General features: G+C 54.3%; 12 protein-coding genes across 12 annotated transcripts; 5 read left to right on the forward strand and 7 right to left on the reverse strand.

The window, feature by feature from the left end:
* Positions 1 to 1,123: 1,123 nt before the first annotated feature.
* IUM83_18720 (uncharacterized protein) lies at positions 1,124 to 1,483 on the forward strand (the record flags this gene model as incomplete). Its single annotated transcript, XM_067943730.1, has 1 exon — positions 1,124 to 1,483. The coding sequence occupies one exon, from the start codon at positions 1,124 to 1,126 to the stop codon at positions 1,481 to 1,483; it is 360 nt and encodes a 119-aa protein (XP_067780101.1).
* Positions 1,484 to 13,232: 11,749 nt separating this feature from the next.
* On the forward strand, positions 13,233 to 18,704 carry IUM83_18721 (KIF-1 binding protein; the record flags this gene model as incomplete). Its single annotated transcript, XM_067943731.1, has 2 exons — positions 13,233 to 13,295; positions 18,186 to 18,704. The coding sequence occupies 2 exons, from the start codon at positions 13,233 to 13,235 to the stop codon at positions 18,702 to 18,704; spliced, it is 582 nt and encodes a 193-aa protein (XP_067780083.1).
* IUM83_18722 (uncharacterized protein) lies at positions 14,890 to 17,373 on the reverse strand (the record flags this gene model as incomplete). The annotated part of the gene is made up of 5 exons (XM_067943732.1): positions 14,890 to 14,895; positions 14,981 to 16,645; positions 16,707 to 17,084; positions 17,160 to 17,184; positions 17,291 to 17,373. The coding sequence occupies 5 exons, from the start codon at positions 17,371 to 17,373 to the stop codon at positions 14,890 to 14,892; spliced, it is 2,157 nt and encodes a 718-aa protein (XP_067780048.1).
* Positions 18,705 to 18,771: 67 nt separating the features above from the next.
* Positions 18,772 to 19,644, forward strand: IUM83_18723 (KIF-1 binding protein; the record flags this gene model as incomplete). Its single annotated transcript, XM_067943733.1, has 1 exon — positions 18,772 to 19,644. One exon carries the CDS (start codon positions 18,772 to 18,774, stop codon positions 19,642 to 19,644), a length of 873 nt encoding a protein of 290 aa, XP_067780049.1.
* Positions 19,645 to 23,468: 3,824 nt separating this feature from the next.
* On the reverse strand, positions 23,469 to 24,355 carry IUM83_18724 (gibberellin 2-beta-dioxygenase; the record flags this gene model as incomplete). Its single annotated transcript, XM_067943734.1, has 2 exons — positions 23,469 to 23,873; positions 23,948 to 24,355. 2 exons carry the CDS (start codon positions 24,353 to 24,355, stop codon positions 23,469 to 23,471), a joined length of 813 nt encoding a protein of 270 aa, XP_067780046.1.
* Positions 24,356 to 27,337: 2,982 nt separating this feature from the next.
* On the forward strand, positions 27,338 to 30,298 carry IUM83_18725 (uncharacterized protein; the record flags this gene model as incomplete). The annotated part of the gene is made up of 3 exons (XM_067943735.1): positions 27,338 to 27,860; positions 28,908 to 29,025; positions 29,101 to 30,298. 3 exons carry the CDS (start codon positions 27,338 to 27,340, stop codon positions 30,296 to 30,298), a joined length of 1,839 nt encoding a protein of 612 aa, XP_067780047.1.
* A 384-nt stretch (positions 30,299 to 30,682) lies between these two features.
* IUM83_18726 (CENPB protein Homeodomainlike) lies at positions 30,683 to 31,222 on the reverse strand (the record flags this gene model as incomplete). Its single annotated transcript, XM_067943736.1, has 1 exon — positions 30,683 to 31,222. The coding sequence occupies one exon, from the start codon at positions 31,220 to 31,222 to the stop codon at positions 30,683 to 30,685; it is 540 nt and encodes a 179-aa protein (XP_067780075.1).
* A 2,370-nt stretch (positions 31,223 to 33,592) lies between these two features.
* Positions 33,593 to 34,572, forward strand: IUM83_18727 (gibberellin 2-beta-dioxygenase; the record flags this gene model as incomplete). Its single annotated transcript, XM_067943737.1, has 2 exons — positions 33,593 to 34,000; positions 34,075 to 34,572. The coding sequence occupies 2 exons, from the start codon at positions 33,593 to 33,595 to the stop codon at positions 34,570 to 34,572; spliced, it is 906 nt and encodes a 301-aa protein (XP_067780045.1).
* A 1,629-nt stretch (positions 34,573 to 36,201) lies between these two features.
* On the reverse strand, positions 36,202 to 36,513 carry IUM83_18728 (CAMK protein kinase; the record flags this gene model as incomplete). Its single annotated transcript, XM_067943738.1, has 1 exon — positions 36,202 to 36,513. The coding sequence occupies one exon, from the start codon at positions 36,511 to 36,513 to the stop codon at positions 36,202 to 36,204; it is 312 nt and encodes a 103-aa protein (XP_067780025.1).
* Positions 36,514 to 36,699: 186 nt separating this feature from the next.
* IUM83_18729 (CAMK/CDPK protein kinase) lies at positions 36,700 to 37,098 on the reverse strand (the record flags this gene model as incomplete). The annotated part of the gene is made up of 1 exon (XM_067943739.1): positions 36,700 to 37,098. The coding sequence occupies one exon, from the start codon at positions 37,096 to 37,098 to the stop codon at positions 36,700 to 36,702; it is 399 nt and encodes a 132-aa protein (XP_067780044.1).
* A 3,668-nt stretch (positions 37,099 to 40,766) lies between these two features.
* Positions 40,767 to 41,666, reverse strand: IUM83_18730 (CAMK protein kinase; the record flags this gene model as incomplete). Its single annotated transcript, XM_067943740.1, has 1 exon — positions 40,767 to 41,666. The coding sequence occupies one exon, from the start codon at positions 41,664 to 41,666 to the stop codon at positions 40,767 to 40,769; it is 900 nt and encodes a 299-aa protein (XP_067780086.1).
* Positions 41,667 to 42,582: 916 nt separating this feature from the next.
* IUM83_18731 (WRKY transcription factor 19) lies at positions 42,583 to 43,135 on the reverse strand (the record flags this gene model as incomplete). Its single annotated transcript, XM_067943741.1, has 3 exons — positions 42,583 to 42,863; positions 42,927 to 42,996; positions 43,073 to 43,135. The coding sequence occupies 3 exons, from the start codon at positions 43,133 to 43,135 to the stop codon at positions 42,583 to 42,585; spliced, it is 414 nt and encodes a 137-aa protein (XP_067780085.1).
* Positions 43,136 to 61,532: the final 18,397 nt, after the last annotated feature.

Here is a 61,532-nt window from a genome sequence, read left to right on the forward strand (position 1 = left end):
GGTCTCAGTGAGCGCGAAGCTGCACGGTCGCAAAAAATTCCGCGGTGGACACTCAATGGATGGCGGAAGAAGAAGGAGGACATTATTGCGTTCCGAGGCAGCGAGAAGACGCTTTCACGAGCGCCTAGACGCCCCGAGATCGCCCCGTTCACGGTGGAGCTCATCACCTTCATGAAGGACACTCGTCTTGAGGGTCAGCCTCTCACCGCATCTATCATGGCCTCGTACGTTAACTGAAAAGGCTAGCGCTACAACTGCAAAGGAGAAACTGCTAGCAACGACCAAGCGAGTAATTTCGGCATGGCAATTAATCGAGACCAACACAGTCACGAAAGCGTTCAACAAGGCGCTCAACACCAACTATAAAAATACAGCTACCTCCTAGTAATTCGTTGCTGATGCAAATCTTGAGGGGAAAAGGATTTCGCTACCTGATAGATATTTCCCTAAACCAAGGTGGCAGTTGCATTCTGTCCGGCGGGATACTCTCCCTTCCGACACCTCTCAAAACCAATAACCTTAATAATTCGCTATAATCTTAAACAGGGACGTTTAGCGCACGTCGACGCAGTTCGCTTCTGAGCGCCGCCGGCCGAGATATGGGGCGCTGGATGACGATCGAGAACAAGCGCTTGCTCATCGACAAGAGCGCTGCTGAGCCTGGCATGACACAGTCGGAGCTACAGTGCCTACAGAAATTAGTCTGGGCTCAAAATTAGTCTGTTTCAAAATTAGTCGCGACCAGACTAATTCATGTGCTACAGAATCAAGATGTTCATATTACACCTTTTCCAGCCCAAGTTCGTCAAGAGCAAATTACTTTCGGCAAGAGCAAAAGCAGCTTCGTAAAGAACAAATCAGGCCTCGGCAAAGACCTCTGAAAAACTTATAATCAAATCTGTACTGAAAGATATAGGTCATTTGCGCATCGACCTTCAAGGTCGAAGCCCGCCAAGTGTGAGTTCGCGCGCGAAGCGGCTGCATTGAATGGCTTCCGTGCATTTGGATTCGCGCCAAACAACCAAGCCAAGAACCAGCGAACTCTGGGATCGCTCCGCGGCTGGGCCCAGCGACCTCACTTTTCAATCTTCCGCCTAGCAACCAGCCCAAGACCAAGACCACGATGCCGGTGAGGAACGCGCGGTACGCCTTCGAGACCAAGCGCCGAGTTGTGGAGACTGCGCGAAACGGTGGCGTGTGGGAGGCGGTGGCCGAGAGACTCGGCGTGAAAATCAACACGGCGCGGGACTGGGTGCGCCGACATGTTGCACGTGGTGAGCCATTGACTCAACGATTAAGAGGAGGCAAGCGGGCTACGAAAATGACGGGCGAGATGGTCAACGTTCTGCTGCGTAAGCTGCGCGATGACCCGGACCTAACGCTGCGCTGGCTGGCAGACATGATCGAGCTCGAAACCGGGGTTTCCGTGGTGCCGCTGACTGTCAAGAATCATGTGGACGGTTCCTGCTTCACGTTGAAATAATTGCACAAGGAGCCTCAGTACGTGAACACGATGGCCAACAAGCACAAACGCCGGGACTATTTCGTCAAGATTCAGCAGTACCAGGCGGAGGAGAAGACTATCCTCTTCATGGATGAAACAAACTTCAATATATAGGCAACTCGCACTCGCGGCCGCGGCTTACGGGGGCGTCGTGCTGTCAAGAAAGTGTTTGCTGGTGGCGGCCAGAACATGCACGTTATTGCGTACATCAGCGACCACGGCTTGGTCTACTACGAAACTCGATTTGGCTCCAACCGTTTCAGTAACACCAACGACTTCATTCGCAAGTTGCTTCGCCATGTTCGTGACGCAAGCGGGATACGTCTCGACAACGTGGTGCTTGTGCTAGACAATGCTCCGCGTCATTGCAGAGCGGAAGTCGTCTTCGAAGAGACGGAGTTTCTAGACGCTACGCTGCTTCGCCTAGGCCCGTATTCACCTATGCTCAATCCAATTGAAAACGTGTTCTCCACGTTCAAGTCTGCTGTGAAAGCGTTCATGCGAGAGCGGCGCCTGGGGATTTTGAGGGTCCCCGAGGGTATTACGATGAAAGACCACCGTCAACACTTCCTAAAGATAGCAGCGGATCAGTTCTTACCTGAGGTGACAACGCCTGACCGCTGCCGAAAATTCTACCGCCACCCGTTGGGCTTCTAAACCCTGGTGAGTGACCTGCAGGACATGCCAGTTGGCCAATAGCGCCCGAAACTAACACCGCCACGGTATATTTGTTTTCAGATTGCATAAGGTTGTGGCGGTTATTGCATATTAATGAACAGCCGCCGAAGTTGGATTTGTTCTTTACGAAGATGCTTTTGCTCTTGCCGAAAGTAATTTGCTCTTGACGAACTTGGGCTGGAAAAGGTGTAGTTGGGCACAAATATACATAATTAGTCTGTCTGAACTGGGGTCGTATTGGTGAAGTGGTTTGGTTCCTGCCCACCCATTTCCATGAATTAAGCACGCAAAGCTACGATGCGATGTGGCTTATCGCTTGGTGTTGACGGAACATGAACAATAACGCAACTTCTCCCTCAGTTCCAGGAGATTATACAGAAGTACACAATGGCGTTCGCTGGCAAAGCACGGCAGGGGCCCAACAGATGTATAAGAGCCAGTCAACGAAGACGAGAGTGAAGCTAGATGCCGCTCAGAGCGAGCAGGGCCTGTCATCCTCGAGGAGGCCATCGTTGGTGTTTCCCTAGAAACACTGCAAACGGCAGTCTTAACTACATCAATACACGTTTTTTACAGTATTGTGCGTCAATAAGGGACGGATATACAATTAATAGCCTGTGAAACTTAATAGTTTCGGTTCGCGGTCTAAGTGTAAATAACATGAACTGGGGATGAGCAAAAAATCAGGGATACACAGTCTACCAGTGGTAGATACGCTTCATCTCACGATGAAACTGGTCTAAACGTCCACAATGTGCGAGTGGAGAAGTTGCCGCCAAACACCACGGTCAACGTGCAACCGATGGAACAAGGCATTATCCTTTGTATCAAGAGGCAAGTACTATCGCAGAAAATGCTCCTTGCTTTGGATCGCTTAGGAGGAGGAGATAATCCATACAAAGTCGACCTCCTCACATCCCTAAGGTGGTGCGAGATGGCCTGGAGTCAGGTTAGTCCCGCTACGATACAGCACTGTTGGAATCATTCAGGACTTGTCAGCAAAGCTAACGTGAAGGATAGACCTCACTAATTCAATAAAAAATTATTTACTTTCGGAAGGTATATAAATCAGGCGTCCCTTATTGAGGCACAATACTGTACCACAAGCAGACTATTTAAGTATTCAAAATTAGCCTATACTCAAAATTAGTCTATATTCAAAATTAGTCCGTCCATTTTGAAGACAGACTATTTATTGTGAGTGAAAACAAATCGATGGTCAAATTTAGTCTGGGCCAGACTAATTCCTGTAAGAACTGTAGCGGTGTGGACCAAGCGAATATTCCGCTTGCGCAAGGCCCCCACCTGCAACACAGTGTCCGACATATTGAAGAACGCAAGCACTATCATGAAACCAGAGTACGGTGAGGGCAAACTGCGTAAGCCACTAAAGGTAACGAACGGCACCTGCTTTGGAAAAGAATTTAGAGGAGTGGGTGGGTAGTGTAGCAGCGAGGGGGCTGTGTCTTAACCGCAAAGCTATCACTAGGAAGGCCGGGCATATTCGAGAACATGTAGGCGGACCTGCGCTCGATGTCGGCCTCTCAGTCGGCTGGCTGCGTCCTTCAAGGCACGCTTTCGGTCGTTACAGAGTGACCACGGGATCGAAAGGTTTGAGGCTGATGCGAATGTTAACGGAGAGTCTGCATACAAAATAGATCAGCTTCATGCGATGCAATGGAGCTCGCTGCTGTGGTCTTCAACGGAAGTCAACACTGTGGCGCACTGCTAGCAAACGACTGGTCTTGCGACCCCCCCCCCCGTGGAAACGAGACGAGGAAAGCGGGGACGAAGCCAGCGAGAGTGATGGCGTTGAAGAGAGCGATGTAGACGGTGACATTGTCGATCTTATCCTCAAAGTGGCGTCGATTAGTCTATAGTGGCTAAAACCTGCAATATATTTTCCCGTGCATGAAAAATACACAATAGTTGGTGTCGGAAGTGAGAGTACTGCCTGTACTAACCTATAAATACACTCAGTCTTAGATCTACCGTACTTCTGATCAATCAGTCCCCTTAGCACACTTCCTCTGTGCAAGATGTAACGGGGTTACACACACAAGTGACAACAGTCACTTGTGCATGACAACGGTCACAAGTGACAACTGTCACTTGTGCATGGCAATTGCCCCTTATGGTTTAACAGATAAATATCTGTTAAAGGTTTTAGATACTTCCTCACATTGGTGTAAGACACACCAATGGATACATTGAAGTGGGCCACCACAATGAGTGGTCCACACATACCCAAAAGATCCTATTGGTAGAAAGCAGCATCTTTCTACCAATTAGAGACATGCTTATTAGCGGGGCTCTGACAGCCAGCCGCTGCCAACCCTTTCATAGATGATAAACAGTTTTCAGCAGATTTTAGAGGAAGATCAATTTACAAACAATACAGTTCTCATTTTACCTAATCTAAGTCACTTGGAATCCTTTCTTACTTAACTTATATTTGTGTGTTCAAATATAATTAACCTAAGGAATTACTAAGTACTTACGCTTCCTCATACACGTAGCGCGACGTGTAAGCAAAAGTAGTGAGTCAAGTTAGACCAACTACACCTGGTAGCACTTTGTAGTCCGTCCAACGACCGACTGCTTGACGTTCGTACGCGGCGTACGAACGCGGAGCCGAGAACCACATGAGCACGGAGGTGCCCATGGAGAGCTCCAACACGCCTGCAACGCATGTTGCACGCGCTGACTGCCCCCACCTGTCTGACCCAGAGTGGGAGGCCCTCCAACGACTGTCAACAGTCATTGGAGAAGCGGCGATAGCCACGATGCTGCGTACGCTATCGCCGACGGAGCAACATGGTGTTGCTCTGGGCTTCATCATGAAGGAGCAGCGTGATGCTGCTTCTCAGTGACGGCGTCGTCAGGGACGACACCGCGTGCTCAACCATTAACGTTGAGCGTAAGCAATTACGTGGGAAGAGAGGGCGAGCCTCTCCTCCGATGGCTTGTCGAGCTCGACACAGCCATAGCGGCTCGACGCATCGTCGACCCGCTGTCGAAGGTCGCGTTCGCCATGTCCTGCCTTGGCGGACGCGCAAGGAGTTGGGCGTATGGACGCCGACTCTCCGATCCTACGTGCTTCAGCACGTACGAAGTGTTCAAAGAGGAGCTCAAACAAGCGTTTGAGCCCCCGCAAAACGAGTTCCGGTCGAGGGCGGAGTTCCTCGACCTGCAGCAGGGTAAGCATGACGTCCATGCTTACGCACAGCGTGCACGGTACTTGGTCTCGAACATCGTGACCAACCCGATAGACGAGGCGACTAAAGTCGTCACGTTCATGAAGGGACTGAGAGATGGGTCTGTGAAGACCTATCTCTTCCGAGAGTACCCGAGTACTCTCGAAGCTGGGATTACTCTCGCAATGCAAGAAGAGTTTAGCCTGCGGCAGGCTAAACGCCATGCGAGCGTGCCGAGGTCGCAACCGCGCCCGGTAGTGAGCACGGGAGGTCCGGAACCCATGGACCTCTCGAGCGCAACAACTGCTGGTCACCAGCAGCACGGAAGTAACGTGCGATGCTTCCGTTGCGGAAGGATCGGTCACTTTGCACGGGAGTGCACAGCTCCCATGCCCCCTGGAGGTGGCCGTCGTGGCGATGCTAGGCATCGCCGCGGACCAACAAAAAACGTGAACATCCAGTAGGCGCGGGGCGCCCTACTGGTAATGCAGTCGCGCGTGCCGACATCGGACACGCGACACTGAGGACTGCAGCCCCCAGTGAGACCAGCTCTCACTACAAGAAACAAGAGTACAGACCGAACCTAGTCATCTTGAAGGTTTACTCGAAGGGAGCGAGTGACTCTCTTCGAGCATTGGTAGATTCAGGTGCGTCGAACAACTTTGTTCGACTACGGAGCCTGCCGAGACTTGGCTTCGAGGAGGTAAATGTACCTCGAAGTCTTCTGGAAGTACGACTGGCAACAGGTGGCATCGTGAAGACCGAGAACCGCGTCGTAAACGTGCGCTTCTCGTACAAACAACGAGTGTTTGTCGAACACTTTATCGTCCTGTACCTGGACGATAAGTTCGACGTAGTAATGGGCATGCCGTGGCTTGCACGGCATGATCCGGTGATAGACTGGAAGAAGCGCACGCTCGTGCGCTTCGGACGCGACTGCGGAACAGAGAGCGATGGCCCTGTTACCGCAGCGCGCGCACCAGCAGGTGCGCGCGGCTCACCAGTCGAGACAGCGCTTTATGCTGCTGTCCCGGAGTGCCCAAGAGGTGCGCGAGGGCGCGCACAAGTGAGACCAACGTCGGCAACATTGCCGACGTCGGAAGAAAAAGATGTGTTGGTTCTGGGGAACAACACCCACGTTCAAGCGTGTAAGGGACAGTCCCTGACCCGAAGCGGTCAGGTCGACAACGACGCGTCGGCTCCGGGAGCCGACGCACCCTCGGTCATGAGGGGCTCCGCCAATGATTGGCGTCGAGGTGGCGAAGGCGTGTCAACTCCGGGAGTTGACGCTGCAAACAGTGCGGACGGTTGCAAACGTACCGCACTGACGCAATTTGCATGCTGTCGTGCAGCCGGGCTGCACGACGAAGCGCCATGCGATCAAGCCGGGCTTGATATCGCACGCCCGCAGACAGGGTCTGCCGGCGAAGGGACACATTACCGTGCAGCCGGGCTGCACGAAGGAAAATGCGGTCAAGCCGGGCTTGATACCGCGCGCCCGCGGACAGGGTTCGCCGGCGAACAACTGTCCACGGCCGGGCCCGGACCAGAATATACTGTGCGGAGCCTGGCTCCGGACAACTAGAAGACGGCTCATGCGAAGAACGCTGCGCAAGTCTCGGTCCGGGACCGAGATGCCACGAGAACTGTCTGCCGGGCAGACAGAGGCGGCGACGCCGGACGTCGAGACGCTAAACGTCTTGACGCGCACCGATTCTGGATTCCAGTATCGTGAGATGGAACTCGCTAATCCTCCGACGACGGCGTCGGAGTTGACTTCTCTTCCAGTCATGAGCTGGAAGCGCTTCACGCGCGACTGGCACGATGGATGCATCGAGCAGGTCTGCGTTCTTTCGGACAGCGAAAGAACGGAGAGCGAGAGCGAAGAGCTGAGGCAGCTCTTCATGGGAAGCACCACTGAGAGTGAAGACACTCTCAGTGCGAAGACAAAGCGAGAGCGCTTTGAGGAACAAGGTTGGGACTCGTTGAAGTCGAGTCCCTATTACGAATTGTTGAGGGAGTACAAAGACGTACTCCCAGAAGACATTCCTGCGGAGCTTCTACAGGATAAGGGCATTCAGCAAGAGAGCCGGGCTCGAAGTACTGTGTCACGCGGCAGTGGCCACTGCCGCGAGAGCAAGTCAAGGCGATCGACGACTTCTTTGAAAGTCGTCGCAAAGCAGGACAAGTGCGGGAATCAAAGTCCCCGCACAGTGCTCCGACGTTCTGTGTCAAAAAGCCACAGGGCGGATGGCGTATCGTTCATGCTTACAACAAGCTGAACGATGCGACGGTACCGGCGCAGACGCCGATACCGCGAAAAGATGTTATCATCGATTCGATGGCCGGGAGCACCGTTTACAGTGCTCTCGACTTACGAGATGGATTTTATCAAATCCTCATGCGTGAGAGCGATATCCCTCTCACGGCAGTGAGCACGCCAAGCGACATGCTCTGGGAATGGCTAGTAATGCCACAGGGGCTTAAGAACGCCCCTGCGACTTTCAACAGGTGCGTGACGCACTTGTTGCGCTCGGTGCGCGACTTCGCACCGAGCTACTTCGATGATGTGTTCATCCACAGCCGGGCTGTGGACGGGAAGACCGACGTAGAGATGCACAGGGTGCATCTCCGGAAGCTACTTGAGCTTATGCGAAAGCATAAGCTCTACACGAACCTGAAGAAGTGTATCTTCGGGGCGAGCGAGATACCCGTCCTCGGGTGTCTCGTAGGGAAGAATGGCGTTCGCCCTGACCCGGAAAAGGTCAGGGTGATCAATGAATGGCCAACGCCTTCAAGTGTCAAGGAACTGAGGCAGTTCCTTGGCCAGCCACGTACTTGTGCAAGTACGTGGAGGATTATGCGGGCAAGATCCGCCCGCTATCACAGCTTCTTAAGAAAGAAAGCTGTGTGGAATTGGGCAACCGATTGCCAAAAGGCATTCGATGCAGTCAAGCGGGGTTTGACTGAGGCGCCGATCTTGGCAGTAGCTGACCAAGATCGCCCATTTCACGTAGTGTGTGACGCATCCGATTTCGCGATCGGATGCGCGTTGATGCAGCACGATCACGAGGGCCGTGATCGTGTCGTTCATTACCAATCGCGTCAGCTGAAGCCAGCTGAGCGCAACTATCCGGTGCATGACAAGGAACTCCTTGCCATGAAGTATGCACTCGCAAAGTTCCGAGTGTATTTGCTTGGGAGTAGACCATTTGTGGTCTACACCGACCATGCATCACTGCGCACCGCAGTGAAGTCGCCACACATATCACAAAGAATGGCGAGATGGCTCTCATTCTTTGCGGAGTATAACTTCCGGGTCAAATACAAACCCGGAAGATTGAATGTAGTGGCTGACGCGTTATCACGTCGGCCGGACTACGCAGAAGCTGTTGACGTCAATTCCATTGACGTCATGCGATCGAGAAAACCCACATCGTCTCCGTTGGACGATGTGAAGGCCGCGTACGCACACGACGCGGACACGAAACCCTTGCTAGCCTATGGCACAGCGCCTTCTGACAGGTCCCGTCAGAAGCTGCCCAAGCACCTCCGAGCGCGTGCACACCGCTTTCGTGTGCACGACGGACTACTGCTGTACAATGCAGTCGCCGACAACGCGGACCGCGTTGTCGTGACAAATGACCATGAACTGCGACTCAGGATCATGTACGAGTATCATGATGTCCCGACTGCGGGACATCTCGGACGTGAGAAGACTTACGTCCTTCTCACGCGCGACATCTACTGGCACCACCAGTATAAGTGGGTGCGCAAGTACATCCGTGCTTGCGAGGTATGCCAACGCATAAAGCCTGCGCCATTCGCGCAGGCTCCACTGCAATCACTACCGACTCCGTCGGAGTGTTGGAAGTCCATGTCTTTGGACTTCATCTTTGGTCTTCCCCCGGACAGCGGAGGGAACACCGGTATTGTGGTCTTTGTAGACCGCTTCAGCAAGATGGTACATCTTGCTGCGGTGCCGGCAGAGGTAACCGCGAAGCAGACGGCCCGTCTGTTCGTCGACATGGTGTTCAAACACCATGGCATGCCGACCGACATCGTGTCGGACAGAGACCCGCGTTTCACAGCGCATCTGTGGCAAGAAGTGTTTACACTTCTTGGGAGCCAGCTCTCCATGTCGACTGCGGATCATCCGCAGACGGACGGTCAAACCGAGCGCGTGAATCGCGCGCTCGTCGATATGTTGAAGAGCTACGCTCACTCGTTCCAATACTGGAGCTAGTGTTTATCGATGGCAGCGTTTGCCATCAATAACTCAGTGCATGCCTCGACCGGGCATACACCGTTCTACGTGAATGCCATGCGGCACCCACGCCTACCGAGTTTACTCGGAGTGATGGCTCCCACTTTAAGTGGGGGAGGATCTACGACTGCAATACAGCAGCCACAGAAAACCGCTGACACTTGCACAGTGTCAGCTGCAACAATGGACAAACCACATGAGTCTGCGCCGGGCGCAGACTCCCCCAACAACAAGGCTAACGACCACGGGTCTGCGCAGGGCGCAGACACCGCAAAGAACCACGCAGAGGCCGGGCCTCTAGCGGAGAGCGAGCTGAATGACTTCAGCTAGGATGCAATCAGTTTCATCACTAAAAGACAAGCCGTAATTCGGTTTGTCCAAGACACAATAGCAGCTTCTGTTGATCAACAGAAGCTGAACGCAGACAATGTGGGCAGAGCCAACACAAATGAATTCAAAGTTAGTTCATTGGTTTTGTTAGCTATGCAAAACCTGCCTATACATGCGGTTTCGGATTTCGGAGCAAGCAGGCTTGCTCCGCGCTTCACCGGGCCGTTCACTGTGTTGGCACGGCACGGCAACGCTTACACGCTAGACATACCGTCTAGCATGCGCCTCCATCCGACCTTTTAAGTCGGACGGCCGAAGCCATACCTGCAGCACGAGCCATCTAGCTCGGCTGACCCGAAGCCTCGGCAGGAGCCGAGGCAGAAGCGGAGGACTTGGCCTCGGCGACGAGCAGCCTCTCCTCCAGCGCGCGGACGCGCTGGAGCAACCCCTTCATCTGGGTCCCCAGCTCGACCTGGATATTCGAGGCGGTCTGCGAGACCGCCGCGACTTGGGCCTTCTGGTTCGCCAGCTCCTGTTTCAGGGCGGCGAACTCAGCGCCCTGCAGACGCTCCACGGCGGTCACCCGGTCGTGGAGAGGCGCATACTGATCAGCCCGGGGCTGATCATACCCGGGGCGTGTTCCCACCCCCGCCACCGCCGATCCGTGACGCCCACGGCTCAACCCGCTGGATTGTTGAGCGGATTGTTGACCATAGTATCCCGAAAACGAACCCTCAAGGGGCTCGTTTTCGTATTCGTTGGAGAGGATTTCCTCCCCATCGAGATACATGGGAGCCGCAGAACGTCTTGCTGGAGGACGTTCCGGAAATGGTGAGGGCGTACGAGGAGCAGTACGCGCTGGCACAGCGGAAGTAACATGAGCGCTGCGATCATCGCCAGCGCCCGAACCCTCACGTGCTAAGAACTTAGCACGGAGCTATTTGAGACTCTCGGGCACACGGAACGACGTGTACCCGTTCAAGTCGCGGTCGCTCAAGCGGACCGCGCTTGGGAAGCACTTCGTGCACTGAAAGCCCTCGGGCACAGCGCACGGCACATTTGCCTCCTCAGCAGCAACATGAAGTTGCTCCAGCTTTCCACGCTTCGAGTACGTCTCGAAGCGATCACGCGCTTGCTTAATCCGATCACGGTAAGCACTCGGCCTCTTGTTGAAGTTTTCAACAAAGGCGTTCCAACTTTGACAAAGTGCCTGCCATTCGGGCACTTTGCTGCGAGAAGATGTATTCTTGCTTTGAAACCATCGGAGCTCATGAAAGAGTCCGATGTAGTAATCGCGCCTTTGATGCGTCTCCGCATCAAAGTGCAGCTCGGCAGCCACAGCGTCATCTTTGATGGCGCTGCATACGTACAGCGGTACCTCATTCGGAGGTACCTAGTTCCCACACCGGTCCGCAATCTCGGATGCGGACGGCATCCACGGATCGCGCGCTGCAGGCGCAGCGCGCGGAGAGCCTTGAGCTTTGATATCACGCGCTGCAGCAGCAGCGCGCGGAGTACTGAGAGCCCCAGCGGAAGCGAGTGGGGTATCGCTCTCAGTACGCGAACGCTTCGAACTCGAAGCGTCCGATTCCTCCCCTTCACGCGGACGAACGTTCTTGGCGTGAGGGTCGAGCGATTCGCTCGACACTGAGTCTTTACGCTTTGAGGGCGAGTCCTCCTCGCCCTCCATATCTTCATCGTCGTCGTCGAAGTCGACGACGTCGCCGTACTTCGCCTTCTGGCGCTCGAAGTAGTCGTCGATGGAGAGATGACTCCCCACCGACTTTGTGGACTTCTTCTGAGGCGTGCTCATCGTTGAATGAGCGCGGATTTCTTCTCCAAACGCGGAGAATTGACGAATGGTCAATTCCAAAAGATTGACGTGCGGGGACCCCGCGCGTCTAACCTTAAGGGGGGGGATGGTGTAACGGGGTTACACGCACAAGTGGCTGCAAGCCACTTGTGAATTTAACAGATAGGTTATCTGTTAAAAGCTTTGGATACTTCCTCACATTGGTGTAAGACACACCAATGGATACATTGAAGTGGACCACCACAGTGAGTGGTCCACGCATACCCAAAAGATCGTATTGGTAGAAAGCAGCATCTTTCTACCAATCAGAGACATGCATATTAGCGGGGCTCTGACAGCCAGCCGCTGCCAACCCTTTCATAGATGATAAACAGTTTTTAGCAGATTTTAGAGGAAGATCAATTTACAAACAATACAGTTCTCATTTTACCTAATCTAAGTCACTTGGAATCCTTTCTTACTTAACTTATATTTGTGTATTCAAATATAATTAACCTAAGTAATTACTAAGTACTTACGCTTCCTCATACACGTTGCGCAACGTGTAAGCTAAAGTAGTGAGTCAAGTTAGACCCACTACACAAGGTGCTGGTGTGGCCCCGTCACAGCTTTGGACCACACAGGTCACTAAGAGGAAGAAAACAGTTTGCAAATTTTGCTTAACTGTAGTATTCGACCTGTGTTTCTAACTAAGCTACAGGCAGCACTTACTACTCCCATACAGCGGCGGACGGTCCCAAACCTGTCCGACAAAGCGACTCGCGACAATTTGCAGGATGTGCACCCGCAGGGTTTCACGAAAATGCGACTACCATTTAGAGTCGGCGGAGAATATGGATGAGCTGTGCGGGATGAATACGAACGGGAGTTTCGCGGCAAAATTGGCTCTGCTCTCAACGTCCTAAAATTCTTGCCTTCTCGAATGTAAATTGCACCCACGCTCATCCTAAAGTGTTTGCCCCGATGGCGAACGGATTGACAGCATGACATGAACACATCCTGTGAGGAGTGCATTTATTATCGAGCGAAGGCCAGTCTCAAGCTAGTGTTAAACCTAGGTATTCGGCGTGCATCTCCATCAACGGAGTCCATCTTAACCCGCTCCACACGGTGGCTCGGTCGGAAGGCGATGCGGTAGACAGTCTGTGTGTCCAGCTTCGATCACTCGGATGAACAGATCTCAAGCTAGGTCTCAATGCAGAGCCGTACACCATCACGTGCACGAGCAAGGTTGCTGTTCTCGAGTCACTACCGGCACACACTGCGTCTAACTCCTGCTCCACTGTGAGCGTCAGACTCACCCGGCGCACCACCGTTAGTTCTCCACCAGTGATCGGATGATACCCTTCCGCGAACGCAAAGAAATCCAGACTCAGCGAGTGTACGTCGTCCGACAACACCCCCGCGTAGTCTCCGATGGACCATCCCGCAGCCGTCGCGATCATGGATGACAACCTGCTGGGCAACACGTGGAAGACGCGCAACCGGCCGTCCAGGAGCAGTGAGGTTGGCGCCTCGTGTGCGATCGAAAATACTGACTGAAGCGACATCCGCATCGCTGTCACGTCGATATCGACACAACCGGCCTCGCGGATGAATTGTACGACATCGATAACACGAAAGTCCTGGAGAACGTCTCGCAATTGACTGGGCCCTACATCGATAGCTTGAATCGACTGAGGATCCAGCACCCATCTGCGGCTGAATCCGCTGTGGAGTACGGGGCATCTGACTGTAGTGTAATGGTACTAGCGCTCACAATGGAAAATTGAAGAGTGACATTGAGTTTTAACTGTCGCTAGCATGTTGCTGCACTACCCTGTTGTAGCTACGTCCGCTAAACTATTGACAAAAACTTCTTCTCAACTGTCATTGGTCAAGTTATCAATTGACGTGTACTCCAAATGTACCAATTGATAATTTACGTATGAAGAAATTGACGAATCATGCATAGTTACATGAATCCGTCACATGTAGCCTCTTCAGGTTCAATCGAGAATTCTTGAATCTGTGCCATATACGTCTGGAACAAAGTGTTCATATCGTTTGCCAGCGTCTCGGGCAAATGTTAAAGATCGAGTTGAGTTGAGATCTCCGGTCGAACGCCACGAAACCGATCATGATCGTACACGAGAGGCAATATGGCATGTACAAGAGCAGGTAAGCTTGCATCCGGGTTCTCTGGTGCTGAGTCGTTGCTGACAGACGCAAACTCACGCAGCATGTCGTCGAGGATGTCGTGCAGACTGGAAACGAGATGTACAAACTGCCCGTGAGGCTTCTCTCACGGGCAGTTTGCGACTCGGATCATTTCCTGGTCGGATGGTTAACCGCAGAAGACGCTCAACACAACAAGAGGACGCAGCACGCAGGAATAGACGGACTACCACTTGGAGAGTACTGCCAACGCTAGGCGTTGGAGACATGGGACGTTCGAAGATACTGCTCAAGAAGGAGACTGCTACACGCTCTAGCTCGTTTCTGGGGTCAGTGCAAGCGCTGCAGCACGCACCAAGTAATACGATCCAACGATATCGGCGTCGAGGTGGACATCCGCCAGCGATACGCACCTGAGGAACTTCCACAGTACGAGTAGATGATGGAACTTTTCACGGAATTCCAGTTCTCTAGCGCAGGCCTCCTGCTGCCGCAAGCTAGCTATGTCAGCTACACGTAAGATGTCATTACTATCCCCGTCACGGCTATGGGATATAAATCGCGTGTGGCATGTACAGCGTTCTTCTTCCAAACTCTGCAAGCAAGACTTTGTCGTGTCACTGGTTAATCCAAAGGGGGTCACGCACTTTAGCGCTATTCTTCTATTCTCACAGTGCTTGACGATCGAGCAGCTTCCTGAGAGGATACGAACACAATGCTTAATGCCAAAAAGCACCCGAAGGTCCACGTGTGAGCGGGAACCCGACGTACTCTGCCTGCATCTCCATCAAAGGTAGCCATCTCTTCTCGCTCCACATAGCGGCTCGATCGGAACTTGACGTAGTTGACAGTCTGTGCGTCGATGCCCGATCGATAGATCCCAAACCAGGATTCGAAGGTCTCAACGCGGAACCGTAGACCCTCCCATGGACTACTAAGACCGTTATTTCTGAGTCACCACCGGAGCGTATGGGATTTCCCGCAGCGATGCACTTCCCCAGCATCAGGGCTAGTGTCAGGTTCACTCGACGCACCACTGCTATTTCGACCCCAGAGTGAGGGTGATATCCCTCCGCAAACGCAAAGAGGTCCATGTTCAGTGACTGACCGTCGTCTGACAAGGATCCTGCGTAGTCGCCGATGGACCATCCACCGGTCGTCGCGATCATGGACGACAACCCGCTGGGCAATACGCGGAATACGCGCAGCCGACCGTCCAGGAGCAGTGCCATTGACGTCTTGGTCGCATGATTTGCGAATGAAAATGCGGACTGAATGAACAATCTCGGCGTCGTGGTATCCAACTCGACGTCAACACACCCGGCCTCGTAGACAAATTGTGCAGCGTCAATCACGCGGAAGTCCTGGAGTATGTCTCTCGCCCGACCCGACACGGCATCAAGAATTATCACCGACTGAGGATTTAGCGTCCATCGACGGCTGAATCCGCTGTGAAGGACGGCGCTCCTGTCGACTAGCGCCTCTGTATCACGACCCAGATCAATCCCATGAAGTTGAGTTGCAGACGCAATCATGAATTCCCGAACCTGAGCCGTATACGTCTGGAAGAAGTCGTCCAAAGCATTTGTCAGCAGCTCGGGCGATTGTTGACTATCCAGCAGAGCTGAGATTTCCGGTCGAATGCTTTCAAACCGATCTTGACCATACACGAGAGTTAGAATGGCATCAATGAGAGCAGGTACGCCGGCCTCTTGATTCCCATATGATGAATCGTTGGCGTATTCACGCAGCATATCGTCGAGAGCATCGTATAGCCTGTTCACGAGAAAGGTGAACTGTTCGCGGAGCCTCTCTTTACTGTCCATATCGCTTCCCATTCGGATTGCTGTACACAGAATCCACTTGACAGTGGTTGAGGACAGCCCACGCAGGAAGAGACAGACAGCCACCCGGATGATTTCACGCTCTGGTGCTGGGGACGGTGTTGCTGGCGACGTGCTGCCAGCGATAGGCGATGGAGACCGGTCATGATGGCCGCGAGGACGATCGGAGATACCGTTCAGGAAAGAGATCGCTACGCGCTCTTGCTCTGATTCAGATCTGGGTGCCGAAACACGCAACAGATATGAACCGACTGTGGCAGCGCTGATCCCCATGTCATGCAGTGATATACACTTGAGAAACTTCCACAAGATCAGAAGATGTTGCCCCTTCTCACGAGATCCATGCCACTGGCCTGGATCATCACCACCAGCAGAAATATGACCAATATCAAGGTCGTCATCGATGTTGTAGCTTTCTGCAGCTTGCTCATCGCTTTGTTGGGCTGGGAACCGATTCTGCTGGTGTGGAGCTGCGCATTGCTGCGTAGTTTCATTGAATTGGCTTTGATGTTGGTAGTGCTGCTGTGCTGAAATACCGGATACTCGTGAGGCCTCGTTGACTACGGGGGTATCCAATGCTGGCAGTTCGCAGCCAGAGTCGTTGCTGGTTGTGCCCGATCGTCGAAACGAGATCAATCGGAATGCAGGCGAGGCATGCCGCGCCAACACAACTGCAGTCGGTGGATCGCTGTCATGCACCTGGTTTTGGTGCGCAGAATGCCTTGAAACGTTCTGTTGAAAAACGTAGGCGACGAGGTGGTGGGTCATTTCACGCTGCGTGCGCGTGGTGCTGCTGTCGTAGTTGTAAAACCACTTGGGGAACTTGCGCTTGTTGATGGCGTACAACACAGTATTCTATCAAACAGTTAGTGGCTTTCACGCTGACAATAGCGATGCAGTCGACTCTCGTAGTTACCTTTGGAAAACGACCCTGCATCGATGCACTCTCCCTCTCAGCACGCACCCAGACAGCCCCCTTATTGGACGACGGACCTGCGCTTAATGCGAGCAGACTCGCGGGAAGTTGGACGCTTTCTCCCACGTCAAGCTTCCGCTCGTTATCGTGTCTGGCGCTGTCGTCGTCCCCTGCAGCGCCAGCATCTCGAAACAACCCTGCCAGACTGGCTGGCCACAGCGGAGCCACCAGCGAGGGCTCGAACCGAGTCGTCACCAACACTTCATCCAGATCAACGCCACGCACTTCCGCCGAGAAGGTCACGAGGAGGTGCACGGAGCACCCGCAGTAGCTCTGCTTGACGTGCTCCGAACAGCAGTGTGGGAAGCACCGGAGCAGCTAATTCAACAAGAGCGTTGCATTAGTCCTGGTCCTACACTGACCAACCGAAGACACTGGCGTTCGATGTTGCACCTTGACTCCTTTCTCTCGGTTGCTCCTGTGGAGGACACAAGTGTATCCGTCCCGCGATTAGCGACAAGTGGCCATGTAGACCTGTTCACGAGTGAACTCGTCAACGCCGCGTCACGCGTGGCGCCCCCTACCTGGCGTACTCGCGGCGGAAGAGCGGGTGCTCGTCTTCGCTGCAGCTCAAGCGCAGGAAGCGGCACACGACCACGTGCTCCATTACTGTCCAGCAGCAAGCAGCGCTTCGATTCTTATCAAGCTGTCTGTCTGCGTTGACTGAGATAGACCGAATGAGGGCGACGGAGCCAACGCACCAAGACGGGTTTCGTTCGTAAGGCGCTGCAAAGATAGCAGGGATTCGGGCCAGTTCAAGGCTCGGAGCCCTGAAGAGTCCCGTCGTGCTGGACCCTCGCGAACGCCGCCGTCGACTTAAACTACGGCGAGGATTGTATTTCAAGCGCCGAGCGGCAGAAAAAAAACGGCATTCAGATTGGGCGCCGCTCTCAAGTGTCACTGATGGACTCGACCACTAACGACAGCAACGTCAACCCAGGAACCTCCATGTTGCCCGTGTCTTCACCAGAATCGACTCATGTGGTCGGTCTCTCAAAGCACCATTTTATATTATCCTCCAGACCCTCATTAGTGATACCAGGCACAAGATTTTTTGTAAATAGAGGATAGAAAAAATCCGAGAAAAAAAATCCGCGAGTACCTTCAAACCGGTACACCCTGTTAATAGTCATTATGATCTCTAGACTATTATAGTAAAAACTGTCGATAGATTTTTTCAAAACTTCCGAATCACCTAACTTCAGTATTGGCGACTGCTGTAGTACTTTTTCGCAGTTATAAAACACAACCTTGAGCACATCTCCTCTTCCTGCTGCACTACTTGGCTAACATTTAAAAAAAGCATGCCTGGTGGTATATGTGGCGGCGCCTGCGCCACAAACACTACAGTATTGTTCTCCTGTACAAAAAAAGGCTAAAATACACTAAACTGTCGCTGTTGGTGCCTATTTCCTGCAGGAAATGGCCGTCGCAGCCGCCAAATTAGGCGCCACTTATCTGGCGGTGGAGGAGCCTCATCGTACGTGGTGTTTTGAGCCCTTTCCGAGCTCGTTTTTGAGGGCGCTGTGTTATCTATCGGCGACACAGACGCTGTGCGACAAGTCCGAGGAGAAGAAGGACGGCGCGTTGGCGGCGGCTTTAACGCACACGCACTTTTACTTGGCGCAGGTGTATGGCAGCTTGGGGATGGCGGGTGACTCGGCGAGGTTCTGCCTGTCGACTTTGGAGCTTCAATTGCTGCAGTGCGTGCATGATATGGAGCAGGGAGACACGACGCGGTTTGCAGGAGCGCACGAGTGGGCGCGCAATGCATTGAAACTCGTGGAGTTCTACCTGGATACGGACAACCCGAAGGACGCAGGAACTTGTCTCAAAGCCAGCGAGTACATGTTGCTTCACCACGGAACAGAGAATAATGACGATGATGAGGACCAGAAGATTCTGGTGGCTGAGATCTACTCGACCTGCATGGCATAAGCTTCAGCTTGCAGGGATGAGGAGGGATGGCTACAGTGTTTAGGGTATTGACCCTGTCCTACCATGCATGGAGACCACGCTGGCCAAATTGGCACCTAGTGCGGACGAACAAACCAAACTGCCAGGTTTTGGCATGGAGTTTGTACCCGCATCAAGTGTGGAGACTTTTGGCCAAGCTCGTGACATGTTTAAGATGGGTCTCAGGGCCTGTACCCGCGCCCGCGAGCTGTTCGTGCTGGATGGCTTTGTGACGCAGCATGTGCGCCTCCTCCAGCGCGAAAGCGCTCTGTATAAGCGACTACTGCCCTTCGAAGATGCTCGGGGACGGCAAGTTGCTATGCACAGACGACGTTTGGCGCTGCTGACACCAATGTTGGGCGACACATTGAACGAGCGCGCCTTCAGCGATCTGCCACAGGAACTCTACTTCGAGTGTGCAGAGGTGAATGCCGACGTGTTCGAGCTTAAACGCAGTAAGGAAGCGGGGGAGAAGGCCATGGCGTATGCAACCAAGGCGATCCAGTGTTACCAACAGTTCCTGCTACTCTACTACCCGTCGTCTGAGCCTGACGGATCTACCAAAGAAGACCCCGTGCGGGTTAGCGTCTTGTGTGGTGGCAAGTCGGTTCCACTTCCAAGTGAAGCCATGTCACCAAACGAGTTCCGAACCATGCTGCTCGGCTACTTCGGACTTGCTCACGCCTGCGGCAAAGTCGCATTTCCGTCAGACACCTCGAAGACTGTGGGGTATTGGCGCCAGAGCCTTGCTTACCACGAGGCCGTGATAGAACTCGTTCGGAAGTATGAACAGAAGTACCCGGGGGAGCAGGGTACAGAGCTGCGGCGCAGCTTTCAGACGGAGCTCACCATCTGCGGCGAGATGGCCGAGCTGCTACTGGAGAAGATCAACCAGCTCGTGTACAACGGCAAGGCTCTGTAAGATGAACGGCACACCTGAATTTATACCATGTCTATCTGCTGTCAGCTATGCGTATATATCTTGATGCTGCGTTTTTCCTAGTCTGCCTAGGTTAATGCTACTGCCTCGTACAACTCGCTGCGGTCGTAGATATTGGTCGTCTCGATGACTTTACAGGTTGATGATTCACTGACATCATCTTGGAGAAACTTCGAGTTGAACCAGCTCCTCCTCCTCCCTTCGTTGCCGTAAATGAGTTGAGGGTGAGGAACAGACCCTATCAACGGTACTCAGTCAAATGGCGGAGGAAAACCCAGCGAACTCTACTCCGCTGAGAAGAAGGCTATACCCCGACAAAAAGTCGTTTGCTCGTCTTCTAGTGCCAAGAAGCAGGATTTGTCCACCCGAAGCTCCTGCAGACGAGAAAGACGACAAATGCTTCCTGGTAGACCTCTCAGATCACGGTTTCGCGTCAACACGAGGCGGACGAGAGCCTCGCACTCACCGACATTGTCTGGTATTTCTTCCAGTGCGTTTTGCTGGAGGTCGAGGAACGCGAGCGTTTTACCTTTGAAGAGGGAAAGAGGCAACGTCGTCAACTTGTTCCCAGAAATATCAAGCTGCTGGAGCTTTGGTATTTTGCCTATTCCAGCAGGAAGCACATGAAGTCGATTGCGAGCAAGCTTTAAGTGCAGAAGGTCGGCAAGACAGTCCCAGCCCTGCTTTGGGAGCACAACTAGTGCATTATCGCTCAAATCAAGATACTGCACTGTGGTCAAGGTTGCGAGAGGATTGCTCGGCATTTGCGAAACATCTTCGACGTCTTCATCATCTTCAGTATCGACAACTTCGTCTTTGTCTGGTGAATCCTCGTCAAGAACGATACCTTTCTCGTCTGGTTGCCACTGGCGCAGCTTGTTGTCTGCGTACGTCAATGTGACCAACGCCTTCAGAGCGCCAATCTGTGAGCGAGGGAAGCACTCGATCTTGTTACCAGTGAGCGACAGGTTCTTGAGAGTTATAAGCTCTGCAAAAGACGTTGGAAGCTTAAACAGCGCGTTATTCTGCAGCGTTAGAACCTCGAGACACCCAAGCATCCCGATAAACTCGGGCAGTTCCTGGAGCATGTTGCGTCCGAGGTTACAGACGCGTAGAGCGCTCAGATTTCCGAACGCATCAGGTAATTTGCGAAGCTTGTTGCAACTTAAATCGAGCCGAGTGAGCTTCGAAAGACAAGGAAATGACTTTGGCAGTCTGCGGAGCTGATTTCTTCGCATGTCTAGCATTTCGAGGTTACTGAGTGCGCCAAACTCCCGAGGTAGTTTTTCGAACGGATTATCGAGAACGAGAAGCCGGCGTAGTGCACTGAGATCGCAGAAATTCCCGAGGAGAGAGCGCAATTTATTGGTGCTCAGGTCGAGCTCCTCAAAACGTTTAAGCTGGTGGAATGAGAGCGGCAGCGTCTCCAGTTGATTTCCAGTCGTCTGAATCCGCGAAAGGACCGTTAAAACTCGTAGAATGTTGGTAGATAGATGAATTGCTGATGATTCTTACTCGAGTAGTTCGAGGCAGCCGAAGCTAGCCGGTAGTTTTTGTAGCTGGGCGTGTTCGAGTGTCAGATCACGCAGGTGGATGGCACGCTCGAGCATTTCCGGCGGCAGTGCCAAAAGCTCGCAGTGGGTCACCACTAACTTTCCAGTATTGGCCGAGTTTTTGAGCGCTGAATCGAACTCGCCCAACGCCTTCGTCGATGCACTGGTGCCCATTTTGCTGTCTACCTGGAATGCTTTGGTTAGTGGTTGCGACTTTTCCTGGGGTAAGCTATTTCTATGGTAAAAACGATAATGTGAAAGTTTTATTTATTGTCTAGCTTGGAGACTTGTAGGTTTCTGCGCTTTGATGGATCCTGACGGAAACATCAGGTTCACAGCCGAAAATGGTCGACAGAAGCGTGCGTCGCCATTTTATCTCCAGGCCACTGGATGGGCAGGAAGGTGTGGGATATCGTTGTGTCTGGCGTTATTGGTGGCGAGATGTTTCGGTTGATTTTGAATTCAGGCTCGAGGACTGAGCTCCTTGACATGATCACGTCCTCATAAGCATCCGTTCGGAGCTGTTTGGGCGTGGGGCGAACAAGACCCTCTGTGTCGCCATCATTGAGCGAAACGAAAGAGTGGAGTGATTCCCGCAGCGTTTGGGACGGATCAAATGGGACCAAAGCCCAAATTTGGTTAGAAATACGCCAGAAAAGGGGCATCCATCAGTCTGGAAGCCAATCAAAAATCTGGCGGAGAAGGCCCCCTCCGCCAGATTTTATTCCCGTATTTTCTCGGGATTTAGGTTTGGTATAAATGCTGCGGGAATCGCGCCTACCAGCTCTTAATACAGAACGAGAAGAAATTTGTGTATGATATGTGAGACACGCGGCAGCAATTAGAGATTTTGACGCGGATGAAGCACAATGTAGCTTCACATCAGTCTGTATTTACAAGTGACGAGCTCGATCTGGTCTCGGTTTTCTACGACAAAGTACCATGTGGGCAGCTCATTCACTATGACTCAGACTGGATAACCACGTGGTAATCACTTGGTTATCCAGTCTGGAGGTATAGTGAACGAGCTGTCGACATGGTTTGATGTTACCAGACCAAGCAGTAAGTTTGTGAAACATCCTACCCTTTTGAGGGGGAGCATAAGTGTGTTCGTCAAGTATCGATTTGGGCAAGGCTGCACCACTCGCTGATCCGCAGATGCCATACCGCTTGCCACGTAGGAAATCGACTGGCGTTAATGATATCAGCTTTGATATCGTGCGCAACTTTAAATCAACCTTTTCCCCACGTTGTGATGTTCGCAATTGCTTCAACAGGGGGATATTTCTAGGATAGGCACTGGAGTATTTTCACGACCGCGGAATTGTTTTTCGCAGATTGACGATGGAGCACGTTTGCTGCTCCTTAAACTAGAAGGATGGTGTTTTGACTAGTGGATTGAGCGGATTCGGGCTTGTAGTTCTGCAGAAAACAAAAACTCGTGTGCAGTATCGCTGCTGGAGACACTGGGGAAAGCACCAAAACCACCGCAGCGTGGTATCAGATATTGGGGCGTTAGATCTTATCGTTTTCGAAGTCTTTTAACTGCACGTAAAAACCCGCTTGTTGCAGCTGAAAGTGAATCTTTATGAGTTTTGAGAACAAACAATATTGCGAAGTTGTCTATGTAGTGTTTTAGTGGGAGCCGAAATAAAGATGCATTTTGCCTTAGTTTTTTATTACTGTTGGTAGTACGTGCTGTAGATCCTTACTTCTGAAAAATCCCAACATTCTCCTTCTAGTTTGGAAATAGTGCAGTAACAACATTGGCAGAACCCTGCCTTAAATCGTGGCTGCGGGTTCAGACTCCATTTGCAGATGCATTTCACGGGTAACTTTGTTCGAATTTGGTTGAGTGCGAAGGCTTTAAACGTTCTCAACAACTTTGGCAGAAACCTACCAAAAATCACGTTCAATTCTCATCCCATTTCTAGTTTTGTCCAGTACGGGTGGAAAGAAGAGCAATTTTTCGCAGAAAACAACTCTAAATAGGTACTTGTGAATCAATTTTCGTGAACATTTGTGCCAGGATATTGGGAAATGGAGAAGTAACATCACAAGATTCTGAAACAAATGAATTGACTAACTTCGCTCATATGCATTGCCCCTCAGATTTGAGACCCTACCGTTAGCAGCAACAAGCTCCTTGCGCCACACAACGATAGAGTGACTCAACCAGACAAAACACGCAGAACTGAGTCGGCCGGAGCAAAATCCAGCGCAGAAAACTAAAATACTCAAAAGATGCAGCGTTCACATCGGTATCCCGTCCAAATTCTTGCTACTTTTTCTCCCCCAGACTTCTATTTTCTTCTCCTTTTCACGGCTCCTGTTGCTTCTCAGCGGCCGAAGTCGTCGTCTCCTCGAACGACGCGTGGGTCTGCTTGTACATGTCCACGAGGTGCTGGCCGTGGTCGTGGGCGGGTACTTGGCCGGGTTCTCGGCGCTCACGCAGCTCGGGAAGCACTCGACCACGCACGTGAAGTTGGGCTCGTCGAAGAAGGGCACCGAGTAGCGCTCCTGGCCCGACGTGTTGACCACGCGGTGCAGCGTGGACCGGAAGCGGCCGTTCGTGAACCGCTCGGCCATGTCGCCGATGTTGACCACGAAGGCGTCCGCGCGCGACGGCACGTCGACCCACTGGCCGTCGTGGCGGATCTGCAGCCGCCCGACGCGTCCGTGGACAGCAGCGTGATGAGGCCGTAGTCCGTGTGGGCGCCGGCGCCAAAGACGCCCCGGGCCACGTCCGACTTCTCGGGCGCGTAGTGCAGCAGCCGCAGCGCCGCCATGGGCTTGTCGAACATGCCCGGGCCGTCGAAGCGGCCCTTGTGGCCCGCCGCGAAGAGCTGGGCCACGCCGAAGCCCAGCGCGCACATGGCGGCGTGGTACGTCTCCATGGTGGCCCGGAACGTGGGGAAGGCGGAGGCGTCCGGGAACACGTTGGGCCCGTGCAAAGGCAGCTGCATGTCGGCGCTGTCGGGCGGCACGTGGCGGCAGATGTAGTAGCCCTCCTTGGTGTCGCCGCGCGTCTGCACGGCCGGGTCCAGCGTCTCCTCGTGCAGGGGCGTGTAGCCGCGCATGGACTCGTTGGCCAGCACCTTGCGCTTCCCCGCCAGCGGCTGGCCGAAGAACGCCCGCATCTCCGCGGGATCAAAACTGGCCGGCCGACTGCCGTACGGGCCAAGTGAGACCGAGGCGAGTCCGGCGGTGCAGCGTGTCCGTTTCTGGACGAGATCGATCATTGGCGCGACGACCAGTGCGTCATGCCAAATTGAAGTGACGATCTCCTGCTACTGCTACATGAACTGCTGCTGCTGCTCTAGATCGAGGCAGCCTCGTAGGCTTGCTCGAGGCGCAGGATCGAGGCTTGGAGTGTTCTGCTGGGGCTGGCTGCAGCGTCTCCCTGGTTGCCGACGTCGCCGTCTTCCCCCTCCTCTCTCGATGATGTGGGCCGCAATGATCGTGATGTCCGGCTGCTGCGAGCGAACGTGCTGCACGGCGGCGGCCGAGACCATGAGCGACACGACGTAGACCATGGATGCGATGGCACCACACTCCTGTAGACAGCGCACAGAAGAGCAGAGCCGCTCGCCCGAGCTCGCCACGAGCGCCAGCAAGAAAACGTTGTGGTAGTTGAGGCTCGTGGGCAGATGCACGTCCAGCAGGACCGGGTGGAGTCTGCTCGTGGCTGCATCAAGAGTGCCGTTGTTGATGATCTGCGTCCGAGACTCCGGGTCGAAGTAGATGTATGCTTGGGTTCCATGGTGCGAAACATAGGGCCGCCGACGCGACGGAGCTCGACGGCTGTGGCGATCTTCTTGCTCAGCGTCGTGACTAGCAACTCAACAGCGCGCGACCTCAGCTCGTACACGTCCGGGTTGGTGCGTCCTCAACTGGTCCCAGATGTATTGCCGAATACGTGAGTGTACTTTGGATTGCCGTGACTCCCCCCGACGACATGCCAACGACGGTGGGTTTTGGGCATCTTGGGGTGTTTGGAGAGCAGTGCCGCCCTTGCGAGCGAAGATCGCGTCGCGGTGCTTGTTGAGCTAGCAAATGGCGGCACGGCTGACCTGGTATACTTTCGCGAGCACGGCCTGCGTCTCGCCGCCGTCGATTCGAAGCAGGATGGCTCGTCGGTCCTCCTGTAGGGCGGCATGTTTATCAGTGTTAAATCGACTTTTTTTTTTCAATTAGCAGCAATTTGACGTACCGAATCTCAAGTACGCGAGCCGAGCGTCGAAAACTTGGGATCAATAAGGGCATATCAAGTCGTGCCCACGTTGCCATCGAATGCTGCTCGGACGAAATGATGAGATGGCCTTGGGCGACAGGGGCTCCATTTACATGCCTGTCGGCGAATTCGACAATCATCGGTGGAGCATCTATGGGCTCGGATGACCTGACGCACCGAACAGTCAGCAACCAGCGTTAATTCAACAGCAAGAAGGGGTGGAATGGTCATTTGCCGTGGCCTGTCGCGATGGGGTAGTCCCGGTTCGGGGCTCTGGTTTGCAGCTAATCGCATTGTGGCGTTTAGAGGCTTGACAACTACACGCAAGAAGATCTTTACATGTCAGGAGGGGCTACATTCACGTTAGGACAGCCGCACCTGCAGTTACCGGCCGTCAGTTATGGTCTTGGGCTTTCAACAAAGCAACTCAGGTAACGCTATACCAGCGCGCGGAGCACGGCCTCGCCTCCTGATGTAGTTTCCGCAGAAATACCAAAACAATAAATGAGAGCCTGCCAGCCTGCCACCTAGCTCGCAACGGCATCTCAAACCTCACATTCTACTCGAATGCATTATTGTTTCGCCGACCAGAGCCGCCCTGACAAAATCTGCCAGCGTTCGGGGCAGTGTAGTCATTGTGCTGACGGAACCGAAGCGGATCAAAATGAAGCTCTTTCCATTTAATCGCGATGTCTACTAGTGGGGCACACCTGCGCTGTCGCGAAACATGACTCAGCAGCTCCTCAAAGTTCAACTTCCAACGGGTGCACTTCAACTCGCACTATGCCGCGTCGATGGGTTGAACCGACGGATTGGCCTGTTTTACCGCATGGTCGTTAACGTTGGGTTCTTTTGACATCCAGCATGTTAAAGTTGAGCATTCTCAGACGTGCATTTGGTTAAGGTCAAAGCTGAAGATGCCTGCAGGAGCAACCCCTATCAGGGACTACGCCGATATGGACGCAACGCTGGTGAAACGCCCATCCCGCGTCGACGTAACTCCAAATGAACCACGTATTTAGCCCACCTACCCATTTTCTGCAGAAATTTGAGGACTTGGAATGTATTCTGCTTCAAACACACTCACTTCGTCTACCATCTCGACGTGCCGTCTGCTTTGACAATGTCCTCACTCCGTCTTTTGACTGCTAATACACAAGCACCTCCGGGCGTCCTTCCTCCTCCAAGGCCTCTTCCTTCGGCACCTTCACGCTGTCCTCCGCTGTTATATTCCTCTGCTATTCCTTCCTCTAACATGTCCGATCCAAAACCTTAACACAGCACAATTCTTGCAAGTAGGCAAAGACAAGCTTATCAGATAACCATCTCCTATCGGGTTTAAACCGCGCTTGTGTCTGAATGGCGTTCTGCGACTGTTTCCCGACCCGCCCCGTCTTGCTCTAGCGTTGCTCTCCTCGAAATGACGAGGACCTGGTCGTCTACAGTGGAGCAATTCCCACGGTGTTTTTTGGACGGCTCAAATCGGACCAAATCCCAAATTTGGTTAGAAATATGCAGAAAAGGGTCATTCATCAGTCTGGGAGCCAATCCCCCCCGTCCGCCAAATTTTATTCCCGTCCTTTCTCGGAATTTAGTAAATGCTGCTGGAACTGCTCCAGTTTGTCGAGGATATCTTAAGAAGATGCATACTTAATCCCTTGGTTCCCAACGTCGTAAGTTACGACTTCGTGATTTTTTAAGTCGTAAGTTACGACTTAACAAATCACAACAATAGGAATTGGCTCGAAAACGATGACCCGATACTTTAATCAAGTGTATTCTCAACAAAAAAATATAAGCAGGCAGAGGTCATTTTGGGACATGCTAGAAACAGGCCAGGGATGGGGGCGGAGTGCAACTGCGCGCCGCGCGTCTGCCATTCCAGAGTTTGACCGATGGGCCGCACCCGGTCGAGTGGTCGCGTGAGCCCGAAGCCGCAGCCGCGACGGATGCGAGGGAGATCGACTTCAAGCATTTATGGCGTCAACTGCGCGCGGTCGGGTGGACGTCGAAACGCCCATCAGGCATCTCTACCGACTGGACGTATGTGAAACCAGGCGCGCTAAGCGACGGCGTCGTGGGTGTCGACATCTTTCTGGGCGAAGAGGCTGTGGTTACCTACGTTATCGAGTCAGGCCTCTTGGACGTCAGCGACGAGAGCGCGAACGGCGCGACAGAAGCCGACAGCGCGGTCGACGCGATCACCGCGGATAGTGCGGGCGGCGGGATGAACGATATCGCTGTCGGTGAGGCAGATGTGAAGATCAAGGACGTGGTCACCGTGTCGCAGATCGACATGAGCGTGCAGCTTTCACAGCGAGCTGTAGACGCGCTCTTCGACTCCCCAACCGCTAGCGACGCAGACGCCAGTGTCACGAATAGCCAGCAACGACCGCTGGAGCGATCGCAAGGTGCAGTGGTTAGAACATTTGATATTACTCCATCCGCCATACATAATGGTGAGTCGCAACGCGATATCATTGGTGGTGCTATCCAGCTGCTATATATTTCAGAGGCATCAGTTGTTGAGAGCTCGGATACCGAGAACACACCGGCAAGACCAAGCATCAGTCGGCGGGAAATACCGCCCCGGGGGAAGCGAGATGTGAACTATCTAGATGACAACGAAGACGAGAACGACTACGAGAACTTGAGCTCCGAAGACAGCGAGGATGGAGATGATGATGACGTCGATGATGATGACGTCGCACGCCCAGGCCAGAATGACGATGACGACGGTTTGTCAGAAGCTGATGCTGTATTGATGGACGAGGCATTCATTGCATCAACCGGGCAAGGTGACGACGACGCGCTTAGCCGTGCTGCGCTACGCGATCGGCGAGCGGCACTGAGAACAATGGAGTGGTCACCGTATCGTCAGCATTTGAGACTTCGAGAGAGGCCTATCCTGGTCTCGCTGAGGAAGGAGCGGGACCTGTGCCGAAGCTGCGGAGTCTGTGCCATTCGCCGATTCAAACGTTCTTTTATTTTGTGCCAACGTCACTCTGGGTCTCGATATTTGTCGAAACCAACCGCTACTGCAGCCAGCAAGTCGCCGCAAGAGCAGTGCGAATACGGTCAAAGCAGCGCGAGCGTTCTGATAGCACGAGAGAGACACTGAAGCAGAAGGCGACGGCTGCGAGTGAAACCAGCGTATGAGACTCACGAACTGCTTCACGTGGTCGGGTTGATTGTATCCCACATGTTTTGCCCTCAGCAGCGTCGATTCGCGAACCATTGGTCAATGACCGAAGATGGCGCCATTCCTGCTGGCACATTCGGTCGATTCATGGCACGAAATCGTTACCAGGACATTCTACGTGACCTACACTTTGTCAACAACGAGGCTGCGCGATAGCGCGACAAGTTGTGGAAGCTGCGTCCTGTAGTTGACAAGATACAAGAGCGTTTCCTTGCGGGGTGGACGCTCCCCAGTGTTTTTTTTTCTTTTGATGAAGGCGTCCTTCCTGCGACGTCTAAGCGAAACACGACGAGAATGTTTATGCCGGACAAGCCGCATCGCTACGGGACTAAAATGTTCATGACATGCGACTCCAAACCAGCGTACTGTCATCGGTGCGTGGAGCTTTTGTACGTCGTAAGTTATGGCTTTGATTCGTGACAGGGAATTGGTTGGTCGTAACTATTCAGGTTTGAGGTATACGCTGGCAAGCGTGATGTCGGAGATACACAAGCGGACGCAGTTGACCACAATATTGGTGCAGCTGCTGTGATCCGAAACCTCAAGGTGGTCTTGGCCAACAACCGGCTCGCCTACCACGCAGTCGTCGTTGACCGCTTTTATTCCTCCATCCCCCTCGCCGTTGAGCTGCTGACAATGCCCGTGTACATCGTGGCGACCATCATGACAAATCGTCTCGGCTTCAACCGCAATGTTCGGGAGACTCGACGCACTAGACCAAGCTTCATTCCACGCGGTTCGTTCACGTTCTCGCGCTCGGTGGCTGTCCCATCCATGGTGGTGTTTCACTGGTGGGATCGAAAGCCCGTACACTACCTGTGCACGGGCTCGGCGATGGCTGAGTCCACCATCAAACGCAACGTCAAGCGGGTCGGGCCGATCACAGTCCCGCGTCCAAGCGCAGTAAATGACTACCAGCGCTGGGTGGGCGGTGTGGATGTCCACGATCAGCTCCGTCGCCAGCGCTTTTCACTCCAGACTTCTGTGCGCTTGCAAAAATACTATAAGAGCCTGTTCCTTGGGTTCCTGGACCTTGCAATGGACAACGCTTATCTGTCACACAAGGAGGCGTGCAAGCCGAATGGCACAACGGCGATGAAACGCGGTGAATGGTACAGCGTCCTGCAGAATCAACTACTTCAGCTCAAGGCCCAAGACTTCCAGGGCATCACCGTCACACCACCTACCAGAAGTGGAAAGCGGGTGCGTAAGCGCACAGGGCCAGAAGGCCATTCGCTTGCGCAGTTCGACGACTGGGTCACTGTATCTGGCGTTCAAAAACGGCGTCAGAGGTCATGTAAAGTCTGCGCACTGCTTCGCGGAATACGCAAAAAGTCGTTTCAAACGACCTACAACTGTGAGAGCTGCTCGCTCGATGGTGCGATGTCCTACCTATGCCAAAAAGCGAGACGTGAGTACAAGGGGGCCGTGAAGACGTGCTTTCAAATCTGGCACGAGGATTTCGAGTGCGGCCTCGCCATCCCGACTACCTTGGGTAAGCGCGTCGTTCTTCGTCGGCCAGGGCAAGAGTCTGGATTGCGCAAGAAAACTCGGCGTGAGCTGCAGATGGATGCCTGGTCTCGCAACGGCGACGCCTCCGTGGCCTGCGCAAATTCGGATATGAACGACGACGTTGATTTTGAGTAACGGTTCCTCGTGCGTACTGTATAGGAAAGGAGATGTGATTAGCTGATGTGCCTTGTCTTCTCTGAAATGTTGAGGCGATGTACCTTTTGTCGCGCGAAATCTGAAATGAGTGGCTTCCGTGTGCAACTCTTGGATGACAAACTGAGATTTGAATGCCGTCAGTTACGACTTTGCTGTTTGCATGAGGGTCGCAGAGTCGTAAGACTTACGTCTTTGCCGAGAAAACTCGTCAAAGTCTATACACCTACCCAAAGTAGACAGTCCACGACCATACAGAGGTGAAGGTACACATGAGAGTCGTTACAGTGTTTTGCCTCAATAGCGCAGTCGTACTTTGTATACAATTTCTCAAGTAAATGGGGTGACAGAGGTTTTACTAGTCGACTACGAGTGGGAGTAGGTCGCAATGATGCCGCGCAAGCGCTCAACTTCAGGCGCTGCAGCCTCTAAGTCGACCGCACCCGACTCCCCGTGAGCTCTCTTCCAGCGAATCCCGTAGCGAGATTGCACGTGGCGTAGCCAAGACCAGGTAAAGCTTGGTAGTGACGACGGCGGAATTTCTAGAAGCCTGGCGATTTTGCGAGCCCGCATGATGATCATCTCGCCAGTAAGCGACACTTGGATGTCCTCGCACATGAGGACGTACTCAACAACGCAATGGTCCAGTTCGCATTGGAAGCGCGGGCGAATTTTCTTGCGCGCCAAGCAGTCGACCGGAAGGCTCCTTAGCATAGTCTCCGACTTCAATACACGAGCAATGACGTGGGGCGACGGCTGCTTCGGTAGGGAGAGTTTGGTTTTGGCCACCACAGCGAGCTCAACGTTGGTAATGGCAGGCAGCTGGCGGCGGAGATCACAAATCTGCAGCTCCTGCTGCTTCGTGAGGCGTTGGCGCTTCTGGAAAGGCTTCGGAAGAGTCGGCATTGCAGACTCGATGCTTGTAGACTTGGTTAGGCTTGGCTAATGAAAGAATGAGGAGCGAGTCGCTCCGGTCGCTCCGACCGACCAAGGTGATCTTGGCGCGCAATGACATGAGTGTGACGCTTTTTGTTTTGACGTTTTCCCCTATGTCCTCGGTTGTGGTAATTTGATTGGCGGAACCATACTGTCGATGGCGTGATTGGCTGAATCTTGCTGTTCGTGAAAAACAGGGTGATTATATATAGTCTGCGAGGTTATTAGATGTGATGGCTGCGCTATTGAGGCAAAACACTGTACTTACGAATTCCACTTTGCGGTTCGGGGCCCAAAATCTTGGGAACCAAGGGGTTAATACCTGCCAAAACCCGATAACAGATGGATATATGATAAGCTTGTCTTTGCCTACTTGCGAGAATTGTGCTGGATGTCAAAAGAACCCAACGTTAACGACCATGCGGAAAAACAGGCCAATCCGTCGGTTCAACCTATCGACGCGGCATAGTGCGAGTTGAAGTGCACCCGTTGCAAGTTGAACTTTGAGGAGCTGCTGAGTCATGTTTCGCGACAGCGCAGGTGTGCCCCACTAGTAGACATCGCGATTAAATGGAAAGAGCTTCATTTTGATCCGCTTCGGTTCCGTCAGCACAATGACTACACTGCCCCGAACGCTGGCAGATTTTGTCAGGGCGGCTCTGGTCGGCGAAACAATAATGCATTCGAGTAGAATGTGAGGTTTGAGATGCCGTCGCGAGCTAGGTGGCAGGCTGGCAGGCTGGCAGGCTCTCATTTATTGTTTTGGTATTTCTGCGGAAACTACATCAGGAGGCGAGGCCGTGCTCCGCGCGCTGGTATAGCGTTACCTGAGTTGCTTTGTTGAAAGCCCAAGACCATAACTGACGGCAGGTGCGGCTGTCCTAACGTGAATGTAGCCCCTCCTGACATGTAAAGATCTTCTTGCGTGTAGTTGTCAAGCCTCTAAACGCCACAATGCGATTAGCTGCAAACCAGAGCCCCGAACCGGGACTACCCCATCGCGACAGGCCACGGCAAATGGCCATTCCACCCCTTCTTGCTGTTGAATTAACGCTGGTTGCTGACTGTTCGGTGCGTCAGGTCATCCGAGCCCATAGATGCTCCACCGATGATTGTCGAATTCGCCGACAGGCATGTAAATGAAGCCCCTGTCGCCCAAGGCCATCTCATCATTTCGTCCGAGCAGCATTCGATGGCAACGTGGGCACGACTTGATATGCCCTTATTGATCCCATGTTTTCAACGCTCGGCTCGCGTACTTGAGATTCGGTACGTCAAATTGCTGCTAATTGAAAAAAAAGTCGATTTAACACTGATAAACATGCCGCCCTACAGGAGGACCGACGAGCCATCCTGCTTCGAATCGACGGCGGCGAGACGCAGGCCGTGCTCGCGAAAGTATACCAGGTCAGCCGTGCCGCCATTTGCTAGCTCAACAAGCACCGCGACGCGATCTTCGCTCGCAAGGGCGGCACTGCTCTCCAAACACCCCAAGATGCCCAAAACCCACCGTCGTTGGCATGTCGTCGGGGGGAGTCACGGCAATCCAAAGTACACTCACGTATTCGGCAATACATCTGGGACCAGTTGAGGACGCACCAACCCGGACGTGTACGAGCTGAGGTCGCGCGCTGTTGAGTTGCTAGTCACGACGCTGAGCAAGAAGATCGCCACAGCCGTCGAGCTCCGTCGCGTCGGCGGCCCTATGTTTCGCACCATGGAACCCAAGCATACATCTACTTCGACCCGGAGTCTCGGACGCAGATCATCAACAACGGCACTCTTGATGCAGCCACGAGCAGACTCCACCCGGTCCTGCTGGACGTGCATCTGCCCACGAGCCTCAACTACCACAACGTTTTCTTGCTGGCGCTCGTGGCGAGCTCGGGCGAGCGGCTCTGCTCTTCTGTGCGCTGTCTACAGGAGTGTGGTGCCATCGCATCCATGGTCTACGTCGTGTCGCTCATGGTCTCGGCCGCCGCCGTGCAGCACGTTCGCTCGCAGCAGCCGGACATCACGATCATTGCGGCCCACATCATCGAGAGAGGAGGGGGAAGACGGCGACGTCGGCAACCAGGGAGACGCTGCAGCCAGCCCCAGCAGAACACTCCAAGCCTCGATCCTGCGCCTCGAGCAAGCCTACGAGGCTGCCTCGATCTAGAGCAGCAGCAGCAGTTCATGTAGCAGTAGCAGGAGATCGTCACTTCAACTTGGCATGACGCACTGGTCGTCGCGCCAATGATCGATCTCGTCCAGAAACGGACACGCTGCACCGCCGGACTCGCCTCGGTCTCACTTGGCCCGTACGGCAGTCGGCCGGCCAGTTTTGATCCCGCGGAGATGCGGGCGTTCTTCGGCCAGCCGCTGGCGGGGAAGCGCAAGGTGCTGGCCAACGAGTCCATGCGCGGCTACACGCCCCTGCACGAGGAGACGCTGGACCCGGCCGTGCAGACGCGCGGCGACACCAAGGAGGGCTACTACATCTGCCGCCACGTGCCGCCCGACAGCGCCGACATGCAGCTGCCTTTGCACGGGCCCAACGTGTTCCCGGACGCCTCCGCCTTCCCCACGTTCCGGGCCACCATGGAGATGTACCACGCCGCCATGTGCGCGCTGGGCTTCGGCGTGGCCCAGCTCTTCGCGGCGGGCCACAAGGACCGCTTCGACGGCCCGGGCATGTTCGACAAGCCCATGGCGGCGCTGCGGCTGCTGCACTACGCGCCCGAGAAGTCGGACGTGGCCCGGGGCGTCTTTGGCGCCGGCGCCCACACGGACTACGGCCTCATCACGCTGCTGTCCACGGACGCGTCGGGCGGCTGCAGATCCGCCACGACGGCCAGTGGGTCGACGTGCCGTCGCGCGCGGACGCCTTCGTGGTCAACATCGGCGACATGGCCGAGCGGTTCACGAACGGCCGCTTCCGGTCCACGCTGCACCGCGTGGTCAACACGTCGGGCCAGGAGCGCTACTCGGTGCCCTTCTTCGACGAGCCCAACTTCACGTGCGTGGTCGAGTGCTTCCCGAGCTGCGTGAGCGCCGAGAACCCGGCCAAGTACCCGCCCACGACCACGGCCAGCACCTCGTGGACATGTACAAGCAGACCCACGCGTCGTTCGAGGAGACGACGACTTCGGCCGCTGAGAAGCAACAGAAGCCGTGAAAAAGGAGAAGACACCGTGAAGGCGGGGGGAGAAAAAGTAGCAAGAATTTGGACGGGATCCCAATGTCAAGAGTGCAAGAAGCTGCATCGTCGAGTGTTTCAGTTTTCTGCGCTGGATTTTGCTCCGGCCGACTCAGTTCTGCGTGTTTTGTCTGGTTGAGTCACTCTATAGTTGTGTGGCGCAAGGAGCTTGTTGCTGCTAATGGTAGGGTCTCAGATCTGAGGAGTAGTTCATATGAGCGAAGTTAGTCAATTCATTTGTTTCAGAATCTTGTGATGCTGCTTCTCCATTTTCCAATGTCCTGCACAAGCGTTCACGAAAATTGATTCACAGCTACTGTGAATTCCGCTCATATTTGCCAAACCGGGCCGATTGTCCTAATCGATCGAAGGGTCGCCTATACAATCGCCTGAGCTAAAACCATATGGTCACGAGCCACATGCCAAGCTTCCAAGGGCAATTAGAATCGTACTGAACTGAATAATATAGACATTTGTATGTCCTCCGGTGATAGCAATTCACTCAGTTTTTTTTCTAACACAGGTGTTATACACAATAATAGTTTGGTGGATTTTGGTATCATCCGTGATACTTGCGACCATAATCGTCTCTAACAGAACCAGGCGCAGAATAGATGAGGTACCACAAAGTATCACGAAAGGTATCATATGAACCGCGAGAGCTTTTGCCAGTTTCACAGTATCACGGAGCCAAAGCCAGAATTTTGTCGTTGAATTCCCTCGATCCAGATCCCAGTAACCACCATCATTCCACGCGTTATCTAGCATGAACTCGCCGAAGCGCTGTCACGCCAGGCAAAGAGTTCGTCTTCAGAAGCGCTGTCGCCAAAGCGTTCGTCGACGAGGTCACTATTACCGCCAAAGATCGTCTGCTCATCTTACTCAGCACCGTTATCCAGGCCCATGCTTGAGCGAGCGCGAGCCTAATGAAAGAGAGAGTGAGAGAGGGGAGCGCCTCGTGTGAGAGGCGAGAAGTAACCGGAAAATGACAATTGAAAAATCAGGTGAACTGTTGAATTTCATCCTCATCAGAACCGCAGAGATTTAAGCCACCAGAACCCACGCACCAGGCTTGAGGCTTGCTCTGGTGGGAATGCCTCTGGCTATCCGACCCAACTCGGGACCAGGTTCGGATACCCCTCATTACACTATGGGGCATTTTTCGGCACTTGGGGCCTCCAGCTCACCCAACTATCCTACACCGGGGTGCGGGTTGGCAGGGCGGACCACTCCACGGAGTGGCTGCTCGTCCAAGATATTGCCTATCTCCGGCCTCCGTGGAAAGTCCCGCACTCGGCGGGGATCGATCCCGCTACCTCCCGGTCTCCGCGTCAGAGTTTGACCACTGGCCCTCGGGAATCGGTTCGTCAGAACCGTAGAGCGGTTGCACGGTGATACTCGCCTGTTTCTTGCACAATTATACCTTGGTATCACGGTGATATCTAGGTACCTCTGTTAATAATGCCCCTCAGGGGCGATAGCCCGAGGAAACTTTGAGTAGAACCCGGAATACCTATTCAGAGTTGTTAAAACCAAATTACAAAATTCGCTTTCACTAAAATAATTGAAAAGCACTACCAGCCCAACCCTCTAGTTCTTGTCAAGCGATACCGTATGCTAAATTTGGGTAAATTTGTATTTGCACCCAGTAGAATCACGTCGTCTGCCCGAGACGAAGAAACAAACTGAATTGCTCTTAGTGTTTTATAATATTGCCGATAGGGATATATATAATATACTGTCCTGCATGTTACGACTATCTCTGAGGCTAGAAGGCTGCTACACTATCCAGGCACGAATGCCTCAAAATCTCACTCAGCGATATCCGCTCTGATGGATCAACCTTTAACATTCGCGAGATCAGGTCAATAACTGACGCCGATAGCTTGGTGTTGTATTCCCACAACTCGAAAATCCCGGTGACCTCCAATTGCTCTAGCGCGAGGAACGCCCTGTTTTGACGAGAAGCAACTGAGACCAGAGGAGACCCCGTGACCATGACGAACCACATGATACCCAGCGACCAGATATCCGCCTTCACGGGGTCGTACGCTCCCCCCGCGACCACCTCCGGCGTCATGTAGTACTCCTTGCCCGCCCGACCCAAACACAAAGTGTTTACAGCAACTGACAGCCCAAAGTCGGAGATCTTGCACGCTCTGTTGTGCATCAAGACATTCTCGAGCGACAGATCGCGGTGCGCGATGCCGAGTTGGCGGTGCAGGAAATCGACGCCAGCCAGGACTTGCTTCATTACGTGGATGGTTCACTTCTCAGTCATGGTGCCGCTCTGGATGGCGGTGGTGAGGTGGTTGTAGAGGTCTCCGTCGGCGCAGAACTCGTCGACAAGGTAGATGCAGTCGTTCTCCTGGAAGTGGAAGTAGGACCGCACGACGTTGGGGTGTCCTCCGGTGTTGGATATCAGGTCGGCGACTCGGCATTCCTGCATCGGGTCGTCCAGGGCGCGCTCGGGGCCGAACGCACTGCGGATGTCGGCAGCACAGGACAGCGACGTGGCCTTAACGGCTACGATACGCCGTTTACCGAGGGGTAGCGGGGGCATGAGCTGCTGCTGGGCACGTGTGGGTCGAACTTCACACTCCAGGACTTCGCCGTAGAGCGCGTCGCCTATTTTGCGTCGCAATTGAAGCTGCGAGCTGGACATGGGTGCTTAGAAATCGATGAGACCGGTGCCAGCGCGAAGCAGCAGATTCAGTTGTGAAGCAGCACGGCGGACGGCTAAGCCGAGTGAAGTTGGTTGCGGTTGCTTCGCGCTGGCGTAACTGTATCACCGCAAAGACAAGCAGGAATGATACGACAATAACGGCGAATGCTGGCCACAACGCTGCCATTGCCAACGATTTTCGTGAATGTTATCCCGAGGATCTTTCTGCAGGAGGCAAATGAGCGGTCGTTGGAGCTTCTCCAACTGCATCGGGTGGACAAGGTCAAGCACGTGCCGAGATGGGTTTGTACTTCGTTGCTTACGACCTCAGCGGGGAAAGGGAAACGAATCTGCAGAAACTTGTGGCACAGCGGTGGGACTACCACTGCCCGTCAATGGCATCGACTCAATGTAGGATTGCCAACCAACTCCTCCTCAAACTATGCGTCCGACCCTGTGCTCCCACAAAGAGACGCGCGCGATCCAGCCTGGGCGTGCTGATGTCCAAATATCCTGGTCGTTGGAGTTGCCGGTCTTCACTCGCTTACAGACTCGGCAGGCATCGTTTTCTGCTGTCCGTCGCGAATCCTCGAATTCACTCGTGACTGAAGATTTAACACCACGATGATGGCAATAGATTTTAACGATGGTAGTTTGCATCCACGATTAAACTGTGACCCTCACACCAGCTCAGTTGCGTCCGGCAACGAGACGAGAAAGAGATTTCGCGTTTTTGTCCAAGAAACAACAAAGTCCTCTCGAGTGCTGCACCTCGTGTCTATGGCGCATCACACTCATTTTTGTCATATACTGCAAGTCGGTATGTCTGACGGCTGCTTGTCATTCGTGGGAGAAGAATTGTGTCGTCAAGCCCATCTCCTCACTGAGCTGTAACCAAGCATGGTGCGACGTTAGATTGACAAAGCGCCGAGGCTACTAGCTAGACAATTATCGGTCCTTCTTCAATTGTACACGTATCCAAACACTGGAGTCGGCTAGATTCTTCAGAGCCACTTCGCCACTTAGCTGTCTGGATCACAATCCGGCTGCCCTGTTGTATTTTCGTCTAAGAAACTCACTTACGCGAGGGAGGGTGTCTGAGCGCCGTTGCCATCATTTTCCAAGGGTGCATCGTGCTCGTCAATTATCGGTGGAATTTCGCTCAGTACAGACGCAACGGCAACTACTGAAACTCCGGCAGGAAGACTATTCCGGGTCTGTAAGGAGCGCCTGGCTTCAGATCGACGGGTGGAATGCTTCAGATTCACACTCGTGTTGTTCCGTTTCCACAAAAACTCAGCGAATGTTGATTGCTGCCGCGCTCTCGTGCGACCAGAAACTCTTCCTGCATGACACTCCATATATTGATCCAAGTTCGGTTGCAGTACGACCGGAATCTCAGACCGTGGTGAAAGCTGTATCGCCGTGTTGCTGCGTATGACTGAACGTTGGCGCTCCTTCACGCAAGCATTTTCCCCCCAATCTGCATTACCATCGTGCTTGCTTCTGGATGAACCCTCAGCATCAGAACTGCAATGAATAACGTTAGCCAGTGGAGATATCTGATGAGGCCCAGGAGATACGTCTCTGTCCGGAGGAGGTACCTCAACAGCGAGTATTGGGTGATCAACTGAGCGCAGGTCTAAGCTGCCCAAGGCATGCAGCACCAAGGTCTGCTTTTGATGGGGTCGCAATTGAAGCGTTAACCAGTCAGTAAGTTGCTGTCGCCACCGCAACTGCATTTTATTTGTAGTAGTTTTCACGTTTCTTATCTCCGTTGAATGCACCCAACTTTCTCAACCATGGTGTACATCAACTGCATCATTCCTTCAATGGATGAAGGTGACAGCCCGAATGCTAGGCTGCCGCTTGTAATTCGTGAGAAGACTCATCTCACCGAAAACTTGACCAGGATTCAGATACATTCACAGCCTTTTCGGTGTTTCCAGCTCCGAACTGCTCGAAATACTGCTGTGGGTACTATGGCGCCGCGGATGAACTTGATCAGGCATACCTTCGCTTGCAGCTGGACCCGCATCCCCCACCTAGAAGCTCAAATACCGACCCAGACATACAACGCATAGGCATCTGGGAACTGAACAGGTATGTTTTCTGGACGCGTCGACGCGTGGAAAACGGGTTTTCCAGCGAGAGAAATGGGTGGTCATGAACCAACGAGATGCAGTGTAGGATAGTCATTGTTCAATTTGCCGCGTAACCCACCACAACCCGGCACGGGGCTAGCCACAGCTCTCCGCGGTGGCCGTCGGCGATATACACTCTTTCCGCTCTGACGAGCGTGGCCCCCACACCTGACAAGATCACTACCGGATCTGAATGTCTCCCGACGCTGTAAAGTCGAAGGCAAACCACCTATGGAGGTAATTGACGGCGATTTTGGCCCGAGATGCAACGAGAACATCCTGATCAAGGTAGAGGTGTTGAAATTGAGATGAAGATCTACGAAAAATATCGTTTCGAGCACGATAAATGTCGCTGGTGAACGCTAGGAATTATCTAGTGCGTAGCCCAGAGAAACAGAAGATACACCAACTGGAAGTGGTATTCAAGAAGCATGATTCTTCCGTGAGCAGTAGATGTCAGCTTTTGGGCGTGATTGGCGACATAAACCGCGAAAGAAGCTGCTTCCTTGCCTTTGATCCAAAGATCGATCTCATCATGCGATTCAACGAAAATCGCAGACCCTTGGCGTGGTTGCGACCAGTTGTCTTGTCGATGATGAGGTGCTTACCACGCCCAAAGGCTGGCGATACAGCTTTATCAGTTGATAAGGCCTTACTTCCGCAGTTGGAATCTCTGCATCACTTCATTGTGGGTAACAACTCGTTGTTGCAGCCTATACACATAGCTACTCGATTTGTTAGCGTAAGTATCGATCCAGAGCGAGATCTCGGCTGTTGTGGAGCGGTTTGGCGCGTTTTGATCAGGTTTGACGTAGAAGTTGCGGGTTTCATCTCGGACTCACGTTCGTGCAGGCGGTCTTTTGCCTTGCGCTGACAAGAAGCGTATTTCACTCACTTGATAGGTGCCAGGCGGGAATGACAGGAGGCCGAGATAGTGCAACCCCAACACGACGTAGTACCGATTTAGAATCCGGGGTGTTTTTTTTTTTCGGGGAGACGGACAAAATAAATAAAAACATGGACATGACGGTCAAAATCAACCAGTGTGCAATTCCGACTAAATCTAGCATTTGTCGTGCTACAGTGGGACTTTGGGAGAAGTCGACATGGAGCGCAAAGGACGGTTTGTTACGCGACAGAGAGATTATCAGCATCAAGTCTCGAGCTCTTCCTACTTCTCACGCCTGTTCCGGAACATACTGCCAGTGTGAATAACTCGGGAATTCCACGGATTCCAACGACGAGTGCGTCGACGGATAGACAACAATGACTCGATTTAGCAACCAGAGACGATCAACAGCAGTGTACTACTACTAACTCAAGACGACGACCAATTACCAATGTGGGTACTTACCAATGTATCTGGCAGCTCGATCGCGTAATACGTAGCTAGATAATACAGGACTTTTCACTGTGCTCAAGCACGTATGAAATTTTCTCAACATCTATATATTCATGCATCACGTTCCGCTGCACGAAGCCCAACATGACTGCTGTTGTTTCCAGCTCGATTATACACAACTACTAGCAGCTTTCTCCCGGCTGCAAGAGCTCGTGCTCCAAGATTTCATCGAGCGATATCCGCCTGACTGGGTCGATTATCAGCATCTTCGAAACCAGCCCCACGATCGATGCCGACAACCTATCCGTCAATTTCCAGGATTCAAATACTGCTGCAACCCCGCACTCTTCCAGCGCCACAAATGCCTTGCTCTGTCGAGACGCGACCGAGACAAGCGGAGAGCCTGTGAGCATGATGAACCACATGACGCCGAGCGACCAGATATCGGCCTTCACGGGGTCGTACTCGCTGCCCGCCACCACCTCCGGTGCCATGTAGTACTGTTTGCCGACGGGCCCCACGCACCGAGTGCCGACACCGACAGACAGTCCGAAGTCCGAGATCTTGCACACTCCGTTGTGCATGAGCACGTTCTCGAGCGACAGGTCTCGGTGGGCGATACCCAGTTGGCGATGCAGGAAGGCGATGCCAGAGAGGATCTGCTTCATGAAGTGGACGGAGGTGCACTCGTCCATTGAGCCGTTTCGCGTGGCGGTGGTGAGGTGCGTGTAGAGGTCTCCGTCGGCGCAGTACTCGGATACGAGGTAAAGGCAGTCGTGTTGGAGAAAGTGGAAGTAGGAGCGCACGACGTTGGGGTGGCCCCCTCCGGAGGTGGCGAGCAGGCTAGCGACGCGGCATTCCTGCAGGGGGTCGTCCAGGTTGCGACCAGCTCCGTGTCGAGCGCGCATGTCGACGGCGTAGGGCAGCGAGATGCACTTGACGGCGACAACGAGTTGTTCGTCGAGGGGGATCGAGGGAGACCGCTGTCGTTGTCGCGCGGTGGGGCGCAGCTCGCATTCGGTCACTTCGCCGTAGAGTGCGTCGGCTAGTTTGCGTCGGAAGCGGAGTTGCGAGGTGGTCATGTCGATAAGATGGGACGTTGGTCGAAGGAAGTTGGCTGGGTGCTTGGTAGGGAATTGTGTTGTGGTCGTGCGAGCAGGCAGGTAGAGCGAGAAAGAAGCTGTACCGCGTCTGTGTCGCTGTTCTTGCTTCGTAGTCATCAGCAACACAACAATGGTATCAACTCGAGACCAGTCGTGCGTGGACGCAGAAGGCCGATTGTCGCTCGAGCGAGGCAACGGAACGCTGAAGCGTTTCGAGTGTTGCGTGTCGCTTGCAGGGTATGGCACTGCCCGTCTCATGATGGGTAGAACCAAGTTAATTTGCCGGAAGTACAGGATGATGGTGCACGCGCATCCTGTGGCTAGCTAAACGAATTGGGACCAGCGGAATCACCCACGCGAAGCAGCACAGTCGTAGCTTCAACTGCTTGCGCTTGGTGCATGGCTACCTCTCTTGTCTCTTGAAGGGTTGAATGGACGTCGACGCAAAGACACTGCAGTGCCGTTTCAGGATCAGCGCGGTTTCAGTGGCTGGGCAAGGTGCGGTCGGCCCCTCGAGCAAGGTTCCCCCTGATTCACGCTGAAAACACAGGTGCTGGGTGGGTGTACATAGAGCCATCACGGTGGCAAACAATATCCATGGGCGACTGCACTCTAAGGCAGCAAGCATGCTAACTTGGTGACTTCTTTCTTGGTCGTTAGCTAGCTAGCTTAAAAACTTACCTTACAACGAACACGAAACGAAATGAAAACAATTCGGTGACTCGAGCGCTTTTCTTCGGATTCAAGTAATAGCAGCAGGCGCAGCGGCAATGAATGACACACAACTGTTCTGGTGGAGCTTACGCTTGGGCCAAAGAACGTGTTGCAGTGCGTGATGGCTTGCTTCAGAACCACCATACTGAACTAATCCATTTGCTACACCAGTCGGCGGGTGCTAAGGAGCTTGACTGTGAAAAATCCTGAAGACGGACTCGCTGTCTAAAAGCTGGCTGAAGTGCCACTCGCAGTAGTTTTGTGTGCGCTCGAACGCTGGCTTGATGCAGCCTGCAATCTTGCAGCGCTTCCCTCCACCGTGGGCCCAACAAAAGCCCTTCGAGATGGTCACCTTCAAGCAATCCGGGTGCTGACACTTGGTTCCACCGCCATGCGACCAGCAGCGACCCCGCGCCTTCGCCTTCTTAGAGCACCCGTCGATCGAGCACTCGATGCAGCCACCTATACAGAGCTTGATGAGTGAAAGTGCTCGCTCGCCAACTGCTTGAAATAGCAGACACTCACCGTGTTTCCAGCACAAACCGTGATGCTTTGCACCTGTCGAACACCCGTCCACGAGGCATTGCTTTGCGCCCTGGACTCGCAGCACGCGGGGGCTCGAAGTCATCTATCGTTCATCTTCCATAAGCCATCATCATCACAAGGCTTACCCCATGACGGCAGCACCGGCCCATCTGGACGATGTAGTTCGTACAGCCTCTCACTCGGCACATGCGCCGGCGTCTGTTCTCATCTTGAACCGCTGCAGTGCCTGCTTCGGTGTCAGTCTCAGTCGTGGCAGCGTTCAAGATGAAAGACAGCCCCCACTTATTGGGATTGGGAGTCGGCACATCGAGAAATACTTCCTCGTCGGTAGTTAACGGAGCTGAAGGATCACGCGCCGAGTTGCTGCCAATCTGCATAGTTCACAAGGAGATCCGCACTCGCTTGCGCCCTTTTAGAAATGAACGGACAGCCAAGCACCATCTCGACACTGTGGCTCAGCCGACCAACTGATAAATCTTCAAGTGATTTCTCCCATCCAACACACGCGTAAACGGGTCTGCATACAACAAGCGGAACCGTCGTAACCCGCAGATGGTACAGGCCAGCGATAGCTGATAGAACAGTGCTTGCGGCCTTTGCAGCACTCGCTTGTCCGAGTGAGTATCTGGTACGCAGGGCCCTTCCGTTGAGTCACCACGCATCTTCGCATACGAGCTTCTCAGTCGGGGCCTGACGTTTTGCCCCCAGCGCAAGTACTGCCAACCCGGGGTTGAAACACTGGCGTCGATGGCCCCCGCGATCAGCGTCCGACTGCAGGAGTTAGCAAGGTGTGAGTCTCCCGCCGCAGCGAGATTGAAGGGACAAGGGCGATAAATGTTAGTTCGGCGGACCAGCACTCGAAAATGCTTGGGAAGGGAAGGCCGCACTGAAACCGTACGGGATCCGAAACGGCGATGGAAATCCACGCTGCGGCGTCTTTACGTCCACGTCCGTTCGGCTCGAGTCACCAAACCCTTTCATTCACGCACAGAAAGGGGTACCTGCCAGCTTCTTCTCCTTGTTGTATTACTGTTGACTACGAAGCAAGAACAGCGACGCAGGCGCGGTGCACCTTAGCCCTCACTCTGCCTGTCTGCTCGCCACAATTTCCTACCAAGCACCCAGCCAACTTCCTTCGACCAGCGTCCCATCTTATCGACATGACACAACGAAGTGTGCAAGATCTCGGACTTCGGACTGTGTCGGTGTCGGCACTCGGTGCGTGGGGCCCGTCGGCAAACAGTACTACATGGCACCGGAGGTGGTGGCGGGCGGCGAGTACGACCCCGTGAAGGCCGATATCTGGTCGCTCGGCGTCATGTGGTTCATCATGCTCACAGGCTCTCCGCTTGTCTCGGTCGCGTCTCGACAGAGCAAGGCATTTGTGGTGCTGGAAGAGTGCGGGGTTGCAACTGTAGTGGGTCTAACTTGACTCACTACTTTTGCTTACACGTTACGCTACGTGTATGAGGAAGCGTAAGTACTTAGTCATAACTTGAGTTAATTATACTTGAGTTAATTATATTTGAATACACAAATAGAAGTTAAATCAGATAAGACTCCAAGTGACTTAGATGAGGTAAAATGAGAACTGTATTTGTTTGTAAATTGAACTTCCTCCTAAATCTGCTAAAACTGTTTATCATCTATGAAAGGGGTTGACAGCGGCTGGCTGTCAGAGCCCCGCTAATATGCACGTCTCTAATTGGTAGAAAGATGCTGCTTTCTACCAATAGGATCTTTGGGTAGGTGTGAACCACTAATTGTGGTGGCCCACTTCAATGTATCCATTGGTGTGTCTTACACCAAGGTGAGGAAGTATCCAAAACTTTTAACAGATAACATATCTGTCAAATCCACAAGTGGCTTGCAGCCACTTTTGCGTGTAACCCCGTTACACCATCTCCCCCTTAAGGTTAGACGCGCGGGGTCTCCGCACGTCAATCGTCGGAATTGACCATTCGTCAATTCTCCGCGTTTGGAGAAGAAATCCGCGCTCATTCAACGATGAGCGCGCCTCAGAAGAAGACCTCGAAGTCGGTGGGGAGTCATCTCTCCATCGACGACTACTTCGAGCGCCAGAAGGCGAAGTACGGCGACGTCGTCGACTTCGACGACGACGATGAAGATATATGGAGGGCGAGGAGGACTCGCCCTCAAAGCGTAAAGACTCAGTGTCGAGCGAATCGCTCGACCCCCACGCTCAGACCATTCGCCCGCGTGAAGGGGACGAATCGGACGCTTTGAGTTCGAAGCGTTCGCGAACTGAGAGTGATACCCCAATCGCTTCCGCTGGGGCTCTCAGTACTCCGCGCGCTGCTGCTGCAGCGCGTGATGGCAAAGCTCAAGGCTCTCCGCGCGTTGCGCCTGCAGCACGCGATCCGTGGCTGCCGTCCGCGTCCGAGATCACGGACCGGTATGGGAACTCGGTACCTCCGAATGAGGTGCCGCTGTACGTATGCAGCGCCATCAAAGATGACGCTGTGGCTGCCGAGCTGCACTTTGATGCGGAAACGCATCAAATGCGCGATTACTACATCGGACTCTTCCATGAGCTCCGATGGTTTCAAAGCAAGAAGACATCTTCTCGCAGCAAAGTGCCCGAGTGGCAGGCACTTTGTCAAAGCTGGAACGCCTTTGTTGATAACTTCAACAAGAAACCGAGTGCTTACCGTGATCGGATTAAACAAGCGCGTGATCGCTTCGAGACGTACTCGAAGCGTGGAAAGTTGGAGCAACTCCACGTTGCTGCGGAGGAGGCAAATGTGCCGTGCGCTGTGCCCGAGGGCTTTCAGTGCACGAAGTGCTTCCCAGGCGCGGTCCGCTTGAGCGACCGCGACCTGAACGGGTACACGTCGTTCCGTGTGCCCGAGAGTCTCAAAGAGCTCCGTGCTAAGTTCTTAGCACGTGAGGGTTCGGGCGCTAGCGATGATCGCAGCGCTCGTATTACTTCCGCTGCGCCAGCACGTACTGCTCCTCGTACGCCCTCACCATTTCCGGAACGTCCTCCAGCAAGACGTTCTGCGGCTCCCATGTATCTTGATGGGGAGGAAATCCTCTCCAACGAATACGAAAACGAACCCTCAAGGGGCTCGTTTTCGGGATACTATGGTCAACAATCCGCTCAACAATCCAGCGGGTTGAGCCGCGGGCGTCACGGATCGGCGGTGGCGGGGGTGGGAACACGTCCCGGGTATGATCAGCCCCGGGCTGATCAGTATGCGCCTCTCCACGACCGGGTGACCGTCGTGGAGCGTCTGCAGGGCGCTGAGTTCGCCGCCCTGAAACAGGAGCTGGCGAACCAGAAGGCCCAAGTCGCGGCGGTCTCGCAGACCGCCTCGAACATCCAGGTCGAGCTGGGGACCCAGATGAAGGGGTTGCTCCAGCGCGTCCGCGCGCTGGAGGAGAGGCTGCTCGTCACCGAGGCCAAGGCTTCCGCTTCTGCCTTGGCTCCTGCCGAGGCTTCGGGTTAACCGAGCTAGATGGCTCGTGCTGCAGGTACGGCTTCAGCCGTTCGACGTAAAAGGTCGGATGGAGGCGCATGCTAGACGGTATGTCTAGTGTGTATGCGTTGCCGTGCCGTGCTAACACAGTGCACGGCCCGATGAAGCGCGGAGCAAGCCTGCTTGCTCCGAAATCCGAAACCGCATGTTTAGGCAGGTTTTGCGTAGCTAACAAAACCAATGAACTAACTTTGAATTCATTTGTGTTGGCTCTGCCCACATTGTCTGCGTTCAGCTTCTGTTGGTCAACAGAAGCTGCTATTGCATCTTGGACAAACCGAATTACGGTTTGTCTTTTGGTGATGAAGTTTATTGCATCCGAGCTGAAATCATTCAGCTCGCTCTCCGCTAGAGGCCCTGTCTCTGCGTGATTCTTCGCGGTGTCTGCGCCCTGCACAGACTAGTTCTCCTTGTTCTGGGGGTCGGTGCCCTGCGCCGACCTGGTTGTCGTGTTCCTTGTTGTCGCGGCTGACACTGTGCAAGTGTCGGCGGTTTTCTGCGGCTGCTGTATTGCAATCGTAGATCCTCCCCCACTTAAAGTGGGAGCCATCACTCCGAGTAAACTCGGTAGACGTGGATGCCGCATGGCATTCACGTAGAACGGTGTATGCCCGGTCGAGGCATGCACCGAGTTGTTGATGGCGAACTCCGCCATCGACAAACACTCGCTCCAGTATTGGAACGAGTGAGCGTAGCTCTTCAAAATCTCGACGAGCACGCGATTCACGTGCTCGGTTTGGCCGGCCGTCTGCGGATGGTCCACAGTCGACATTGAAAGTTGGCTCCCAAGAAGTGCCGGCACCGCAGCAAGATGTACCATCTTGCTGAAACGGTCGACGAAGACCACAACTCCGGTATTCTCTCCGCTGTCCGGGGGAAGACCAAAGATGAAGTCCAAAGACATGGACTTCCAACACTCCGATGGAGTTGATAGTGATTGTAACGCAGCCTGTGCGAATGGCGCAGGCTTTACGCGTTGGCATACCTCGCAAACACGGTTGTACTTGCGCACCCACTTATACTGGTGGTGCCAGTAGAAGTCGCGCGTGAGAAGGATGTATGTCTTCTCACGTCCGAGATGTCCCGCAGTCGGGGAATCATGATATTCGTACATGATCCTGAGTCGCAGGTCATGGTCATTTGGCACGACAACGCGATCCGCGTTGTCGTCGACTGCATTGTAAAGCAGTAGTCCGTCGTGCACACAAAAGCGGTGTGCACGCGCTCGAAGGTGCTTGGGCAGCTTCTGACGGGACTTGTGAGAAGGCGCTGTGCCATAGGCCAGCAAGAGCTTCGCGTCCGCGTCGTGCGCGTACGCGGCCTTCACATCATCCAACAGAGATGATGTGGGTTTGCTCGATCGCATGGCGTCAATGGCATTGACGTCAACAGCTTCTGCATAGTCCGGCCGACGTGATAACGCGTCGGCCACCACATTCAATCTTCCGGGTTTGTATTCGACCCGGAAGTTATACTCCGCAAAGAATGAGAGCCATCTCGCCATTCTTTGTGATATATGTGGCGACTTCACTGCGGTGCGCAGTGAAGCATGGTCGGTGTAGACTACAAATGGTCTACTTCCAAGCAAATACACTCGGAACTTTGCGAGTGCATACTTCATGACAAGGAGTTCCTTGTCATGCACCGGATAGTTGCGCTCAGCTGGCTTCAGCTGACGCGATTGGTAGTAGACGACACGATCACGGCCCTCGTGATCGTGCTGCGTCGACGCGCATCCGATCGCGAAATCGGATGCGTCACACACTACGTGAAATGGACGATCTTGGTCAGCTACTGCCAAGATCGGCGCCTCAGTCAAGCCCCGCTTGACTGCATCGAATGCCTTTTGGCAATCGGCTGTCCAATTCCACACAGCTTCTTTCTTGAGAAGCTGTGACAGCGGGCGGATCTTGCCCGCATAGTCCTCCACGTACTTGTGCAAGTACGTGGCCAAGCCAAGGAACTGCCTCAGTTCCTTGACACTTGAAGGCGTTGGCCATTCATTTATCACTCTGACCTTTTCCGGGTCAGGGCGAACGCCAATCTTTCCTACGAGACACCCGAGGACGGGTATCTCGCTCGCCCCGAAGATACACTTCTTCAGGTTCGCGTATAGCTTATGCTTTCGCATAAGCTCAAGTATCGGAGATGCACCTTGTGCATCTCTACGTCGGTCTTCCCGTCCACAGCCCGGTTGTGGATGAACACGTCATCGAAGTAGCTCGGCGCGAAGTCGCGCACCGAGCGCAACAAGTGCGTCACGCACCTGTTGAAAGTCGCAGGGGAATTCTTAAGCCCCTGTGGCATCACTAGCCACTCCCAGAGCATGCCGCTTGGCGTGCTTACTGCCGTGAGAGGGATATCGCTCTCACGCATTAGGATTTGATAAAATCCATCTCGCAAGTTGAGAGCACTGTAAACGGTGCTCCCGGCCATCGCATCGATGATAACATCTTTTCGCGGTATCGGCGTCTGCGCCGGTACCGTCGCATCGTTCAGCTTGTTGTAGGCATGAACGATGCGCCATCCGCCCTGTGGCTTTTTGACACAGAACGTCGGAGCACTGTGCGGGGACGTTGATTCCCGCACTTGTCCTGCTTTGCGGCGACTTTCAAAGAAGTCGTCGATTGCTTTTACTTGTTCTCGCGGCAGTGGCCACTGCCGCGTGACACAGTACTTCGTGCCCGGCACGAGATCAATCTCGTGCTGAATGCCCTTATCCTACGGAAGCTCCGCGGGAATTTCTTCCGGGAGTACGTCTTTGTACTCCCTCAACAATTCATAATAGGGACTCGACCTCAGCGAGTCCCAACCTTGTTCCTCGAAGCGCTCTCGCTTCGTCTTCGCACTGAGAGTCTTCACTCTCAGTGGTACTTCCCATGAAGAGCTGCCTCAGCTCTTCGCTCTCGCTCTCCGTTCTTTCGCTGTTCGAAAGAACGCAGACCTGCTCGATGCGTCCATCGTGCAAGTTGCGTGTGAAGCGCTTCCAGCTCATGGCTGGAAGTGAAGTCAACTCCGACGCCGTCGTCGGAGGACAAGCGAGTTCCATCTCACGATACTGGAATCCAGTATCGGTGCGCGTCAAGACGCTTAGCGTCTCGACGTCCAGCGTCGACGCCTCAGTCTGCCCAGCAGACTGTTCTTGTTGCGTCTCGGTCCCGGACCGAGACTTGCGCAGCGTTCCCCGCTTGCGCCGTCTTCTTGTTGTGCGGAGCCCAGTTCCGCACAGTTGTTCTTCTGGTCCAGGCCCGGCCGTGGACAGTTGTTCGCCGGCGGACCCTGCCAGCGGGCGCGCGGTATCAAGCCCGGCTTGACCGCATTTTCCTTCGTGCAGCCCGGCTGCACGGTAATGTGTCCCTTCGCCGGCAGACCCTGTCTGCGGGCGCGCGATATCAAGCCCGGCTTGATCGCATGAGCGCTTCGTCGTGCAGCCCGGCTGCACGACAGCATGCAATTGCGTCAGTGCGGTACGTTTGCAACCGTCCGCACTGTTTGCAGCGTCAACTCCCGGAGTTGACACGCCTTCGTCACCTCGACGCCATTCATTGGTGGAGCCCCTCATCACCGAGGGTGCGTCGGCTCCCGGAACCGACGCGTCGTCGTCGACCTGACCACTTCGGGTCAGGGACTGTCCCTTACACGCTTGAACGTGGGTGTTGATTCCCGGAACCAACACATCTTTTTTCTTCCGACGTCGGCAGCATTGCCGACGCGGGTTTACTTGTGCGCGCCCTCGCGCACTCCTTGGCACTCCGGGACAGCGGCATAAAGCGCTGTCTCGACTGGTGAACCGCGCGCACCTGCTGGTGCGTGCGCTGCGGTAACAGGGCCATCGCTCTCTGTTCCGCTGTCGCGTCCGAAGCGCACGAGCGTGCGCTTCTTCCAGTCAATTACCGGATCATGCCGTGCAAGCCACGGCATGCCCATTACTACGTCGAACTTATCGTCCAGGTCCAGGACGATAAAGCGTTCGACAAACACTCGTTGTTTGTACGAGAAGCGCACGTTCACGACGCGCTTCTCGGTCTTCACGATGGCACCTGTTGCCAGTCGTACCTCCAGAAGACTTCGAGGTACATTTACCTCCTCGAAGTCAAGTCTCGACAGGCTTCGTAGTCGAACAAAGTTGTTCGACGCGCCTGAATCTACCAAAGCTCGAAGAGAGTCACTCGCTCTCTTCGAGTAAGCCTCAAGATGACTAGGTTCGGCCTGTCATCTTGTTTCTTGCAGTGAGAGTTGGTCTCACTGGGGGCTGCAGTCCTCAGTGTCGCGTGCCCGATGTCAGCACGTGCGACTGCATTACCAGTAGGGCGCCCCGCGCCTACTGGATGTTCGCGTTTTTTGTTGGTCCGCGGCGATGCCTAGCATCGCCACGACGGCCACCTCCAGGGGGCATGGGAGCTGTGCACTCCCGTGCAAAGTGACCGATCCTTCCGCAACGGAAGCATCGCACGTTGCCTCCCTGCTGCTGGTAACCAGCAGTTGTTGCGTTCGAGAGGTCCATTGGTTCCGGACCTCCCGTCCTTGCTACCGGGCGCGGTTGCGGCCTCGGCACGTTCACATGCAGTTTAGCCTGCCGCAGGCTAAACTCTTCTTGCATGGCAAGAGTAATCGCAGCTTCGAGAGTACTCGGGTACTCTCGGAAGCGATAGGTCTTCACAGGCCCATCTCCAAGCCCCTTCATGAACGTGACGACCTTGGTCGCCTCGTCAGTCGGGTTAGTCACGATATTTGATACCAAATATCGTGCGCACTGCGCGTAAGCATGGACGTCATGCTTACCCTGCTGAAGGTCGAGGAACTCCGCCCTCGACCGGAACACGTTTGCGGGGGCTCAAACGCTTGTTTGAGCTCCTCTTTGAACACTTCGTACGTGCTGAAGCACGTAGGATCGGAGAGTCGGCGTCCATACGCCCAACCCCTTGCGCGTCCGCCAAGACAGGACATGGCGAACGCGACCTTCGACAGCGGGTCGACGATGCGTCGAGCCGCTATGGCTGTGTCGAGCTCGACAAGCCATCGGAGGAGAGGCTCGCCCTCTCTTCCCACGTAATTGCTTACGCTCAATTTCAATGATTGAGCACGCGGTGTCGTCCCTGACGACGCCGTCACTGAGGAAGCAGCGTCACGCTGCTCCTTCATGATGAACCCCAGAGCAACGCCATGTTGCTCCGTCGGAGATAGCGTACGCAGCATCGTAGTTATCGCCGCTTCTCTAATGACTGGTGACAGTCGTTGGAGGGCCTCCCACTCTGGGTCAGACAGGTGGGGGCAGTCAGCGCGTGCAACATGCGTTGCAGGCGTGTTGGAGCTCTCCATGGGCACCTCCGTGCTCATGTGGTTCTCGGCTCCGCGTTCGTACACCGCGTACGAACGTCAAGCAGTCGGTCGTTGGACGGACTACAAGTGCTACCAGGTGTAGTGGGTCTAACTTGACTCACTACTTTAGCTTACACGTTGCGCAACGTGTATGAGGAAGCGTAAGTACTTAGTAATAGCTTGAGTTTATTAAACTTGAATACACAAGTATAATATAAATGAATTAAAGACTCCAAGTGACTTAGATTAGGTAAAATGAGAACTGTATTGTTTGTAAATTGAACTTCCTCCTAAATCTGCTAAAACTGTTTATCATCTATGAAGGGGTTGACAGCGGCTGGCTGTCAGAGCCCCGCTAATATGCACGTCTCTAATTGGTAGAAAGATGCTGCTTTCTACCAATAGGATCTTTGAGTATGTGTAGACCACTAATTGTGGTGGCCCACTTCAATGTATCCATTGGTGTGTCTTACACCAAGGTGAGGAAGTATCCAAAACTTTTAACAGATAACATATCTGTCAAATCCACAAGTGGCTTGCAGCCACTTGTGCGTGTAACCCCGCTACACCATCTCCCCCTTAAGGTTAGACGCGCGGGGTCTCCGCACGTCAATCGTCGGAATTGACCATTCGTCAATTCTCCGCGTTTGGAGAAGAAATCCGCGCTCATTCAACGATGAGCGCGCCTCAGAAGAAGACCTCGAAGTCGGTGGGGAGTCATCTCTCCATCGACGACTACTTCGAGCGCCAGAAGGCGAAGTACGGCGACGTCGTCGACTTCGACGACGACGATGAAGATATGGAGGGCGAGGTGGACTCGCCCTCAAAGCGTAAAGACTCAGTGTCGAGCGAATCGCTCGACCCCCACGCTCAGACCATTCGCCCGCGTGAAGGGGACGAATCGGACGCTTTGAGTTCGAAGCGTTCGCGAACTGAGAGTGATACCCCAATCGCTTCCGCTGGGGCTCTCAGTACTCCGCGCGCTGCTGCTGCAGCGCGTGATGGCAAAGCTCAAGGCTCTCCGCGCGTTGCGCATGCAGCGCGCGATCCGTGGCTGTAGTCCGCGTCCGAGATCACGGACCGGTATGGGAACTCGGTACCTCCGAATGAGGTGCCGCTGTACGTATGCAGCGCCATCAAAGATGACGCTGTGGCTGCCGAGCTGCACTTTGATGCGGAAACGCATCAAAGGCGCGATTATTACATCGGACTCTTCCATGAGCTCCGATGGTTTCAAAGCAAGAAGACATCTTCTCGCAGCAAAGTGCCCGAGTGGCAGGCACTTTGTCAAAGTTGGAACGCCTTTGTTGATAACTTCAACAAGAAACCGAGTGCTTACCGTGATCGGATTAAACAAGCGCGTGATCGCTTCGAGACGTACTCGAAGCGTGGAAAGTTGGAGCAACTCCACGTTGCTGCGGAGGAGGCAAATGTGCCGTGCGCTGTGCCCGAGGGCTTTCAGTGCACGAAGTGCTTCCCAGGCGCGGTCCGCTTGAGCGACCGCGACCTGAACGGGTACACGTCGTTCCGTGTGCCCGAGAGTCTCAAAGAGCTCCGTGCTAAGTTCTTAGCACGTGAGGGTTCGGGCGCTAGCGATGATCGCAGCGCTCGTATTACTTCCGCTGCGCCAGCACGTACTGCTCCTCGTACGCCCTCACCATTTCCGGAACGTCCTCCAGCAAGACGTTCCGCGGCTCCCATGTATCTTGATGGGGAGGAAATCCTCTCCAACGAATACGAAAACGAACCCTCAAGGGGCTCGTTTTCGGGATACTATGGTCAACAATCCGCTCAACAATCCAGCGGGTTGAGCCGCGGGCGTCACGGATCGGCGGTGGCGGGGGTGGGAACACGTCCCGGGTATGATCAGCCCCGGGCTGATCAGTATGCGCCTCTCCACGACCGGGTGACCGTCGTGGAGCGTCTGCAGGGCGCTGAGTTCGCCGCCCTGAAACAGGAGCTGGCGAACCAGAAGGCCCAAGTCGCGGCGGTCTCGCAGACCGCCTCGAACATCCAGGTCGAGCTGGGGACCCAGATGAAGGGGTTGCTCCAGCGCGTCCGCGCGCTGGAGGAGAGGCTGCTCGTCACCGAGGCCAAGGCTTCCGCTTCTTCCTTGACTCCTGCCGAGGCTTCGGGTTAACCGAGCTAGATGGCTCGTGCTGCAGGTACGGCTTCAGCCGTTCGACGTAAAAGGTCGGATGGAGGCGCATGCTAGACGGTATGTCTAGTGTGTAAGCGTTGCCGTGCCGTGACAACACAGGGGACGGCCCGATGAAGCGCGGAGCAAGCCTGCTTGCTCCGAAATCCGAAACCGCATGTATAGGCAGGTTTTGCGTAGCTAACAAAACCAATGAACTAACTTTGAATTCATTTGTGTTGGCTCTGCCCACATTGTCTGCGTTCAGCTTCTGTTGGTCAACAGAAGCTGCTATTGCATCTTGGACAAACCGAATTACGGTTTGTCTTTTGGTGATGAAGTTTATTGCATCCGAGCTGGAATCATTCAGCTCGCTCTCCGCTAGAGGCCCTGTCTCTGCGTGATTCTTCGCGGTGTCTGCGCCCTGCACAGACTAGTTCTCCTTGTTCTGGGGGTCGGTGCCCTGCGCCGACCTGGTTGTCGTGTTCCTTGTTGTCGCGGCTGACACTGTGCAAGTGTCGGCGGTTTTCTGCGGCTGCTGTATTGCAATCGTAGATCCTCCCCCACTTAAAGTGGGAGCCATCACTCCGAGTAAACTCGGTAGACGTGGATGCCGCATGGCATTCACGTAGAACGGTGTATGCCCGGTCGAGGCATGTACCGAGTTGTTGATGGCGAACTCCGCCATCGACAAACACTCGCTCCAGTATTGGAACGAGTGAGCGTAGCTCTTCAAAATGTCGACGAGCACGCGATTCTCGCGCTCGGTTTGACCGTCCGTCTGCGGATGATCCGCAGTCGACATGGAAAGCTGACTCCCAAGAAGTGTAAACACTTCTTGCCACAGGTGCGCTGTGAAGCGCGGGTCTCTGTCCGACACGATGTCGGACGGCATGCCATGGTGTTTGAACACCATGTCGACGAGCAGACGGGCCGTCTGCTTCGCGGTCACCTCTGCCGGCACCGCAGCAAGATGTACCATCTTGCTGAAGCGGTCGACGAAGACCACAACACCGGTGTTCCCTCCGCTGTCCGGGGGAAGACCAAAGATGAAGTCCAAAGACATGGACTTCCAACACTCCGACGGAGTAGGTAGTGATTGCAGTGGAGCCTGCGCGAATGGCGCAGGCTTTACGCGCTGGCATACCTCGCAAGCACGGATGTACTTGCGCACCCACTTATACTGGTGGTGCCAGTAGAAGTCGCGCGTGAGAAGGACGTAAGTCTTCTCACGTCCGAGATGTCCCGCAGTCGGGGCATCATGATATTCGTACATGATCCTGAGTCGCAGGTCATGGTCATTTGGCACGACAACGTGATCCGCGTTGTCGTCGACTGCATTGTAAAGCAGTAGTCCGTCGTGCACACAAAAGCGGTGTGCACGCGCTCGAAGGTGCTTGGGCAGCTTCTGACGGGACTTGTGAGAAGGCGCTGTGCCATAGGCCAGCAAGAGCTTCGCGTCCGCGTCGTGCGCGTACGCGGCCTTCACATCATCCAACAGAGATGATGTGGGTTTGCTCGATCGCATGGCGTCAATGGCATTGACGTCAACAGCTTCTGCATAGTCCGGCCGACGTGATAACGCGTCGGCCACCACGTTCAATCTTCCGGGTTTGTATTCGACCCGGAAGTTATACTCCGCAACGAATGAGAGCCATGTCGCCATTCTTTGTGATATGTGTGACGACTTCACTGCAGTGCGCAGTGATGCATGGTCGGTCTAGACCACAAACGGTCTACTTCCTAGCAAATACACTCGGAACTTTGCGAGTGCATACTTCATGACAAGGAGTTCCTTGTCATGCACCGGATAGTTGCGCTCAGCTGGCTTCAGCTGACGCGATTGGTAGTAGACGACACGATCACGGCCCTCGTGATCGTGCTGCATCGACGCGCATCCGATCGCGAAATCGGATTCGTCACACACTACGTGAAATGGACGATCTTGGTCAGCTACTGCCAAGATCGGCGCCTCAGTCAAGCCCCGCTTGACTGCATCGAATGCCTTTTGGCAATCGGCTGTCCAATTCCACACAGCTTCTTTCTTGAGAAGCTGTGACAGCGGGCGGATCTTGCCCGCATAGTCCTCCACGTACTTGTGCAAGTACGTGGCCAAGCCAAGGAACTGCCTCAGTTCCTTGACACTTGAAGGCGTTGGCCATTCATTTATCACTCTGACCTTTTCCGGGTCAGGGCGAACGCCAATCTTTCCTATGAGACACCCGAGGACGGGTATCTCGCTCGCCCCGAAGATACACTTCTTCAGGTTCGCGTATAGCTTATGCTTTCGCATAAGCTCAAGTAGCTTCCGGAGATGCACCTTGTGCATCTCTACGTCGGTCTTCCCGTCCACAGCTCGGCTGTGGATGAACACGTCATCGAAGTAGCTCGGCGCGAAGTCGCGCACCGAGCGCAACAAGTGCGTCACGCACCTGTTGAAAGTCGCAGGGGAATTCTTAAGCCCCTGTGGCATCACTAGCCACTCCCAGAGCATGCCGCTTGGCGTGCTCACTGCCGTGAGAGGGATATCGCTCTCACGCATTAGGATTTGATAAAATCCATCTCGCAAGTCGAGAGCACTGTAAACGGTGCTCCCGGCCATCGCATCGATGATAACATCTTTTCGCGGTATCGGCGTCTGCGCCGGTACCGTCGCATCGTTCAGCTTGTTGTAGGCATGAACGATGCGCCATCCGCCCTGTGGCTTCTTGACACAGAACGTCGGAGCACTGTGCGGGGACGTTGATTCCCGCACTTGTCCTGCTTTGCGGCGACTTTCAAAGAAGTCGTCGATTGCTTTTACTTGTTCTCGCGGCAGTGGCCACTGCCGCGTGACACAGTACTTCGTGCCCGGCACGAGATCAATCTCGTGCTGAATGCCCTTATCCTACGGAAGCTCCGCGGGAATTTCTTCCGGGAGTACGTCTTTGTACTCCCTCAACAATTCATAATAGGGACTCGACCTCAGCGAGTCCCAACCTTGTTCCTCGAAGCGCTCTCGCTTCGTCTTCGCACTGAGAGTCTTCACTCTCAGTGGTACTTCCCATGAAGAGCTGCCTCAGCTCTTCGCTCTCGCTCTCCGTTCTTTCGCTGTTCGAAAGAACGCAGACCTGCTCGATGCGTCCATCGTGCAAGTCGCGCGTGAAGCGCTTCCAGCTTATGGCTGGAAGCGAAGTCAACTCCGACGCCGTCGTCGGAGGACAAGCGAGTTCCATCTCACGATACTGGAATCCAGTATCGGTGCGCGTCAAGACGCTTAGCGTCTCGACGTCCAGCGTCGACGCCTCAGTCTGCCCAGCAGACTGTTCTTGTTGCGTCTCGGTCCCGGACCGAGACTTGCGCAGCGTTCCCCGCTTGCGCCGTCTTCTTGTTGTGCGGAGCCCAGTTCCGCACAGTTGTTCTTCTGGTCCAGGCCCGGCCGTGGACAGTTGTTCGCCGGCGGACCCTGCCAGCGGGCGCGCGGTATCAAGTCCGGCTTGACCGCATTTTCCTTCGTGCAGCCCGGCTGCACGGTAATGTGTCCCTTCGCCGGCAGACCCTGTCTGCGGGCGCGCGATATCAAGCCCGGCTTGATCGCATGGCGCTTCGTCGTGCAGCCCGGCTGCACGACAGCATGCAAATTGCGTCAGTGCGGTACGTTTGCAACCGTCCGCACTGTTTGCAGCGTCAACTCCCGGAGTTGACACGCCTTCGTCACCTCGACGCCATCTATTGGCGGAGCCCTTCATGACCAAGGGTGCGTCGGCTCCCGGAACCGACGCGTCGTTGTCGACCTGACCTCTTCGGGTCAGGGACTGTCCCTTACACGCTTGAACGTGGGTGTTGGTTCCCGGAACCAACACATCTTTTTCTTCCGACGTCGGCAGCATTGCCGACGCGGGTTTCACTTGTGCGCGCCCTCGCGCACTCCTTGGGCACTCCGGGACAGCGGCATAAAGCGCTGTCTCGACTGGTGAACCGCGCGCACCTGCTGGTGCGTGCGCTGCGGTAACAGGGCCATCGCTCTCTGTTCCGCTGTCGCGTCCGAAGCGCACGAGCGTGCGCTTCTTCCAGTCAATTACCGGATCATGCCGTGCAAGCCACGGCATGCCCATTACTACGTCGAACTTATCGTCCAGGTCCAGGACGATAAAGCGTTCGACAAACACTCGTTGTTTGTACGAGAAGCGCACGTTCACGACGCGCTTCTCGGTCTTCACGATGGCACCTGTTGCCAGTCGTACCTCCAGAAGACTTCGAGGTACATTTACCTCCTCGAAGTCAAGTCTCGACAGGCTTCGTAGTCGAACAAAGTTGTTCGACGCGCCTGAATCTACCAAAGCTCGAAGAGAGTCACTCGCTCTCTTCGAGTAAACCTTCAAGATGACTAGGTTCGGCCTGTCATCTTGTTTCTTGCAGTGAGAGTTGGTCTCACTGGGGGCTGCAGTCCTCAGTGTCGCGTGCCCGATGTCAGCACGTGCGACTGCATTACCAGTAGGGCGCCCCGCGCCTACTGGATGTTCGCGTTTTTGTTGGTCCGCGGCGATGCCTAGCATCGCCACGACGGCCACCTCCAGGGGGGCATGGGAGCTGTGCACTCCCGTGCAAAGTGACCGATCCTTCCGCAACGGAAGCATCGCACGTTGCCTCCCTGCTGCTGGTAACCAGCAGTTGTTGCGTTCGAGAGGTCCATTGGTTCCGGACCTCCCGTCCTTGCTACCGGGCGCGGTTGCGGCCTCGGCACGTTCACATGCAGTTTAGCCTGCCGCAGGCTAAACTCTTCTTGCATGGCAAGAGTAATCGCAGCTTCGAGAGTACTCGGGTACTCTCGGAAGCGATAGGTCTTCACAGGCCCATCTCTAAGCCCCTTCATGAACGTGACGACCTTGGTCGCCTCGTCAGTCGGGTTAGTCACGATATTTGATACCAAATATCGTGCGCACTGCGCGTAAGCATGGACGTCATGCTTACCCTGCTGAAGGTCGAGGAACTCCGCCCTCGACCGGAACTCGTTTTGCGGGGGCTCAAACGCTTGTTTGAGCTCCTCTTTGAACACTTCGTACGTGCTGAAGCACGTAGGATCGGAGAGTCGGCGTCCATACGCCCAACCCCTTGCGCGTCCGCCAAGACAGGACATGGCGAACGCGACCTTCGACAGCGGGTCGACGATGCGTCCAGCCGCTATGGCTGTGTCGAGCTCGACAAGCCATCGGAGGAGAGGCTCGCCCTCTCTTCCCACGTAATTGCTTACGCTCAATTTCAATGATTGAGCACGCGGTGTCGTCCCTGACGACGCCGTCACTGAGGAAGCAGCGTCACGCTGCTCCTTCATGATGAACCCCAGAGCAACACCATGTTGCTCCGTCGGAGATAGCGTACGCAGCATCGTAGTTATCGCCGCTCCTCCAATGACTGTTGACAGTCGTTGGAGGGCCTCCCACTCTGGGTCAGACAGGTGGGAGCAGTCTGCGCGTGCAACATGCGTTGCAGGCGTGTTGGAGCTCTCCATGGGCACCTCCGTGCTCATGTGGTTCTCGGCTCCGCGTTCGTACACCGCGTACGAACGTCAAGCAGTCGGTCGTTGGACGGACTACAAGTGCTACCAGGTGTAGTGGGTCTAACTTTACTCACTACTTTAGCTTACACGTTGCGCAACGTGTATGAGGAAGCGTAAGTACTTAGTAATAGCTTGAGTTTATTAAACTTGAGTACACAAGTATAATATAAATGAATTAAAGACTCCAAGTGACTTAGATTAGGTAAAATGAGAACTGTATTGTTTGTAAATTGATCTTCCTCCTAAATCTGCTAAAACTGTTTATCATCTATGAAAGGGGTTGACAGCGGCTGGCTGTCAGAGCCCCGCTAATATGCACGTCTCTAATTGGTAGAAAGATGCTGCTTTCTACCAATAGGATCTTTGGGTATGTGTGGACCACTCATTGTGGTGGCCCACTTCAATGTATCCATTGGTGTGTCTTACACCAATGTGAGGAAGTATCCAAAACTTTTAACAGATAACCTATCTGTTAAATTCACAAGTGGCTGCAAGCCACTTGTGCGTGTAACCCCGTTACAACTCAAACGGCCGCTGAAACGCAACCGACGACTGGGGACAGGCGCCGATGACTCATACGTTCGGATCTTCCCAGTAGGTTCGCACCGCACTTAGCGAGCTGCAACCGCCCACGCTTGACTTGGGACCGTCGACGAGTCATCGTCACCGGCCTATTTAGGCCAATCAGCGATCGGGGAGTTTGGTCCAATAACTGGCGATGGGTTGTGACTTGCCAGTTAGCGCCGGCGCCTCGAGTCTGCTTCGCCCCTCGTCCCGCCTTTGGGTTTTGGCTTTGGCTTCATTTCCGATACCATAACTGCCCCCACCGCGACTCGAGCCGCGTGCTGGTGAGCGTCGGGGCGCTCCTGCGCCATGGTCGGTTCTTCGCGTGCTGCCCAATCCGCCGTGAACTCGGCGATCAGGGCTCTCGGTGTGTCTCGGTCTTCGCTCCAGGTAAGTCGTCTTATCTTGTTTTCTCGCCGTCTTCACTTCTAACCGGGATCTTGGCATCTTGGTCAGTCTTCGCCAGGTCGAGGAAACTCGTTTGGTGCTGGCTGTTCGTCTGCTGCTCCTGCTACCTCGCAGTCGGCGGTGTCCGAGGATGAGAGCGTCGCTGAGTCGACGGCCAGTTCGGCCACGGTGGGTTTCCTGCCGACTTCTCGCTTTCTGTTATCTTCTCGTGAGGTGGTGATGCTTGGCGGCTTTGTGCGTCTGCTTCCCAGGTTGTCCTGTCATCTCCGGGGTTGAGCTCACTCGCTGGTGGCGATACGGCGAGCCAAGCTTCGCTGGAAGCTTCCGCTGAGTCGTCCCCGTCACTGGCCACCTCTCCTGCTGCTCCTTCGGTACGTCTTGTTGACTGGCACCTTGATTTTGAGCTGCTCTCGCTTACCTTCACGGTTATTGCCTTCGTCTCTGGTCACTCGTGATACTTCTCTGGTTGACGTGCTCATTGGTGATGCTGCCAGCGACTCGGGTGCGATCCAGTCGTCGCAGCTAGTTGCTCGGCGTTCTACTTCGAGTGCTGAAGCTGGCTGTTCCACCACCGACGACTCGCTGGTCACGGTGTCGCGTGAAGCTCTTGAACCAATCGTCATGGAAGCCAGTACTGAGGCATCGAAGCCCGTGATCGCGGTGTTGGTTCCTCGGCTGGATCTCATCGGCCCCCTGCACCAGGGTCCCAACATTCGTGGGGACCGCCACGTGGGCTTTCGCTTGGGTGCCGCTCGCTCGCTGGAAGACGTGGTGGCGGCGGCTCAGCCCAACATGGGGGTCCACGATGACATCAACTTGGACTTGGCTGTGATGCGAGGCCACTTGCACTCCGCTGAAGCTGCGCGTGCTGCCGCCGAAAACTCGGCGATGAAGGAATCGTTCAAGCACGAGAACACCATGGTGTCCTCAAGCAAGCAAGCGCAGAGCTCGAGCACTCCAAGATGGAGATCCAGCGTCTGCGGGTCTTGGAGGCTCACTACCTCCAGGAGATGGAGGGTCTTCGTGGAGCCGTGGATGCGCACACCGAGTCGGCCGCCCGCTTGGAGAACCCCGTTAGAGCTGCTGACGACGAGTGCAAGCGTCGGGCTCTCCAGCTC

Source organism: Phytophthora cinnamomi (genome assembly GCF_018691715.1).
Source record: "Phytophthora cinnamomi strain GKB4 chromosome Unknown Contig129, whole genome shotgun sequence".
Lineage (NCBI taxonomy): Eukaryota > Oomycota > Peronosporomycetes > Peronosporales > Peronosporaceae > Phytophthora > Phytophthora cinnamomi.